Here is a 72089-nt window from a genome sequence, read left to right as displayed (position 1 = left end):
CAATGTGTTATAGGCGTAGTGCGATGCCGCCATGACCTTGCCCAGTGTCGGGCGGCCGAGGATCCCGTTGTAGGGCAAGGGGATCTCGGCCACGTTGAAGACGATCCTCTCTGTCTTGTAGTTCAACTCTCCTCCAAACGTCATGGGCAATGTGACCTTCCCCTTCGGCTGGCTCCTTCCCAGATTGACCCCTTAAAACGTACCCGTTTCCTCGAGGTCTCCATCAGGAATTTGCAGCCTCTTGACCACGACGGATGAGATCAAGTTCAGGTCGGCCCCGCTGTCAACCAGCATCTTGTTCACCTTGAGGTTACGTATCATTTGCCAGACCAACAACGGCAAACACCCGACCGTAGTTGTGCGATCAGGGTGGTCCTCAGCGTCAAAGATGAGGGGCGTGTTGGACCACTTCAGCGTCTTCTGAGCGTCGAACGAGGGCTCCACTGCAGTGATCTCACGCGCCCATTGTTTGAGCTGGCGGTTAGAAGTGTGCCGCGAGGCGCCACCATCGACGCACATGGCCTCTATAGCCTTCTGAAACTCTTGCTCGCCAGACTCGTCGTTCTTGTCATGATCATCGTCTTCCTGCTTCTTGTCGCCGTCCAGACCGGGCCTCTCTTGCTAGTTGTCCTTGCCACGGCGGCCTCCTTCGCCACCACGCTTCTTGCCGGATCCTTCGGCACCATCTTGGCCCTTCTCCTTGTCCCACCTCTCATACTCGGCCTTTTGCTTCTCAGCAAGCAGCTCGACTTGTCGGCAGTTCTGGAGGTCGTGGCCCTTGGTGCGATGGATCTTGCAATATTGCTTGTCGGAGCCCCCCGGCTTGTCGGCAGCCGCCACGGCTCAGCAAGTGGCGCACCCGGCAATTTCCATGCTAGCGTCGTCTGCCTTAGTCTTCTTGGCGGCGCTGGTGCTATCGGATCCCTCGACGGTAAGCACGGTCTTGCCCTTGCGTTTCCTGTTGCGAAGCCGGCCCTTCTTCGTCGGGGCACCGATGTCTTCATCAGTAGAGTCAGTTTCCGCGCCGGCGTACTCGCCGGGGTACTTCCTTCCCTCTTCGGCTTGGGCGCATCTATCGGCCAGAACCTAAAGTTCGGCCACATCCTTGACCTTGTTCATCGCCAGCTCCTCGCACATCTTGCGATTGCGCACGTTCTGATGGAACGCCCTAATCACGGTGGTGGGATGAACATCGGGGATGTTGTATTGCACCTGGCTGAACTTCTGGATGTACTTGCGCAGGGTTTCCCCTTCCTTCTGGGGGATGATATGCAAATCACTGGCCTGGCCATGAGCTTGGTGGCCTCCGGTGAAGGCACCAACGAGGTCATGGCATAGATCTGACCAAGAAGAAATGGAATCCATCGGCAAGTGCATTAACCAAGACATGACGTTGGGCTTCAGTGCCAACAGTAAGTAATTGGCAAGCACCTTGTCGTCGCGAGCTCCGGCAGCTTGCATCGCGATGGTGTAGATGCTGAGGAACTCTGACGAATGGGTCTTGCCGTTATACTTCTCGCCGACGTCAGGCTTGAACGTGTGGTGGGATGGCCACTGGAACTGCCGCAGCTCATGGGTAAAGGCTAGGCAACCCACCTCGTAAGGTAGGCCGCCGGAGCTCCCCGGTGCTGGGTCGTCCATAGCAGGTCCCACCCGCTTATCAGACTGGTGGCGCATATCACGCCGGCACTCAATAGTGGTTCGAGTGTCTTCATGGGCTCGCTCCCGAAGAACTTGGCGTTGATCGCGGTGGGTCCGTGGGTCGGACGACGCTATGGAAATGTTATCACAAGCGTCATCGCGACGGACCGACACTCGCGGCGGCTGGCATGGAGGAGGAGAGTGCACCGTGGCCGCAGCACCCCCCCCTCCACCACTGGCATACGGCGGTTCGACGAGGCTCCGGATGGTGGCTCTCCACTCGTCGAGCTTCTCCGCAGCAGGAGGGAAGTCGTGGAGCAGCTGCGCGCACGCCAAAGCTTTTGCTGGCGTGGGTGGTGGCGACAGCTGCGTGGACCGTGGCATGCTTCGACTTCTAACCACGTTAGAAGGAGCTCTATCACGGCCCAGCGGTTGCGTGCCATTTTTGCCAGCACTTCGGCGGGCATGCTGGACTCCTTCGTCCCGCAGATGATGCACGGGACTCTTTCCACGGCGGCGTCCGGCGTCTCCAGCATGGTGGCGCTGCTCGTCGCGTGCACCCTGGGAAGAGCGAGTTGTGGGCGCCGGCGTAGGCGTCTTGGAGGTTGCTGCGCTGCCCGTGGGTGGTACAACGACACACCTAGAGGGCCCCGCGCTGCCTGCGGGGGGCCAGCCTCGTTTTTAGATTTGGCGATGCGCGGCCCATCGTCTGGCGCACGAACGATGCCGCTCGCCAAGCTTTGACTGCCAGAGCGATGCTGGCGCTCGCGGGCCGTGGCTTGGGTTCTGTCCGTGACCGGCCCGCTGCTCGTCCGCACTGGCACGGGCCGTTCAGCTCCCGACGAGCTGATCGCCGTGATCGTTTTCTTCTTGGGAGCCATGGCGATGAAGACCCGCTAGGCTAACTGCTAGACCAGATTCTGACAACTGCGTCCCCCTACCTGGCGCGCCAAAGATGTCGGTGGGAACGACACCTATGGGATCACAAGAATCCCTACTACGGTCGGCGAGGCGCGGGGTTGTGAGAAGAGCAGGTTCAGGAGGCAGCACAAGGATCGTTTACCCATGTTTGGGCCGCGAGGATGCGTAAAACCCTAGTCCTACTTTGGTGGATGTATTGAGTGTTCTTGAGCTTCTGAACTAGCTATGGTGGCTGTGTAGTTCCAAAAAGCTGAATCCCTCTCCAGTATGCCATGGGCCTCCTTTTATAGCGAAAGGGGCTGCCACAGTGGCACACATGAGGTGGAAAGGTCTACAGTGCGGCGAGCTTATCACCCGTGTTAGAGGACAAGACGCATTTCACTACTAGGAAAAGGGCTATAGATAGGATTGACACTAATGGCGCACTAGGGAAGTAGTGCGCCACTACTATATACTAATGGCGCACCAGTTGGTGATGCGCCATTAGTGTGGAAGACACTAATGGCGCACTAGAAAATAGGTGCGCCACTAGTGATAATTATTTTTTCATTTTTACATACATACTAATGGCGCATCCTTCCGAAGTGCGCCATTACTAGTTCTAACTAGTAATGGCGCACCAGACAGGGAGTGCGCCAGTACTGAAATTTTTTTATTCTTTTTTTTGCAAAACTACTAATGGCGCACCGCCTCACAGTGCGCCATTACTAGTTTAAACTACTAATGGCGCACCCTGTAAAAGTGCGTCATTAGTATATATATATATATATATATATATATATATATATATATTTTACTTTTCTGCAAAATTACTAATGGCACACCACCTGCAGGTGCGCCATTAGTAACCTGGGACCCCAACAAGATATTTTGGACAGCCACACCTACCCACTCACTTTCCCCACTTCATTCCCTCCACCTCCTTCTCCAAGCTTTTGGCTGCCTCCTCCTCCTCACCTCATTTCCACCATAGATTCATCAAAATTAAGTGGTGAAATTACCTTTTTTTATAGGTAAGTTAGGGGAAAGCTATCTTCATGATGTAGATCTACTTTTTTTCTCCCTAGCTCGCTCCAACAACATGCACATGCACTTTTTGTGGCCTAGCTAGATCTATGTATGTTTGTGGTGTTGCATGTGTTTGTGGTGTTGCATATATGTTTGTGTTTGCAGGTACCGGTATTTGAAATGCGATAGTTGCCAATATTTTGCCGGAATGTTGATTCATTTCCGTTTCGGCGAGAATTTTGGCACTATGCATTCTTTTTGGTCCTATTTTTAGGGAAGGTCATGCCATATTTTTTCTTGGTTCTAAAATATCGTTTTGCTCTACACCGCAGGCGACCATGGTCCGCACGATGACCGAAGGCATCATGAATAGGTTTTTGAGCTCCGCGAAGGACGAGATGCTTCAAAAGAACGAGACGGAGATAAGATGTCCGTGTCGAAGATGCAAGCTGAAGAACCTTATTGTGGACCCGGATTCCGGGTAGGTGCGGGACCACCTGCTCTTGCGTGGTTTCATGGATGGCTATTGGTGGCAAGGTGATGAAGATGACTATGAAGTCGTCCATGGGGGCCGGGGAAGAAATGAGGAAGGGCAACAAGACAAGTACCACCGCGGCGAGGGCGGGCGAGAAGACAAAGAATCTCCAGGACATGATCACGACGGTGATGCTGTACATGATGATGAGGAAGATCAAGACGAAGGGCATGATCATGAAGATGAAGATGCCGGAGCAGACGACGATGGAGGCTGGGTGCAGGACCCTCATATTCAAGATCTGCTTCTCAAGCAGACGGATAACGCAAGAGCTGCCGCCCGAGAGAAAGCCAAGCTGGATCAACTGGAGATAGACGCGGTTACTCCATTGTATGAAGGATGCAGGCCTGAGGATAACCTCCTGAAAGTAAAGCTCATGGCTTTGGAGATGAAGGTAAAACACAAAATGACTGACGCAAGCTTCGACGAGAACATGTCATTCTGGCACGAACGTCTTCCCAAGGGGAACAAGTGCCCGACCAGTTTCGAGGAGGCGAAGAAAATCGTGTGTCCTCTGGATTTACCGCACGTCAAATACCATGTGTGCATCAACAATTGCATCATTTATCGGGATGAGCACGCGGAGTCTACCATATGTCCGGTGTGCGGCATCACTCGATACAAGAAGAGGAAGAAAGCTCCTCGAAAATCGGTGTGGTACTTTCCGATCACTCGTCTGCAGCAGTATTTCACGGACCCTAAGGTAGCAAAGCTCCTGCGTTGGCACGTGGATAGGGAGGAGAAGAAGCGGGAAGATGACGGAAATGATCCGGAGATAAATAAAAAAGACAAGATGCTGAGTCACCCTAAGGATGCGAGCCAGTGGCAAGCGTTGAACTTCAAATACCCAGAATTTGGGAAGGATCCAAGGAACATCGTGCTGGTCTTGAGCACCGATGGAGTCAATCCGTTTGGCAGCCAGAGAAGCACTAGCACCTAGCCTGTGTTTGTGTGGATGTACAACCTTCCCCCTGGTTGTGCATGAAGAGGAAGTACATTCACATGAGTATGCTAATTGAAGGGCCGAAACAACCAGGGAACGACATCAATCTGTATCTGGGGCTGCTGAAAGAGGAGCTAGACACGCTGTGGAAAACGCCAGCCAATACGTGGGACGCCGCAGACAAAGAATATTTCCCTATGAGAGCCGCACTGCTCATGACGGTGCACGACTATCTCGGTTACGGATATTTCGCGGGGCCGGTAGTCCATGGATTTTCTAGATGCGTAAGGTGCATGGATGACACAACGTATCGCCAGCTAGATAGAGATCCCAGGTCTTCGAAAAGCATGTTCATGGGACATCGAAGGTGGCTTCGCGACGATGACCCGTGGAGGAAACGCAAGGATATGTTCGATGGTGAAACGGAACCCCGAAAACGCCCGCGTATGAGGAGCGGCGAGGAAATAGATGAGCTGTTGAAAAATTGGAAAGATTGCCCACTATCGAGAAAGAAGCAAAAGGCGCCAGAGCCGGGAAAGAAGCGAAAGGCGCTAGAGCCGCTGCTGAAGGTATGGAAAACGAGGTATGTTTTCTGGGACTTGCCATACTGGAAGATCCACCATGTGCCTCACAGCCTTGATGCCATGCATATCACGAAGAACGTGTGCGAGAGTCAGCTTGGTACCCTGCTCAACATGCCAGAGAGGAGCAAAGATGGGCCGAAAGCAAGGGCAAACTTGAAATCAATGGGCATCAGGCAGGAGCTTCACGCTAATGATGATGATGATGATGATGATGATGATGATGATGATGATGATGATGATGATGAGGCGAAGCAGGACACAGAAACTCGTCGCAAAGGCAAAAAGGCCAAGAAGACCGGAAGTGACTACCCTCCCGCGTGCTTCACTCTAAGTCAGGAGGAGATCGAGCAGTTTTTCACCTGCCTCGTAGGAGTAAAACTTCCTTACGGTTATGCGGGGAAGATAAGCAGATACCTAGACCCAGGGAAGCAGAAGTTCAGCGGGATGAAGTCTCACGACTGTCACGTGCTAATGACGCAGATACTTCCAGTTGCAATCCGTGGGATCATGGACGTGCACGTCCGTGAAACGCTATTTGGCCTATGCAACTTTTTCGACGTCATCTCTCGGAAGTCGATTGGCGTGAGGCAACTCAGAAGGCTACAGGAAGAGATCGTGGTGATACTATGCGAGCTTGAGATGTACTTCCCGCCCGCATTCTTCGATGTTATGGTGCATCTGCTGGTCCATATCGTGGAGGATATCATCCATCTCGGGCCGACGTTCCTGCACAGCATGATGCCTTTCGAAAGGATGAATGGTGTCATCAAAGGATACGTTCGCAACATGTCACATCCAGAGGGAAGTATAGACAGGAGCTTTCTGACAGAAGAGTGCATCTCCTACTGCACGAATTATCTAGGCATCGAGAACCCCGTTGGTCTGCCCGTCAACAGGCACCTTGGCAGGCTCGCTGGATGGGGTCACCGTGAGGGTCGCCACGAAATGCAGGTTGACTTCGAGGGTCGACTCGCCGACTTTGAAAGAGCAAAACTAGTCGCGCTACAACACATAGACGTGGTCGATCCTTGGGTGGTAGAGCACAAAACCTTTATTGAGAAGATGTACAATGACCGAGGCCAACAGAGGACGGATGGAGATAAAATCAAAGAGCACAACTCATGTTTCACGCATTGGTTCAAGCAGAAGCTTCTGTTGTACCCTTTACATGAGGATTCTTCCGCGGAAGAACAACTCATATTCGCCTTGTCACGGGGCGCCGAGCACAACCTGATGACCTATGAGGCGTACGATATCAACGGCTACAAATTCTACACCGAGAACAAGGACATGAAGAGCGATGGTTATCAGAACTCCAGGGTAACGATGGAATCCTACACCGGTAACGACAAGGACAGATACTACGGAAGGATCGAGAGATCTCGGAGCTGAGCTACGCTGGAGAGAAGGTCCCAATGTTCCGTGTCAGATGGGCCAAGAGCGTCCTAAAAGAAGACCGGTATTTCGCCCACCATGGTTATACCCGAAGCCAAATCCAAGACCGCGGGCGCAAACGTCACCGCAAAAAATGAGCCATGGGTACTGGCTTCCAAAGTGGACCAATGCTTCTTCATTACCGACCCGTCAAAGCCCAGTCGTGTTGTCGTGAGGAGAGGCAAAAGGAAGATCATCGGAATGGATGGAGTAGCCAATGAGCAAGACTTCGACAAGTACGGCGACCCGAAGATCGAACATGACGACGACGATGAAGTAGCAGCACACACCACAAGAAGAAGTAGGACCACCCTACCTAAAGGACGTCCGTTCCACAGAAGAACTCCATTTGCGAAAAAGAAGGGCAAGAAGATTGTGAACAGATAGCTAGCTAAGATCGATTGTATTTAAATCGTAGACTTCATTTCTCGATTGTATTTCATGGGCACTTTTTGATATCATGAATATTTTTAAATTTCACGGGCACTTTTTGAATTCATGAGGACACTCGATCTCGATCCCCCTCCACCGCCGCCGACGAGCACCCGGCCCCCCGCACCCTCCCCCGCTCCACCGCCGCCGCCGATGATATTTTCAAGTAACAAATTTGAGCATATTTTTAAAAAAATTATTACTGTTTTTATAAAGAAAATATTACTGTTATGATTTAAACAAGTTTGAACATATTGAAACACAAATAAATATCAAACATCATTTAAAATGCAAAAAAAATATTGCGGAGCCTGGGAATCGAACCCAAGACCTCCTGGCGTGTGTGCTGCGTGCTGACCAGTCGGGCTAGTGGGCAGGTTCTAATGTGGATTGGGTTAGGTGCAATATAACCTATGCTCGAACTGTAATAAAAAAACATTCTAATGGCGCACCGCTGCGGGGTGCGCCATTGCTATCTAAAAAAAAGATTTCTAATGGTGCACCGAGGTGTGGTGCGCCATTAGTAAGCTTCCCCCTAGCTATCCTCCCTCTCCCTCGCCAGATCCCCTTCGACCCTCTCTCCCTCGCCACCAGATCCACCCGCGCGCTGCCCCGACCCACGACGCCGCCGCCCCGACCCTCACCGGACTCCACCCCCGCCGCCCCCGCGCCCCCACCCCCGCCGCCCTGACCCTCGCAGGACTCCTCCTCGCCGTCGGCGCCGAGCAGCGACGCAGCACCGTACGCCCCCTGACCCTCCTCCTCCCCTTGCCCCTCCTCCTCCTCCCCTTGCCCCCGCCTGCGCAATAGTAGTCCAAAGGTTTGACTCCATGTCCTTCAAAATTAGCATACGTCTGCGAGAGGAGCTTGCGGACGGCCAGAGCAATGACGCCAGGTTTGACTCCATGTTCACCATGTTGAAATACTGGACGGTGGCGTCCGTGTGGTTCGGGCACATCTTGTGCGCGTACGCGAACAAGGAGGCGACGCACTCCCTGCACGCGGTGAGGTTTGTGGTGTCATGGCGGCAGAGCGCGAGCCCGCGCACCACGCCGGCAGTCCCGTTATTTGTGTTTGCGTTGGCGGTGGCGGTGAGGAAGAGCTGCGGGGAGGAGGAGCCGTTGCCGAGGAGGGTGGCGTTGAGCACGGCGAGGTTGCACTGGTAGGTGCTGTTGGCCATGTAGTTGCCGCCGCTGCCGCAGACGTGGCCGATCGCCGTGGCCGACGTTGGCATGAGAACGAGCGGCACGAGCAGCAGCACGCCCGCCATGCTAACCGTATGTGCTTGTCCTAATTTCCCCTCTGTTTCTCGTTGCTTTAACATGGCAAAATGCAGAGAAAGTCAAGGTCGGGTCTTCTCGGCGTTCACTGAGGTTGGTTGCAAAGAAGGTCTATGTAGTGTTTGAAAGATAAAACACTCAGTTAATTTCTTGACTTAGAATTGTTCACCTCACTCACACGCTCAGTCTGCCAGCTTCGCTCCGGCAGGAACAGAATAGAAATCTCTTTTCATCATTCTAGGTTAAAAACTACGTATGTGTTTGACTGCAAACCACATGAAGGTTGTGGGTAGGAAGAAGTGCATCAAGAAATTAGAAATCTCTTTTCATCATTTTGGACTCCTCCCCTTGCCCCCCGGCTGCGCAGCTGACAGCTAAACAGAGATAGGAGTAGTAGTGGTGGCCATCTAGTTGTTCTACTACTGCTAGGACTTGCTCCAGATTTTAGGATTTCTTTTCTTTTAGGATTTATTTTCTTCTAGGACTAGGTTTTTATTATTTTTCTGTTCTGATTGTTTTTTGAGCTCTTTCTTTTTCATTTCCTACTATCCTTATCCTAATTATCTTAAATTGTTACGATGTGTGTAACAAGATTAGATCTTGGATTTGCTAGTGGACTTTGGGAGTTTCTTAGCCAGCTTGGTGACTCCATATTTTTCACTATTTCAGCAAGTCTTTTGTAAGCATTAAACTTTCAGCACTACATTTCTATCTTATGTGTACATCTGTTTGCTTCCAATTGCTATATATGTATTGTTGTTACTAAAAATGATGAAGCTCCTGTCAATTGCTATACATATATATGTGTATGATGATCCTCCTTTCATGCAGTAGTATAACTAGGATATAAAGCACATTAAACTAACAATCTTGTATGGTGCCTAAACTACAATGATTCAGGAACATCAGATGACATAGCATGTGGATATTGACATAGGATGAGTAGATTAATAAGTGAGCCAAAAGTGATTGACAAACCTCATGCTAGGAATTCTCGAGGGTTGCAGTACATGGAATGCATTTGCAAATGCAGCCAAAACCTGATATATACCAAAAAATTGTATAGAAATATGCTGAATTTTCTGCTTTGATTGTTGCTCAAAGAAATTTAGCAAAAAATGGGGTCCTGGGAGACACCGCTGCTGCTTGAGGCCCTTGAGAGGCCCTTCGTGTTGTGATGATTTTGCAGGTACCCCGAGAGGCCCTTGAGTTTGCCGGAATGTCGATTAACTTCCGTTCCGGCAAATTTGGGTACTCCATATGTCCTATTTTCAGCAAAGGTCATGCTGAAATTTTCCGTGAATTTTAGCATGAATTTGCTAAAAATCGGACATATGAGGTACTTGCTACTAATGCATGGGTCGGGGTATCTTAGTACTTAATTAAGTAGGATCAACTGCCCCTTTATTCTTGCTGCATTAAACCATAGGTGGCAATAGAGCCAAGTGATTAGGCCCAACTTAGAAATTCTCCTCAGCATCGATAAACCCTAGATGATAAACCCAACATAGGTGGCAATAGAGCCAACTGATTAGTGCCAAGTGATTAGGCCCAACCTAGGTTGCCTCGGCATCGATAAACCCTAAATAATGAAAACTTAGCATTTAGGGTGCCTCAGCGTCGACAAACCCTAAATGATGAAACCTTGGATTTTAGGGTGCCTCGGTGTTGATGAGAACCTAAATGATGTACGCTTAGGCTTTTAGGGTGCCTCGGCGTCGACAAACCCTAAATGATAAAAGCTTAGCTTTTAGGATGCCTCGGTGTCGACAAACCCTAAATGATGAGACCATGATCTTGTTCCTTGACAATAACCAACTTTTTGACCAAACTTTTTTCCTATTTAGAGCGAAACATGGCCCACAACGATGAGGCCGGCGGTTCGGGCGGCAAGCAATTCTGGGAGCTGTCCCAAGAGTTGGAGGAAGAACCTCACCGCTATGAGGACGCGGCGGAAGACACCGATCCTGACTACACAACCCCTAGTGGCGTCGGGGATGACACCACTGATGATGGCACCGCGGATGCCACCACTGATGATGGCGGCGCACGCACAGATGGTAGCCAACCGAAGAGGCAACGGAAGGACCGGCGCCAAAACGTGCTTGGCACCGTCAGGGAGGAATTTACTGAAGTGAACTCCGACGAGCATCCGACGGCGCCCAAACACGTAGTCAAGGGGTACTCGATTCAGCTCGGGTGCATTCTCCGGAGCACCGCCTCGATCAACACCTAGAACCTAAAGCATAAGGACCGAGGGAATTTGCGCAGCCTCCTCTTCACGAAGCTGCACGAACGATACAAGTTCCCCGCTGAGTTCGCAAACACACGCCTCTCGGGTAATAAAGTGAACGGTGCCGCCCTCACGACGATGAGCACGGCCCTGTCTACTTGGAAAAGCACAGTGAAGGCAATGATTGACAAAGGTGATAGTTATGAGAAGATCAAGGCAAAATGTCCTTTGATGAGCGAAGATGACTACAAGGAGTTCAAGATCAAGTGCGAGAGCCCCGCAACCTCCGAATCAAGTCAGTGGGTAAAAAATGGGGCAGTTGAACATAGGGGTCCACCAACTCGGTCCCGGCGGTTACAGAGTGGCGGAGCCTGTATGGGTTAAGGAGGACGCGGAGCGTGCCGAGCAAGGCCTACCGCCCCGCTTCAAGAAATACAGTGACAAGCAGACCAGGAACTTTCTCAGGGCCCGGTACAAGGAGGACCCGGTAACAAAGGAGCTTACCACGGATCCAAAGACCAAGGAGCTTGAGCTTGTTCTGGTAAGGAATACACCCCCGCATAATTAGCTCCATATGGTTGCATTCTAATTAATCCCCAATATTTCTAAATGGTTCATGTTCCTTCCGCAGGACAAAGAAAGCAGTAGCGCAGGGTCGTCTTAGAGATCCCCTTTCGACACCCCTTTGAATAGGGCATTGAACGTAATGAAAAACAGGGATAAGCTCAATAAGCCGACGTCAGCTGGTCGTGTGGCCAGCAAAGGCTTGTCCACAAAATGGTCGTCATACTATGGCGCTGGTGGGCGAAAGGAGAAAAATACCAGCTCGGAAAGCCAGTCGCGCGAGGTTGAAGCACTTAAGGCGCAAGTGGCGCGGATTCCGGAGATGTTCCAAGAGCAAGTGCAACAACAACTGGGATCGACGCTTACCGACATTATGCCTTCCTTGATTCATGGGATAACGACGTGGATTGCGGGTGGCCAACAGGGGCCGCCCCTGATTCCCAGCTTCACGGCCAGCAACTCACACAACGTGCAGGCGGAGCCATTGGTGTATCCGGCTGCGGCGGCGGCGCCATTGGTGTCTCCGGCGGCGGCGGTATTGGTGTCTCTGACGCCGGCATTGGAGCTTAATGCACCCAAGTGTACGCCGGCCGGCACCTCGCCAGCAAGTGGCCCCTCTGTCAGTTGCACGCCCGCCATTGGCGGTGCCTCGACATTAGCTGAGCTAGACGGCATCACGGTAACTAAGCCTCTCGACCGAGGACTTCATCTCCTTGCCTTTGACTGGGCAACCCTGCCGCCCTACATGCTTTCGCAGGGCGCCGCCAACGTTCCTTGCACTCTCCTGCACTTCGTGGGCGGCGAGTTGGTCGATGTCGCCAAGGGCAGAATCGTTCAACCGGGCAACCCCTTGTTCCACGGTAATCCGATGCCACCCACAATGTATAGGTTTGAAGTGGTTCGGGTGCTACCAGGCTGCGACGAGCTGTTACCTCCGATTCGACCTGCTGGGGCCGACGAAGAAGATGAGATGACACTTAGCGCCTGCGTAAGCTGGCCCCTGCTTTGGCCAAAGCGCCAGATTCGTTTGGGGGCGGGGGACACCACCCCACAGACAAGACCGCCAGTCGTGCCGGCACCAAGCCATGGCAAGAATGCCGCAATGCTATCGGACATGCCGGACATCCCTATGGCATAGGATCCGGACATGCATATGGCACAGGATCCGGACGATGACAACAACGATGATGGTACATTTACCAACGTCAATAAGTACTTTGCCGAACATGGGTACGGTGACGAGTTCTGTGGGCCTCCTTCTCAAGAACCCAAACAAGACGACTGCGATCTAGCTGGTACGGCGGAGAAACCCAATTGCAACAGGCGTCGTCTGGCATTCAGTTCTCAGGAGACGCCTCCAGCTGCCACCTTCACCGAGCCTCAGATAGCGGAGGTGCCAAATATTATCAGCCCCAACACGCTCAAGAAGGCGGTCTAAGAGCAGAACTCGGTCGCATTACAGCAGATCAAGAAGAAGGGCCGGAAACGGCCGACTAAAAAGGCCGCCGGTGTGAGCCAGCCGGCACCGAGTACGATCTGTGCTCAGGACGGGCCACCTTCACCTAAGGATATCTCGAGGAGGGTGCATGTGGCGGGTAGGGCGATGCTACCGACAAATATGCTCAATGCTGCAACCGGTGCTATGCAGAGTCTGCACGACAGTGTTCTTTCTTTGGAGAAGAGGCGTCTCAGAGAGAATGATGTGGCATACCCGGTTTTCGTGGCCAAGGTGCCAGAGGGCAAGGGCTTTGTGGATGGCGCCATCGGGGGTACGATCGTCCTGCGGTTTGATGACATCTTTGCTATGTTCAACCTTCATCCGCTGCACTACACCTTCGTTCGGCTGTTTTCACTGAGTATGGATATGCGGATCATTAGAGACCAGACCCCGGACATCGTGATCGTCGACCCCTTCTACATGCCTGCCAAGCTCTTGAGCAGCGCTGGGGACCGCCAAGTCGCGAGTTCACACCTCGAAGACGTCATTCTAGCAAACCCAGATAAGGATAACTTCCTTGTGCCTTACTTTCCCGAGTAAGTCATCCCTTAACCGCCTCGTAACATATGATTTCTTAGATTTCGATCGTTCTTTTTTTTCTAACATTCCGTGTTCTGTGCAGTGGCACACATTGCACACTCATCCTCTTAAGCCCGAAATATTACATGGCCACATATTTCGACCCGAACCGTAACTCCAAGATAGACTACACAAATATCAAGAAAGTTCTTGATGATGTTCCCCCTGGCTACGCCAAATCTGGAGGCACCTTCATCAGGGCAGTTCGTAAGTACGGCAAGCACGTGTTCACCCACAATACGACGTTCTGCTGCGTCAAGCAGCCGCCTGGCGGTCAGAAGGATGCTTACTACGCCCTCCATCACATGCGGGCGATCGTAAGGGACCATCATCACCTTCTGCTACCAAATAATCTCAAAGATTGGGCCGTGAGCTTGTCGGCAATCCAGGACGCGGACATCAGACAAGAATTCTTTCGCATCCAGTCGGAGTTTGCGGACATCATCCATCAAGATGTCCTTCATACCTCGGTGCAGTTCTTCCTCAGATATCAACCGTCCAACATTGAGATAGACGGAATGCTACAAATGCAGGCTGACAACGCCCGCTATTTCATGACCATCACGACAGACGGCGGCTTCATCCACGCTCGTGTCCATGAGTCGAGTCGAAAGTAGTGATGTGTAGTTCTGAAACATTGATTGGCTCATGTTGTAATTAAACTTTAATGAATTGTATGTCTCTTTGGTTTGGACAGTCATTCAACTTAGATGTAATCGATGCTATTTATAAGTAGGACCATGAATCGTGCTATTAATGTCTTGCTTTTCTCTTCCGATCCTTTTATTGCATACTTATATATTGCTTATGTATGTATTGTCTGTTGTTTGGCTTGTGCATAGAGATGTCGTCGTATGTCGTGTACAAGGGTAAGGTTCCCGGAGTCTACGACGACTAGGAGGAGTGTCGGAGACAGGTTCACCGTTTCAGCGGCAACAGTTACAAAGGGTACACCACTAGGGCGGAGGCCGAATCTAGATACGCTCGCTATCTAGCGGGAGAGAGGAGGGAGCGTTGGAGGAAATGGATGAAGACCAGTTTGATCGCGATGATGCTCATTGTGATGACCGCAGCTCTCTTCTATGTGATGGTAGTTTAGATGATTGATATCGACTTGTAATGTGAAGACAAACTCGACACTCGGGGTCTCGAGACTTGTAATGTTTTATCTTTGTTCGGTCTTTTGAATTTGGAGACTAATATGATGAATTGTATTCGGAGACTAATCTTCTATTGTATTCGATGAATCTGCTGTTGCTGTGTGCTAGTGTCTATATTCTGTCAAATAATATATTTTGTAACCTGTGCAAAAATTAGAAAAGTAAAAAAACCAAATATTCATACTAATGGCGCATCACCACAAGGTGCGCCATTAGTATGCCAAAGGATACTAATGGCGCGTCAAGACAGAGTGTGCCATTAGTATGACAAAGCAGATGGTTACATATGCCCCCCCGGGAGGCATACTAATGGCGCATGGTGTTACATACTAATGGCGCACTTCCTGGTGCGCCATTAGCATACCAGATACTAATGGCGCACCAGTGGTGCGCCATTAGTAAAAAATTCTAGTGGCGTGATACTAATGGCGCACCGATAGTGCGCCATTAGTAGGCAAAACCGGTGCACCATTAGTAGGCCTTTGCCTAGTAGTGTTTAATGCATTGCTTAGGTGTCCCCTCGCTTTATCGGGGACAAGAGCGGAGCCTGTCCCGTCCGTTGCCGCCTCGCCTTGTTTTGATATGCGCCAGTCCAGCGATGCATGCAGTACCATGTAGGCAGGCAGGCAGCTGAGGTGGCGTGGCAGTAGGGTCTTCACGAAGATCTGCATGCCACCACGCAGGCGCTTGCTGAATTGGCTCGGAAGCCGCCTGTCGCCACGCAGGTGCCTACCCAGCTGGTTGAGCTAGCAGCTGCTTGGGGACGGCGGTGAAGTCTTGGTCGACGCGGGCCTGGCTGTGGCCCCGTTGACGCCCTTGGCAAGGGCCTTGCCGAGGGCCCGGAAAGGTTCTTGGCGTGGCGCTGCAGTCGTCCCCGGCAAGGCGCTTGCCGGGGGTCTTGTGGATCTCCTCGGCAAGGATCCTGCCGAGGGTCGATGTCTTCTGGTCCCCATCTGATCTCATATGTTTATGATCTTGACAAAGATCTGCATGCCACCACGGAGGTGCCTCCCGAGCCCTAGTTCCAATGTAGTTGGTTGAGTTGGAACCCATGGGCTCAAGGGTGGCTCACTCTGTTGGCATCGGGCAAGTTGCCTCGCCAAGGCTCTTGCCGGGGGAGTCCACCTCGCCCTCTTGCTCTTTGGTGTTCTTGGTCTTGGCGTTGCCTTGGCCATCACATGCTTTCGTTTCCCTCCGGTTTCCCTCTTCCGCCCCGCCTAGTGTGGCCGTGGCGTGCGGCTCCGACTACCCGTGGACAAGTAAAGTGGTACAAAGGAGTGCCCCTACTTTTGTACACCGGCACACTAGCTATTTAATGATCATAGTCATTGTGTAGCACATTATCATCTTCAAACTCATTCTAGCTGGCTAATCACCACCAACACTAGCTACGGTAGCTATCTAATCACCACCAACACTAGCTAATAATAATCATCATAGTCATTACCACCAACACTAGCTATTTAATATCATAGTCATAGTGTAGCACATCATCATCTTCAAACTCATTATAGCTAGCTAATCACTCCTGCTGCTCTCTCTCAGGTAAAAATAGCATAGAACATGTGTAGCTCTCCTGATTCATCATACTGGAGCATGCAGATGAACATGTCTCCTAATTGTGGCCTGCGCTTCTGATTGTTGTCCCCTAGTACTTCTCTATGATCCTTCACAATTTTGCTCCAGTCTTTCACTATTAAGCATTCCTCGGTTTTAGAAATCATGAATGCACTCATATGCGTTGTAGGATGTCTTGGCCGTAAGCTAATCATTGCCATGCAACCTTTAGTCTTGATCCAATGAGGCACAACTATCATCGGGATTCCTGTTGAATAGTATCGTAGTAACATACTTAGCAATGAAATTTAGCTAAAAATAATGTATGCAAAAGATGCACTGAGGACAAATAGTAAAAATCTTACCATCTGTCCTAAATAGATGTGACTGTAGTTCAATACGAACACTATTGGTCGCACGTTTTGAGTACTAAGATTTTCAAGTTCAGGAAAATAATTTCTCTTGACAACATCAAGATCCTCAAGCCATGAAACATAATGATTTATCTCCTCGTAGTTTAGTTCAGCCCCGAGACAATGGACGGTCCTGTCTACCAAGCGTCGGACATGTTTGCTTGAATGGAAACAAGCTATCAATAGAAATTAGTTGTCAACTACTTTTGAATAAACAATATCGAAGACATAAATATGCTTGAGAAACTCACATAATGGTAGAACTAGAGGCATCTGTACATCAACCCAGATGTCGATATTAGCTTCAATATCATCTTCCGAGCAAATATCAAAGGTGATAACCATATCAGGCTCAAATGCATAAGCCGTGCATAGTGCTTGCCAAGTTTTGCATTCAAAATAGGTGTAGGTGTCTGCATTGTATAATTTTGCGTCGAAAGTATAACCATGCTCGGTCTTCAAGTTAACTCTCTTTACCTCCATAGTTCTCATAGGACTGAAACCAATCTTATCCATGAAAAAAATTCTTGCATGGCACGGGATACACTAGTAGAATAGCAAAAACTTAAAATTATAAGTTGAAGCAAAAGAAGAAGAAGTCATGCTTAATTATGAAAAAAGACTTTTCATTGTGACTTACTGTATCCACTTCAAATGTCTCATCAAGCTTGATGTTGAAGCGCCTACCATCAACTAGGAAATTTCTGTCGCACAGGCCGCACTCGTCTTCGCAGTATTCGCACATACCGAAATCCTTTTCATCGTCAGACATTTCCTATGTTCATAGTTGAAACACATGCTACTTAAAGTCAACTCGAAATGCCGTTTGACTCTCTTACTAGCAAATCTGGGGCACTTGATATTGCCTACATATTCTAGCACAAGTCATGCTTAAATTCACAGAAAAATCCGACATGACCTTTGCTAATATAGGACATATCGAACGCCTGAAATTTGCCGGAACGCAAATGAATCAACACTTAGGCAAAATATAGGCCACTCGGAAATGAATCAACACTACGCACATGAGCATAAACTAGTGCTCATTTCATTTCAATGGTTCAATATTGACAATTTTTTTCAATATATCTTATAACCCGAACACTTCATTTGGTTAAGAGGCATAACTAAATACCCTAGTTTTACTTTATTCAACACCCAAGAGTGGAGAAGGAGGAGGTGGAATTTTAGCTCACCGACTCGGGTGTAGGGGAAGTAGAGGTAGCTCGGATGACGATCACTCCAAGGAGACACGACTCTAGAAAACCTGCATATTCCACCGAGTAAAACTTTAATTAGATCATCAAATCTCATATAGCATTCTTTGATGACAAAGTGATAATGACATAAATTCAAGTAGTTCTATTAATTCAACTAGTTAAACTAAGCACTTACTAAAAATAAACTAGTTCTATAGTAAAATTTCAATTACATCATCAAATCTCATATACCTAAATTTTATTACTAAAAATAAACTAGTTCTATTAATTCAACTTGTTCAACTAAGCACTTACTATAAATAAAAATAATTATTGTTATTACTAAAAAATAGTAAAAAACTACATTATACAAGAATAGTACAAAAAAAGTTTAGGGTTTAGGAGAGATATGGTGGGATGAGGTAGGAGGAGGAGGGTGGAGGGGGCGACTGGAGGATGAGTGGAGGGGGGAGGAGGGGGTGGCCGGAGGAGGAGGAGGGAGGAGGGAGGAGGGAGGGGGTGGAGGGGGCGGCCGAAGGTGGAGGGAGGGGCGCGGTAGGGAGGAGGGAGGTGGAGGAGGAAGGAGAGAGGAGGAGGGATTACCTCAGTGGAGGAGGACGAGCAGCGGCGGCCGACGATGGTGGTCGGTGAACGGCGGCGGCGTGCGGCGGACGACGGGGGGTTCGTGAAGGAAACATGCCCTAGAGGCAATAATAAAGTTATTATTTATTTCCTTATTTCATGATAAATGTTTATTATTCATGCTAGAATTGTATTAACCATAAACTTGATACATGTGTGAATGCATAGACAAAACAATGTGTCCCTAGTATGCCTCTACTTGACTAGCTTATTCATCAAAGATGGTTATGTTTCCTAGCCATAGACATGTGTTGTCATTTGATGGACGGGATCACATTATTAGGAGAATGATGTGATGGACGAGACCCATTTCATTAGCTTAGCACTTGATCGTTTATTTTACTGATGTTGCTTTCTCCATGACTTACACATGTTCCTATGACTATGAGATTATGCAACTCCCGATTACCAGAGGAACACTTTGTGTGATACCAAACGTCACAACATAACTGGGTGATTATAAAGGTTCTCTATAGGTGTCTCCGATGGTACTTGTTGAGTTGGCATATATCGATATTAGAATTTGTCACTCCGATTGTAGGAGAGATATCTCTGGGCCCTCTCGGTAAAGCACATCACTATAAGCCTTGCAAGCAATGTGACTAATGAGTTAGTTGCGGGATGATGCATTACGGAACGAGTAAAGAGACTTGCCCGTAACGAGATTGAGCTAGGTATTGAGACCCGACGATCGAATATCGGGCAAATAACATACCGATGACAAAGGGAACAACGTATGTTGTTATGCGGTTTGACCGATAAAGATCTTCGTAGAATACGTGGGAGCCAATATGAGCATCCAGGTTCCACTATTGGTTATTGACCGGAGACGTGTCTCGGTCATGTCTACATAGTTCTCGAACCCGTATTGGTTATTAATCGGGTACATGACGAGGAGTCTCGAAATGGTCGACGTAAAGATCGATATATTGGACGACTATATTCGGACATCGGAAAGGTTCCAAGTGATTCGGGTATTATTCGGGGTACTGGGGAGTTACAGGAATATGAGGAAGAAGTAATGGGCCTCATGGGCCAAGTGATGGAAGAGAGGAGGCAGGGCGAGCGGCCCCCCTAGCCCAAACCGAATTGGACTAGGGGGCCGACCCCCCTTTCCTCCTTTTCCTCCCTCTCCTTCCTTCTCCCTCTCCTCCTTCCTTTCCTCCTCCTAGTAGGAGTAGGAAAGGGGAGTCCTACTCCTACTAGGAGGAGGACTCCTCCTCCTGGCGCGCCCTACATGGGCCGGCCGGCCTCCCCCCTCGCTCCTTTATATACGGGGGCAGGGGGCACCCTAGAACACACAAGTTGATCATTGATATCTCTTAGCCGTGTGTGGTGCCCCTCTCCACCATAATCCACATCAGTCATATCGTAGCTGTGCTTAGGCAAAGCCCTGCGTCGATAACTTCATCAACACTGTCACCGCGTCGTTGTGCTGACGGAACTCTTCCCCGAGGCTCTACTGGATCGTGAGTTCACGGGACGTCACAGAGCTAAACGTGTGCTGAACGCGGAGGTGCTGTACGTTCGGTACTGAGGATCGGTCGATCGCGAAGACATATGACTACATCAACCGCGTTGTCATAACGCTTCCGCCTATGGTCTACGAGGGTACGTAGACGACACTCTTCCCTCTCGTTGCTATGCATCACCATGATCTTGCCTGTGCGTAGGAATTTTTTTGAAATTACTACGTTCCCCAACAGTGGTATCAGAGCCAGGTTATTGCGTAGATGTTATATGCACGAGTAGAACACAAGTAAGTTGTGGGCGATACAAGTCATACTGCTTACCAGCATGTCATACTTTGGTTCGGCGGTATTGTTGGATGAAGCGGCCTGGACCGACATTACGCGTATGCTAACTCGAGACTGGTTCTACCAATGTGCTTTGCACACAGGTGGCTGGCGGGCGTCAGTTTCTCCAACTTTAGTTGAACCGAGTGTGACTATGCCCAGTCCTTGAGAAGGTTAAAACAACACTAACTTGACGAACTATCGTTGTGGTTTTGATGCGTATGTAAGAAAGGTTCTTGCTCAGCCCGTAGCAGCCATGTAAAACTTGCAACAACAAAGTAGAGGACGACTAACTTGTTTTTGCAGGGCATGTTGTGATGTGATATGGTCAAGACATGATGCTATATTTTATTGTATGAGATGATCATGTTTTGTAACGGAGTTATCGGCAACTGGCAGGAGCCATATGGTTGTCGCTTTATTGTATGCAATGCAATCGCCCTGTAATTGCTTTACTTTATCACTAAGCGGTAGCGGTAGTCGTAGAAGCAATAGTTGGCGAGACGACAACGTTGCTATGATGGAGATCAAGGTGTCGCGCCGGTGACGATGGTGATCATGACGGTGGTTTGGAGATGGAGATCAAAGGCACAAGATGATGATGGCCATATCATATCACTTATTTTGATTGCATGTGATGTTTATCCTTTATGCATCTTATTTTGCTTAGTTCGGCAGTAGCATTATAAGATGATCTCTCACTAAATTTAAAGGTACAAGTGTTCTTCGTGCAAGCCAGTTTTGCACGCAGAATACTCGGGTTAAACTTGACGAGCCTAACATATGCAGATATGGCCTCGGAACACTGGAAACCGAAAGGTCGAGCGTGAATCATATAGAAGATATGATTAATATAGTGATGTTCACCATTGAAAACTACTCCATCTCACGTGATGATCGGACATGGTTTAGTTGATATGGATCACGTGATCACTTAGATGATTAGAGGGATGTCTATCTAAGTGGGAGTTCTTAAGTAATATGATTAATCGAACTTAATTTATCATGAACTTAGTCCTGATAGTAGCTCCCCATTTATTTTTGATATGTTCCTAGAGAAAAACTATGTTGAAAGATGTTAGTAGCAATGGTGCGGATTGGATCCGTGATCTGAGGATTATCCTCATTACTGCACAGAAGAATTATGTACTTGATGCACCGCTAGGTGACAGACCGATTGCAGGAGCAGATGCATATGTTATGAACGTTTGGCAAGCTCGATATGATGACTACTTGATAGTCTAGTGCACCATGATTTACAGCTTAGAATCGGGGCTACAAAGACGTTTTGAACGCCACAGAGCATATGAGATGTTTCAAGAGTTGACATTAGTATTTTGACTCATGCCCATGTCGAAAGGTATGAGACCTTTGACAAGCACTTTGCCTACAAGATGGAGGAGAATAGCTTAGCTAGTGAGCATGTGCTCAGAATGTCTGAGTACTACAATCACTTGAATCAAGTCAGAGTTAATCTTCCAGATAAGATAGTGATTGACAGAGTTCTCTAGTCACTATCACCAAGTTACTAGAACTTCATGATGAACTACAATATGCAAGGGATAACGAAAACGATTCCCAAGCTCTTCGTGATGCTGAAATCGACGAAGGTAGAAATCAAGAAAAGCATCAAGTGTTGATGGTTGACAAGACCACTAGTTTCAAGAAAAGGGCAAAGGGAAGAAGTGGAACTTCAAAACGGAGGGCAAACAAGTTTCTTCTCAAGTGAAGAAGCCCAAGTCTGGACCTAAGCCTGAGACAAAGTGCTTCTACTTCAAAGGGACTAGTCACTGGAAGCGGAACTACCCTAAGTATTTGGAGGATACGAAGGATGGCAAAGTGAACAAAGGTATATTTGATATACTTATTATTGATGTGTAATTTACTAATGTTTATAGCAACCCCTCAGTATTTGATACTAGTTCAGTTTCTAAGATTAGTAACTCGAAACAGGAGTTGTAGAATGAACAGAAACTAGTTAAGGGTAAAGTGACGATGTGTGTTGGATGTAGTTCCAAGATTGATATGATCATCATCGCACACTCCCTATAATTTCGGCATTAGTGTTGAACCTAAATAAATGTTATTTGATGTTTGCGTTGAGCATGAATATGATTTGATCATGTTTATTGCAATACGGTTATTCATTTAAAGTCAGAGAATAATTGGTGTTCTGTTTACATGAATGAAACCTTCTATGGTCATACACCCAATGAAAATGGTTTGTTGGATATCGATCGTAGTGATACACATATTCATAATATTGAAGCCAAAAGATGCAAAGTTAATAATGATATTGCAACTTATTTGGGGCACTGCCGTTTAGGTCATATTGGTGTAAAGCGCATGAAGAAACTTCATGCTGATGGGATTTTTGGAATCACTTGATTATGAATCACTTGATGCTTGCGAACCATGCCTTATGGTCAAGATTACTAAGACTCCATTCTCCGGAACAATGGAGCGAGCAACTGACTTATTGGAAATAATACATACTGATGTATGTGATTCGATGAGTGTTGAGGCTCGCGACAGGTATTGTTATTTTCTGACCTTCACAGATGATTTGAGCAGATATGGGTATATCTACTTGATGAAATAAAAGTCTGAAACATTTGAAAAGTTCATATAATTTCAGAGTGAAGTGGAAAATCATCGTAACAAGAAAATAAAGTTTCTATGATCTCATCGTGGAGGAGAATATTTGAGTTACGAGTTTGGTCTTTATTTGAAACAATGCAGAATGGTTTCACAACTCACGCCACCTGGAACACCATAGCGTAATGTTGTGTCCGAACATCGTAATCATACTTTATTAGATATGGTGCAATCTATGATGTCTCTTACCGATTTACCACTATCGTTTTAACGTTATGCAATAGAGACAGCTGCATTCACGTTAAATCGGGCACCATCTAAATTCGTTGAGACGACACCATATGAACTGTGGTTTGGCAAGAAACCAAAGTTGTCGTTTCTTAAAGTTTGGGGTTGCGATGCTTATGTGAATAAGTTTCATCCTGATATGCTCAAACCCAAATCGAAGAAATGTGTCTTCTTAGGATACCCAAAGGAGATAGTTGGGTACACCTTCTATCACAGATCCGAAGGCAAGACATTCATTGCTAAGAATGGATCCTTTCTAGAGAAGGAGTTTCTCTTGAAAGAAGTGAGTGGGAGGAAAGTAGAGCTTGATGAGGTAATTGTACCTGCTCCCTTATTGGAAAGTAGTTCATCACAGAAATCTGTTCCTATGACTCCTACACCAATTAGTGAGGAAGCTAATGATAATGATCATGTAACTTCAGATCAAGTTACTACCGAACCTCGTAGGTCAACCAGAGTGAGATCTACACCAGGGTGGTACGGTAATATTGTTCTGGAGGTCATGTTACTTGACCATGACGAACCTACGAACTATGAGGAAGAAATGATGAGCCCAGATTCCGTGAATGGCTCGAGGCCATGAAATCTGAGATGAGATCCATGTATGAGAACAAAGTGTGGACTTTGGTTGACTTGCCCGATGATCGGCAAGCCATAGAAAATAAATGGATTTTCAAGAGGAAGACTGATGCTGATAGTAGTGTTACTATCTACAAAGCTCGACTTGTTGCGAAAGGTTTTCGACAAGTTCAAGGAGTTGACTACGATGAGACTTTCTCACCCGTAGCGATGCTCAAGTCCGTCCGAATCATGTTAGCAATTACCGCATTTTATGATTATGAAATTTGGCAAATAGATGTAAAGACTGCATTCGTGAATGGGTTTCTGGAAGAAGAGTTGTATATGATGCAACCTGAAGGTTCTATCGATCCAAAGGATGCTAAAAAAGTGTGCAAGCTCCAGCGATCCATCTATGGACTGGTGCAAGCATCTCGGAGTTGGAATAAACGTTTTGATAGTGTGATCAAAGCATATGGTTTTATATAGACTTTTGGAGAAGCCTGTATTTACGAGAAAGTGAGTGGGAGCACTACAGCACTCCTGATAAATATATGTGAATGACATATAGTTGATTGAAAATAATGTAGGATTTTCTGGAAGGCATAAAGGAGTATTTGAAAGGAGTTTTTCAAAGAAAGACCTCGGTGAAGCTGCTTACATATTGAGCATCAAGATCTATAGAGATAGATCAAGACGCTTGATAAGTTTTTTCAATGAGTACATACCTTGACATGTTTTTTGAAATAGTTCAAAATAGAACAGTCAGAGAAAGAGTTCTTGCCTATGTTACAATGTTTGAAATTGAGTAAGACTCAAAACCCGACCACGACAAAAAATAGAAAGAGAATGAAAAGTCATTCCCTATGCCTCAGTCATAGGTTCTATGAAGTATGCTATGCTATATACCAGATCTATTGTATACCCTTCCCTAAGTTTGGCAAGGGAGTACAATAGTGATCTAGGAGCAGATCACTGGACATTGGTCAAAATTATACTTAGAGGACTAAGGAAATATTTCTCGGTTATGGAGGTGATAAAGAGTTCGTCATAAAAAGTTACGTCGATACAAGCTTTGACACCGATCTGGATGACTCTAACTCTCGATCTAGATACATATTGAAAGTGGGAGCTATTAGCTAGAGTAGCTCTATGCAGAGCATTGTAGACATAGAAATTTCGAAAATACTTACGGATCTGAATGTAACAGACCCGTTGACTACAATTATCTCAAAAGAAAAACATGATCACACCTTAGTACTCTTTGGGTTTTAATCACATAGCGATGTGAACTAGATTACTGACTCTAGTAAGCCCTTTGGGTGTTGGTCCCATGTCGATGTGAACTATGGGTGTTAACCACATAAAGATGTGAACTGTTGATATTAAATCACATGGCGATGTAAACTAGATTATTGGCTCTAGTGCAAGTGGGAGACTGAAGGAAATATGCCCTAGGGAAATAATAAAGTTATTATTTATTTCCTTATTTCATGATAAATCTTTATTATTCATGCTAGAATTGTATTAACCGGAAACTTGATACATGTGTGAATGCATAGACAAAATAACGTGTCCCTAGTATGCCTCTACTTGACTAGCTTATTCATCAAAGATGGGTATGTTTCCTAGCCATAGACATGTGTTGTCATTTGATGAATGGGATCACATTATTAGGAGAATGATGTGATGGACGAGACCCATTTTGTTAGCTTAGCACTTGATCGTTTAGTTTACTGCTATTGCTTTCTCCATGACTTATACATGTTCCTATGACTATGAGATTATGCAACTCTCGATTACTGTAGGAACACTTTGTGTGCTACCAAATGTCACAAAGTAACTAGGTGATTATAAAGGTGCTCTACAGGTGTATCCGATGGTACTTGTTGAGTTGGCATATATCGAGATTAGAATTTGTCACTCCGATTGTCGGAGAGATATCTCTGGGCCCTCTCGGTAGTGCACATCACTATAAGCCTTGCAAGTAATGTGACTAATGAGTTAGTTGCGGGATGATGCTTTACAGAACGATTAAAGAGACTTGCCCGTAATGAGATTGAGCTAGGTATTGAGATACCGACGATCGAATATCGGGCAAAGAACATACTGATGACAAAGGGAACAACATATGTTGTTATGCGGTTTGACCGATAAAGATCTTCGTAGAATACGTGGGATACAATACGAGCATCCAGGTTCCGCTATTGGTTATTGATCGGAGACTTGTCTCGGTCATGTCTACATAGTTCTCGAACCCGTAGGGTCCACACGCTTAAAGTTCCGTGACGATCGGTATTATGAGTTTATGTGATTTGATGTACCGAAGGTAGTTCGGAGTCCTGGATGAGATTGGGGACATGACGAGGAGTCTCGAAATGGTCGAGACGTAAAGATCGATATATTGGATGACTATATTCGGACATCGGAAAGGTTCCGAGTGATTCGGGTATTTTTCGGGGTACCGGGGAGTTACGGGAATACGAGGAAGAAGTAATGGGCCTCATGGGCCAAGTGGTGGAAGAGAGGAGGCAGGGCGCGCGGCCCCCTAGCCGAAACCGAATTGGACTAGGGGGCCGCCCCCCTTTCCTCCTTTTCCTCCCTCTCCTCCCTTCTCCCTCTCCTCCTTCCTTCCCTCCTCCTAGTAGGAGTAGGAAAGGGGGGGGTCCTACTCCTACTAGGAGGAGGACTCCTCCTCCTGGCGCGCCCTACAAGGGCTGGCCGGCCTCCCCCCTTGCTCCTTTATATACGGGGCAGGGGGCACCCTAGAACACACAAGTTGATCATTGATCTCTCTTAGCCGTGTGCGGTGCCCCCCTCCACCATAATCCACCTCGGTCATATCGTAGCGGTGCTTAGGCGAAGCCCTACGTCAGTAACTTCATCAACACCGTCACTACGCCGTCGTGCTAATGGAACTCTTCCCCGAAGCTCTACTGGATCGTGAGTTGGCAGGACGTCACCGAGCTGAATGTGTGCTGAACGCGGAGGTGTCGTACGTTCGGTACTGAGGATCATTCGATCGCGAAGACGTACGAATACATCAAACGTGTTGTCATAACGCTTCCGCTTACGGTCTACGAGGGTACGTAGACGACACTCTTCCCTCTCGTTGCTATGCATCACCATGATCTTGCGTGTGCGTAGGATTTTTTTTGAAATTACTATGTTCCCCAACAGTGCGGAGGAGTGAGAGTGGAGAAGGAGAGTGGGAGCGGCCGGTTGGGGAAGGTAAAGTTGAACTTAGCAGTAGTGAGAGATATGCTAAACCACTACTGCTAAGTTCTAGAGCAGTAGTGCACCTGCAATATAGGCGCTACTACTATACCTAATACGGTGGCAACGTCGTGGCATTTTTAATGGTAGCACATTTTGTAACAAGCGCACTGCTGCTACTTCTATAGTAGTAGCGCTGTTTACCAACACGCGCTACTGCTAAGTAGCAGCAGCACCTCATTTTATACCGCGCTGCTGGTAATATTATGTGTATAAGGTTTTCCCTAGTAGTGTATCTTCAACTCCAACCACTCCAAAGACAATGGGGTACATATTGTTGTTTGCATCCCTTCTGTGCACCACTTGTCAATTTGATGAAGCAGCCATCTAGACCTATGAATGGCCTACACCCATTCAAAAAGCCCTCACAACATGCATTCAAACTGAAAAATAGACCACGGAATCTTTGTCCAACAGTAGGATTTTCTCTGGTTTTGCCACTAATAGTACTGACAATGCACCTAGATCCAGGATTTGTAAGCTTCCACTAGTAGAAAAGAGGGCTTTGGTTCAGGCCGGGTCAGCCCATTAGTCCCGATTCAGTCCAGAACTAGGACGCATGGGGGCATTGGTCCCGGTTCGTGAGGCCAGGGGCCTGCCGGGCCTCTTGGGGGCATTGGTCCCGGATCGTCTGGCCCCTTTTGTGCCGGTTGGTGGCTTGAACCGGGACCACAGGCTTCCCATTGGTCCCGGTTCATGCCACAAACCGGGACCAATGAGGTGCCTATATATACCCCTCGCCCGCGAGCAGAGCACCCTAGTGCTCTGTTTTTCTCTGGCCGGCGAGGGGAGGGCTTTGTGGTGCTCTAGCTCACCTCCTATGCACATGAGGTGTTCGATGAAATGCCCGATCCACACTAGTTAAGCTTTCTCCTCTCGAAGCTTGACCTCAAAGCTCCATTTCCTCGAGATTTGTCTAGGTTTAGCGGCCCGTCATGTCCCATTCATGTCTTCACCGCCGTCGATTGCGCGGACTGATCTCGTCGCCAGCACCACCGTGGTGAGCCCCTTGTTCTTACTTCTTTCTGAAAGAAAAAATTCTTACTTTAGATAGAAACTTGTCTAATTTTCTTACTTTTATTATTGCTTGTTATTATATAGTGCGATGGTTTTGGAATCCACCCCCGTCGACCCTCGTCCTGGCTATGATTCGGATGTGGTATATATTATCTTTTTATAACTATTGGTTCATTTATTGTTTATGACAATTATGCCGAACAACATGACATAGATTTTATTTATCTAGGAGGTAGTTGAACCGGAAATTCCAACCGACCCTATTGTCGAGAGGTTAAATTTAGTTGAAGAAGAAAACAATTACTTGAAGGAAAAAATAAAAAAAAATTGAGGAGGAGAAGATGATATTGGAGTTGCATGTTGCGGATGTCGTCGATGATCAGAAGATCAAGATGGATGCAATGCGGTTGAAGATGAGAAAGATTAGAAAATGTGCCATTCATACCAAGGCTTGGTATCATTATGCCATTGGATCAATTCTTACCTTGGTTGCGATTATGATCGCATTTGTTTTCGCATTGAAATGTTTTACATAGTTTCAATGTATGGTTTAATTAATTAGATGCTCTGGAGAGGAGCTATAATGTTGTTAGAGAGAACTATGTATGTACTTTGGTTTTAATGTGATGATGAACTTCTATTAATTTGGTCACTTAATTATCTATTCATGATGTTTTGTAATGGTTTTTGACACACTTAATTATATATAATGCACACAGATGAACCGGCAATGGATGTACGGTGACAGACACACCTCCGAGTACATTAAGGGCGTGCATGATTTTCTCAAAGTGGCTGAGGCAAACAAGCACAATGGTTTTATGTGTTGTCCATGCGCAAAATGTGGGAATACTAAGTCTTACTCTGACCCGAAAATCCTTCACACCCACCTACTTTACATTGGTTTCATGCCACACTATAATGTTTGGACGAGGCACGGAGAAATAGGGGTTAAGATGGAAGACGGTGAACAAGAAGAGGACGATGACAACTATGTGCCCCCTGAATACGGTAATGCTGCAACAGGGGAAGCTGCTAAAGATCAAGAGGAACCAGGCGATGTGCCCTGATAACCCACAAGTATAGGGGATCGCAACAGCTTTCGAGGGTAGAGTATTCAACCCAAATTTATTGATTCGACACAAGGGGAGCCAAAGAATATTCTCGAGTATTAGCAGCTGAGTTGCCAATTCAACCACACCTGGAAACTTAGTACCTGCAGCAAAGTGTTTAGTAGCAAAGTAATATGATAGTAGTGCTAATGGCAACAAAAGTAAAGACAACAAAAGTAATGTTTTTGGTATTTTATAGTGATTGTAACAGTAGCAGCGGGAAAGTAAATAAGCGTAAACCAGTATATGGAAAACTCGTAGGCACCGGATCAGTGATGGATAATTATGCCGGATGCGGTTCATCATGTAACAGTCATAACATAGGGTGACACAGAACTAGCTCCAATTCGTCAATGTAATGTAGGCATGTATTCCGTATATAGTCATACGTGCTTATGGAAAAAAACTTGCATGACATCTTTTGTCCTACCCTCCCGTGGCAGCGGGGTCCTATTGGAAACTTAGGGATATTAAGGCCTCCTTTTAATAGAGAACCGGAACAAAGCATTAGCACATAGTGAATACATGAACTCCTCAAACTACGGTCATCACCGGGAGTGGTCCCGATTATTGTCACTTCGGGGATGCCGGATCATAACACATAGTAGGTGACTATAGACTTGCAAGATAGGATCTAGAACTCTAATATATTGATGAAAACATAATAGGTTCAGATCTGAAATCATGGCACTCGGGCCCTAGTGACAAGCATTAAGCATAGAAAAGTCATAGCAGCATCAATCTCAAAAGATAGTGGATACTAGGGATCAAACCCTAACAAAACTAACTCGATTACATGATAAATCTCATCCAACCCATCACCATCCAGCAAGCCTATGATGGAATTACTCATGCACGGCGGTGAGCATCATGAAATTGGTGATGGAGGATGGTTGATGATGACGACAGCGATGAATCCCCCTCTCCGGAGCCCCGAACGGACTCCACATCAGCCCTCCCGAGAGGTTTTAGGGCTTGGCGGCAGCTCCATGTCGTAAAACGCGATGATTTCTTCTCTCTAATTTTTTTCTCATCGAAACTCAATATATGGAGGTGGAGGTGGAGTTGGAGTCGGAGACGCAACAGGGGGCCCACGAGGTAGGGGGGCGTGCCCTAGGGGGGAGCGCCCCCCACCCTCATGAGAAGGGTGTGGGCCCCCTGGTCTTCATATTTGGCGAAGATTTTTTATTATTTTTTCTAAGACCTCCCGTGGAGTTTCAGGTCATTCCGAGAATATTTGTTTTCTGCACATAAAACAACACCATGGTAATTCTGCTGAAAACAGCGTCAGTCCAGGTTGGTTCCATTCAAATCATACAAGTTACAGTCCAAAACAAGGGCAAAAGTGTTTGGAAAAGTAGATACGACGGAGACGTATCAACTCCCCCACGCTTAAACCCTTGCTTGTCCTCAAGCAATTCAGTTGACAAACTGAAAGAAAGAAAGAAAAACTTTTACAAACTCTGTTTGCTCTTGTTGTTGTAACTATGTCAAGCCAGCATTCAAGTTTTCAGCATAGATCATAACTAACCACATTTTCAATAATTCTCAGGTCTCATAATTACTCATATCAATAGCATAATCAACTAGCAAGTCATAATAATAAATCTCGGATGACATTCTCAAAACAATCATAATATGATATAACAAGATGGTATCTCGCTAGCCCTTTCTGAGACCGCAAAACATAAATGCAGAGCACCTTTAAAGATCAAGCACTGACTAGACATTGTAATTCATGGTAAAAGAGATCCAATCATAGTCATACCCAACATAAATTAATAGTGATGAATGCAAATGACGGTTGTGCTCTCCAGCTAGTGCTTTTTAATAAGAGGGTGATGACTCAACATAAAAGTAAATGGATAGGCCCTTCACAGAGGGAATCAGGGATTTGTAGAGGTGCCAGAGCTCGGTTTTGCCATAGAGATAAATTGTATTTTGAGCGGTATACTTTCATTGTCAACGTAACAACTAAGAGATGGCTATATCTTCCATGCTAAACACATTATAGGTGGTTCCCAAACAGAATGGTAAAGTTTATACTCCCCTCCACCAACAAACATCAATCCATGGCTTGCTCGAAACAACGAGTGCCTCCAACATACATCAGGTCCCAGAGGGAGTTTTGTTTGCAATTAATTTTGATTTAGTTTGCATAAAGCATGGGGCTGGGCATTCCGGTGACCAGCCATTTTCTCGTGAGTGAGGAGCGGAGTCCACTCCTCTTGAGAATAACCCGCCTAACACGGAAGATAAGGACAACCTTTGTTGATACATGAGATATTCGAGCATACAAAACAGAATGTTTATTTGAAGGTTTAGAGTTTGGCATATACAAATTTACTTGGAACGGCAGGTAGATATCGCATATAGGAAGGTATAGTGGACTCATCTGGAATAACTTTGGGGTTTAAAGGATTGGATGCACAAGCAGTATTCCCGCTTAGTACAAGTGAAGGCTAGCAAAAGACTAGGAAGCGACCAACTAGAGAGCAACAACAGCCATGTACATGCATTAAAATTAATAAACATTGGATGCAAGCATGAGTAGGATATAATCCACCATGAACATAAATATCGTGAAGGCTATGTTGATTTGTTTCAACTACATGCATGAACATGTGCCAAGTCAAGTCACTTAAATCATTCAAAGGAGGATACCACCCCATCATACCACATCATAACCATCTTAATAGCATGTTGGCACACAAGGTAAATCATTATAACTCATAGCTAATCAAGCATGGCACAAGCAACTATGATCTCTAATTGTCATTGCAAACATGTTTATTCATAATAAGCTGAATCAAGAACGCGGGACTCATCATATTTACAAAACAAAAGAGGTTGAGTTCATACCAGCTTTTCTCATCTCAGTCAGTCCATCATATATCATCATAATTGCCTTTCACTTGCACGACCGAACGGTGTGAATAATAATAAGAGTGCACGTGCATTGGACTAAGCTGGAATCTGCGAGCATTCAATAAACAGGAGAAGACAAGGCAATATGGGCTCTTTGGTTAATTCAACAATAATGCATATAAGAGCCACTTCAACAATTTAATTATGGTCTTCTCCTACTGACCCCCAAAGAAAAGAAAAGAAATAAAACTATTTACACGGGAGAGCTCCCAACAAGCTAAAGAAGAACGGGAAATATTTTTGGGTTTTCTTTTTAATTATTGCTACTACAGCAGAATAATAAACTACTACTAATTTTTTTAGTTTTTCTTAAGGTTTAGCAAACACACAAGAAGAAAGCACGAAAAAGAAAATAAACTAGCATGGATAATACAATGAAAAAGTATGAGCACCCACATCTAGCAATGAGTGTGTGTGAACATAAATGTAATGTCGGTGAGGAATACGCACTCCCCCAAGCTTAGGCTTTTGGCCTAAGTTGGTCTATGGCCACGGCTGGCCTCGCGGATATCCATAATAATAGTTGTTGGGGTCGTATTGTGATGAAGAAGGATAGTTGGGATCATACTGATGTGCAGTGGTTATCGCCTGCTGAGCTGCAGCGTGGAGTCGAGCTGCCTCCGCTCTCCTCTCCACTACTAAGAAAACGGCTATAGATGAAATGGACACTAATGGTGCACCAGGTGTGTGGTGCGCCATTAGAATATAGCAATGGCGCACCACATACAGGTACGCCATTAGTAATATATTACTAATGGCGCATTTGGTGTGCGGTGCGCCATTAGAAGTTTTGAAAAAAAATTGATACTAATGGCGCACCGTGGGTGTGGTGCGCCATTACTAGTTGACATAGTAATGGCGCACCACACCCACGGTGCGCCATTAGAAGTTTTGAAAAAAGTAAAAAAAATAAAATAAAATTTGTTAGTAATGGCGCACCAGTGGACAGTGCGCCATTACTAGTTTTTAACTAGTAATGGTGCACTGTCCACTGGTGCGCCATTACTAAGTTTTTTTCAAAAAAAATTCAAAAAAATATTCAAGTTTTTTTTTCAAAGCTAGTAATGGCGCACCATGGGTGTGGTGCGCCATTACTAGTTTAACTACTAATTGTGCACCACCCCACGGTGCGCCATTACTAGTTTGCCCAGCTTCCACCGAATGCACCCCCCACCCCCATTCTGGACCGCCTTTTCAGTTTTAAAAAATAAAAAAAGATAAAAATGTCAAAAAAATAAAAGAAAATAAGTTTTCCATGTGATATGTGGTCTAGTTGTTGGGAAAATTTACAAATATAAATTTCGACTTTATTTGCAAAATCTCTCTGGAAATTTGTAAAATGGGCATAACTTTTGCATACGAACTCGGATTAAAAAGTTTTATATATGAAAAATCATCTACTCGAAAAGTTACATCCGTTAAACATATTCAAAATCCCCAAAAACCTTACACAAAAAAAGTTACGGGGCTTTCAAGATCTAGAGGCAAAAAAATTCAAAAAAAAGGTTTTGAATTTTTTTTTAATTTTTTTTTAGAAAATGATACGTAATATGACCGGGAAGTTTGAAATATTTTTCAAAATTTCATCATAGTCATGAACATGAACAAAGTCCTAGACATCAACAAGGTATAATCGGATTGATATGCTAGGTATATCATCAAGTGCCTGTGAAGTGAGCTATTGCTGGGGTTGGATAGAACTCTGAAGTTAAGCTTGCTTGGGCTGGAGTAGTGTGAGGATGGGTGACCTTTTGGGAAGTTTGACCACGGAGTGCGATTTGACCTGAGATTAAGCATATTGACCCGAGATTAAGACATAATGACCTGAGATTAAGAAAAAAAACGAAAAAAAAATTGAAATTTTTTGAAAAAAATTAAAAAAAAAATTGAAAAAAATTGTTACTAATGGTGCACTTCTATGTGGTGCACCATTAGTATACCAGATACTAATGGCGCACCGTGGGCCATACTAATGGCGCACCAGCGGTGCGCCATTAGAATCTGGTATTGTAATGGCGCACCACAGGTGCGCCATTAGAAAAAAATTCTAATGGCGTGATGCTAGTGGCGCACCAGTAGTGCGCCATTAGTAGCGAAAATAGGTGCGCCACTAGCAGCCCTTTTTCTAGTAGTGCTCTCTTCTGCCTCCTCTCTGGTAATAACATATCTTCCTTTTGCTTGTGAATCAAAGAAGGCAGGAGCAGGGAGAGTAATACGGAAAACACGTCGTTTATCAAAAATTAAACGATATAAGAGAGGTGATTCAGGCCTCTCGACAAACTGGTGCGAAGCCATAGAGTTATAATCTAAATATGCAGGAGGCAACTCTGTATCACCCTCACGAATGTCTATATCAAGAAAATGAACTAAGCGGGTTGCATAAATTCCTCCAAAGAAATCTCCATTATGTCTATTATGATGCAACCTACGAGCTACAATGGCTCTCATATGATAAGATTGGTCTCCTAATACAGCACTCCTAAGAATGATAAGATCAGGGACACACATGTGACATGCTTCATCCTTAGCATTTAGGCATCTACCGATGAAGAGAGCAAAATAATGTATAGCAGGAAAGTGAATGCTCCCTATGGTAGCCTGCGTTATATCTCTAGATCCCCCACAGTTATACAATGAAGAAAGTTTCTAAATTCAGATGTAGGGGGATCCCTAACACTACCCCATGATGGAAGTTTGCAAGCAGAAGTGAAATCCTCTCAGTCCATGGTATAAGATTTGTCATAGAGATCAAACATGACTGAAGGAGAATTACGCGAAGATGAATACTCAAACCTCCTCACAAATGAACTTGTGAGATCATGATACTGGGGGCATTTGTTAGCCTCAAAATCCTCAAGACCGGCATTCCGCAAATATGCGTTGAATTCTTCTTTAATTCCCGCACGGTCCATAAAATTTTCCGATGGCCATTCGCAAGGCCGTACTGGAGCGTCTCTTGGTGGATCCTCGTCAGCATCGCACATAGCAATCCCGGGTCCTTGCTTCTTAGAGGAACCACCTTGGAACATCTTCCTAAGCATAATGTTTATCTCTGAAAAATTCTGAAATTTTTAGTAACTTCAAAATAAAAGTAACCAAACTCAATAAAACTGATAGCAACTACTCCTACAAGTGCCTAGAACCTATATCAAGCATTAGAACTACTTGGAACCATATAAATTTGACATGCAAGCTCAAGAACATGGTCACCCATGCAGCACAAATTTGCAATTAATAAAGCACTAGAACAAAAACTAATTAGACCAATGGAGGAGTCACATACCAAGGAACAATCTCCCCAAGCAGTTTTGTGAGAGGTGCTTTGAGCAAGGAGATCAAAAATCATAGCAAAAGTGGCTGGAACTCGTGCTTGAGTTGGTTTTTCAGGTTTGTGTGAGACAGAGGAAGAAGATGGGTGCTGGGATAAGTGGAGGAGGGCCACCATGGGCCCATGAGGCAGGGGGCGCGCCCTATGGGGGGGCGCGCCCACCACCCTCGTGGCCAGGTGGCAGCTCCTCCCTCGGTAATTTTTGCACAGTAAATCCTCAAATATTCCTGAAAAAATCATATTAAATTGGCATGTCATTCTGAGGACTTTTATTTTCGGGATATTTTTATATTGCACGGATAAGTCAGGAAACAGACAGAAAAATACTATTTTTACTTTATTTAATAGAAATAACAGAAAATATAGAGTGGGTACAGAAGTTTGTGTTTCTAGTTTCATCCATCTCATGCTCATCAAAAAGAATCCACTAACAAGGTTGATCAAGTCTTGTTAACAAACTCATTCCAATAATCATGAAACCAGAGAAATTTTGAAAAACACTAAGTTACCGCAATGGGGATATGCACATCCCCAATAATAAGTATATCATATTTCTTCTTGACAATAGGGAGAGGAAATTCAAAACCTCCAATTATAATCGATGGAATTTTTCCAATGGAGTTGATACTATGAACTTGAGGTTGTTTCCTTGGAAAGTGTACCGTATGCTCATTACCATTAACAAGAAAAGTGACATTGCCTTTGTTGCAATCAATAACAGCCCCTGCAGTGTTAAGAAAAGGTCTTCCAATAATAATAGACATACTATCATCCTCGGGAATATGAAGTATAAAAAAGTTCGTTAAAATAGTGACGTTTGCAACCACAACAGGCACATCCTCACAAATACCGACAGGTATAGCAGATGATTTATCAGCCATTTGCAAAGATATTTCAGTAGGTGTCAACTTGTTCAATTCAAGTCTATGATATAAGGAGAGAGGCATAACACTAACACCAGCTCCAAGATCACATAAAGCAGTTTTAATATAATTTCTTTTAATGGAGCAAGGTATAGTAGGTACTCCGGGATCTCCAAGTTTCTTTGGTATTCCACCCTTAAAAGTATAATTAGCAAGCATGGTGGAAATCTCAGCTTCCGGTATCTTTCTTTTATTAGTAATGATATCCTTCATATATTTAGCATAAGGATTTGTTTTGAGCACATCAGTTAATCGCTTACGCAAAAAGATAGGCCTAATCATTTCAGCAAAGCGCTCAAAATCCTCATCATCCTTTTTCTTGGATGGTTTTGGAGGAAAAGGCATGGGTTTCTGAACCCAAGGTTCCCTTTCTTTACCATGTTTCCTAGCAACAAAGTCTCTTTTATCATAACGTTGATTCTTTGATTGTTGGTTATCAAGAACAACAGCAGGTTCAATTTCTAAATCATTGTCATTACTAGGTTGAGAATCATCATGAACATTAATATTTTCATTAGGTTCATGTTCATTACCAGATTGTGTTTCAGCATCAGACATAGATATATCATTTGGATTATCAGGTGGTTCAGCAATAGGTTCACTAGAAGTTTGCACAGTTCTATCATTTTTCTTTTTCTTCTTTTTAGAAGAACTAGGAACATCGATCTTATTTCTCTGAGAATCTTGCTCGATTCTCTTAGGGTGGCCTTTAGGATACAAAGGTTCCTGAGTCATTCTACCAGTTCTAGTAGCCACTCTAACATCATAATCATTTTTCTTACTATTAATTTCATCAAGCACTTCTTTTTGAGCTTTAAGTACTTGTTCTACTTGCGTGGTAACCATAGAAGCATGTTTGCTAACAAGTTTAAGTTCACCTTTAATATCAGCCATGTAATCACCCAAGCGTCTAATCATATAAGCATTTTCTTTTAATTTTCTACCAAAATAAGCATTGAAGTCTTCTTGCTTATACATAAAGTTATCAAACCCATCCAAGCACTGACTAGCAATTTTAGTAGGAGGAACTTCAGCTTTATCATATCTATAGAGAGAATTTACCTTTACTACCTGTGTCGGGATATCGGGGTCAGGAGGTTCTTCAATAAATAAAGAATTGAGATCATAAGTTTCTTCAACAAGCGGTATATTAAGACCATGTATTTCTTCAATAGGAGGTAAATTCTTAACGTCTTCAGCTTTAATACCTTTCTCTTTCATAGATTTCTTTGCCTCTTGCATATCTTCGGGACTGAGAAATAGAACACCTCTCTTCTTCGGAATTGGTTTAGGAATAGACTCAGTAATTGGAGCAGGAGCTGGTTCAGGAGCTGGCTCAGGAGGTGCCCAATTATTTTCATTTGTGAACATATTATTCAATAGAATTTCAGCTTCATCCGGTGTTCTTTCCCTGAAAAGAGAACCAGCACAACTATCCAGGTAATCTCTGGAAGCATCGGTTAGTCCATTATAAAAGATATCAAGTATTTCGGGTTTTTTAAGAGGATGATCAGGCAAAGCATTAAGTAACTTGAGAAGCCTCCCCCAAGCTTGTGGGAGACTCTCTTCTTTAATTTGCACGAAGTTGTATATTTCCCTCAAAGCAGCCTGTTTCTTATGAGCGGGGAAATATTTAGCAGAGAAGTAATAAATCATATCCTGGGGACTACGCACACAACCAGGATCCAGAGAATTAAACCATATCTTAGCATCACCCTTTAATGAGAACGGAAATATTTTGAGTATATAAAAGTAACGCGATCTCTCATCATTAGTAAACAGGTCAGCTATATCTAACTTAGTAAGATGTGCCAAAATAGTTTCAGATTCATAGCCATAAAACGGATCAGATTCAACCAAGGTAATTATATCAGGATCAACAAAGAATTAATAATCCTTATCAGGAACATATATAGGTGAAGTAGCAAAATCAGGGTCGGGTTTCATTCTGTCTCTAAGTGATTCTTTGTTCCATTTAATTAATAACCTCTTAAGCTCATATCTATCCTTGCAAGCGAAAATAGCGGCAGAAGATTCCTTATCAAATAGATAACCTTCAGGGATAACAGGCATATTTTCATCATCACTATCATCATCGTATTCAGATTCAATAATTTCTTTTTCTCTAGCCCTAGCAATTTGTTCATCAAAAAATTCACCAAGGGGCACAGTAGTATCAGACATAGAAGCAGTTTCATCATAAGTATCATGCATAGCAGAAGTGGCATCATCAATAACATGCGACATATCAGAACGAATAGCAGAAGCAGGTGCAGGTGTCGCTAGCTTACTCATAACAGAAGGCGAATCAAGTGCAGAGCTAGATGGCAGTTCCTTACCTCCCCTCGTAATTGAGGGATAGATCTTGGTTTTTGGATCTCTCAAGTTCTTCATAATGGTAAGCAGATATAAATCCCAACTGACTCAAAGAATAGAGCTATGCTCCCCGGCAACGGCGCCAGAAATTAGTCTTGATAACCCACAAGTATAGGGGATCGCAACAGCTTTCGAGGGTAGAGTATTCAACCCAAAATTATTGATTCGACACAAGGGGAGCCAAGGAATATTCTCGAGTATTAGCAGCTGAGTTGTCAATTCAACCACACCCGGAAACTTAGTATCTGCAGCAAAGTGTTTAGTAGCGAAGTAATATAATAGTAGTGGTAACGGCAACAAAAGTAAAGACAGCAAAAGTAATGTTTTTGGTATTTTATAGTGATTGTAACAGTAGCAGCGGGAAAGTAAATAAGCGTAAACCAGTATATGGAAAACTCGTAGGCACCGGATCAGTGATGGATAATTATGCCGGATGCGGTTCATCATGTAACAGTCATGACATAGGGTGACACAGAACTAGCTCCAATTCGTCAATGTAATGTAGGCATGTATTCCGTATATAGTCATATGTGCTTATGGAAAAGAACTTGCATGACATCTTTTGTCCTACCCTCCCGTGGCAGCGGGGTCCTATTGGAAACTTAGGGATATTAAGGCCTCCTTTAATAGAGATCCTGAACAAATCATTAGCACATAGTGAATACATGAACTCCTCAAACTACGGTCATCACCGGGAGTGGTCCCGATTATTGTCACTTCGGGGTTGCCAGATCATAACACATAGTAGGTGACTATAGACTTGCAAGATAGGATCTAGAACTCTAATATATTGATGAAAACATAATAGGTTCAGATCTGAAATCATGGCACTCGGGCCCTAGTGACAAGCATTAAGCATAGAAAAGTCATAGCAGCATCAATCTCAAAAGATAGTGGATACTAGGGATCAAACCCTAACAAAACTAACTCGATTACATGATAAATCTCATCCAACCCATCACCGTCCAGCAAGCCTACGATGGAATTACTCACGCACGGCGGTGAGCATCATGAAATTGGTGATGGAGGATGGTTGATGATGACGACGGCGACGAATCCCCCTCTCCGGAGCCCTGAACGGACTCCAGATCAGCCCTCCCGAGAGGTTTTAGGGCTTGGCGGTGGCTCCGTATCGTAAAATGCGATGATTTCTTCTCTCTAATTTTTTTCTCATCGAAACTTAATATATGGAGGTGGAGTTGGACTCGGAGACACAACAGGGGGGCCATGAGGTAGGGGGCGCGCCCTAGGGGGGCGCCCCCCACCCTCGTGAGAAGGGTGTGGGCCCCCTGGTCTTCATATTTGGCGAGGATTTTTTTTATTTTTTCTAAGACCTCCCATGGAGTTTCAGGTCATTCCGAGAATATTTGTTTTCTGCACATAAAACAACACCATGGTAATTCTGCTGAAAACAGCGTCAGTCCGGGTTAGTTCCATTCAAATCATACAAGTTAGTGTCCAAAACAAGGGCAAAAGTGTTTGGAAAAGTAGATACGACGGAGACGTATCATGCCCAATGATGCTGCAAAGGGGGAAGCTGCTGAAGATCATGAGGAACCGGACGATGTGCCCGATGATGATGATCTCCGCCGGGTCATTGTCGATGCAAGGACGCAATGCGGAAGTCAAAAGGAGAAGCTGAAGTTCGATCGCATGTTGGAGGATCACGAAAAAGGGTTGTACCCCAATTGCGAAGATGGCAACACAAAGCTCGGTACCGTACTGGAATTGCTGCAGCGGAAGGCAGAGAATGATGTGCCTGACAAAGGATTTGAGAAGCTACTGAAAATATTGAAGAAGAAGCTTCCAAAGGATAACGAATTTACCAACAGTACATACGCAAAAAAGAAGGTTGTATGCCCTCTAGGATTGGAGGTGCAGAAGATACATGCATGCCCTAATGACTGCATCCTCTACCGCGGTGCGTACAAGGATCTGAACACATGCCCAGTATGCGGTGCATTGCGGTACAAGATCAGACGAGATGACCCTGGTGATGTTGACGGCGAGCCCCCCAGGAAGAGGGTTCCTACGAAGGTGATGTGGTATGCTCCTATAATACCACGGTTTAAACGTCTGTTCAGAAATGAAGACCATGCCAAGTTGATGCGTTGGCACAGTGAGGACCGTAAGAAACACGGGAAGTTGAGAGCACCCGCTGACGGGTCGCAGTGGAGAAAAATTGAGAGAAAGTACTGGCCTGAGTTTTCAAGTGACCCAAGGAACGTATGGTTTGGTTTAAGCATGGATGGAATTAATCCTTTCGGGGAGCAGAGAAGCAATCACATCACCTGGCTTGTGACTCTATGTATGTATAACCTTCCTCCTTGGATGTTCATGAAGCGGAAGTTCATTATGATGCTAATTCTTATCCAAGGCCCTAAGCAACCCGACGACGACATTGATGTGTTCCTAAGGCCATTAGTTGAAGAACTTTTATAGCTATGGAATGGAAACGGTGTACATACGTGGGATGAGCACAAACAGGAGGAATTTTGACCTACACGCATTGCTGTTTGTAACCATCAACGATTGGCCCGCTCTCAGTAACCTTTCAGGACAGACAAACAAGGGATACCATGCATGCACGCACGGTTTAGAAGAAACTAAAAGTATATACCTGGACAAATGCAGGAAGAATGTGTACCTGGGCCATCATCGATTTCTTTCGACCAACCATCAATGTCGAAAGAAAGGCAAGCATTTCAAAGGCGAGGCAGATCACCGGAAGAAGCCCGCCATGCGTACCGGTGATCACGTACTTGCTATGGTCAATGATTTACACGTAATCTTTGGAAAGGGCCCCGGCGGACTAGCTGGTCCGAATGACGCTGAGGGACACGCACCCATGTGGAAGAAGAAATCTATATTTTGGGACCTACCCTATGGAAAGACCTAGAGGTCCGCTCTTCAATCGACGTGATGCACGTGATGAAGAACCTTTGCGTGAACCTGCTAGGCATCTTGGGCGTGTATGGGAAGACAAAAGATACACCTAAGGCATGGGAGGACCTGCAACGTTTGCACGAAAAAGACGGCATGCCTCCGAAGCAGTATAAAGGTCCTGCCAGCTATGCTCTTACGAAAGAAGAGAAAGAAATCTTCTTTGAATGCCTGGTCAGTATGAAGGTCATGAATGGCTTCTCGTCGAATATAAAGGGAATAATAAATATGCCAAAGAAAAAGTTCCAGAACCTAAAGTCTCATGACTGCCACGTGATTATGACGCAATTGCTTCCGGTTGCATTGAGGGGGCTTCTACCGGAAAACGTCCGATTAGCCACTGTGAAGCTATGTGGATTCCTCAATGCAATCTCTTAGTAGGTGATTGTGGGAGTTATGGATTAGGGGGTCTCCGGACAGCCGGACTATATCCATTGGCCGGACTGTTAGACTATGAAGATACAAGATTGAAGACTTCGTCTCGTGTCCGGATGGGACTCTACTTGGCATGGAAGGCAAGCTAGGCAATACGTATATGGATATCTCCTGCTTTGTAACCGACCCTAACCCTCTCTGGTGTTTATATAAACTGAAGGGTTTTAGTCCGTAGGACAACAATCACAACATACAATCATACCATAGGCTAGCTTCTAGGGTGTAGCCTCTCTGATCTCGTGGTAGATCTACTCTTGTAACACCGATATCATCAATATCAATCAAGCGGGACGTAGGGTTTTACCTCCATTAAGAGGGCCCGAACCTGGGTAAAACTTCGTGTCCCTTGTCTCCTGTTACCATCCGGCCTAGACGCACAGTTCGGGACCCCCTACCCGAGATCCGCCGGTTTTGACACCGACATTGGTGCTTTCATTGAGAGTTCCTCTGTGTCGTCACCGTTAGGCTTGATGGCTCCTACTATCATCGATAGCGATGCCGTCCAGCGTGAGACTTTTCTCCCCGGACAAATCTTCATATTCGGCGGCTTTGCACTGTGGGCTAATTCGCTAGGCCATCTGGAGAAGATTGAAAGCTACGCCCCTGGCCATCAGGTCAGATTTGGAAGTTTGATCTACACGGCCGACATCCGCGGAGACTTGATCTTCGACGGATTCGAGCCACAGCCGGGCGCGCCGCACTGTCTCAATGGGCATGACCTAGCTCTGCCACCGGACGATACTCCAGAGGTCGCGCCCACACCAGCTCCGACCCTTAGCTCGGAGCCAACTGTGCCAATGGAGGACGGGTGGCTAGACACCGCCTCAGGGGCTGCAGTCTCGACGGTGATCGAGCCAAACACCAGCATAATCCTCTGCGCAGCCCGTCACTCGAAGGTGCCGGACTCTCTTCCGGACCCCGAACCATCCGCGCCCCTGCCAATCGAATCCGAGTGGGCACTGATCATGGAATTCACCGCCGCGGATATCTTTCAGCACTCGCCCTTCGGCGACATTCTGAATTCACTAAGGTCTCTCTCTTTGTCAGGAGAGCCCTGGCCGGATTATGGCCAACAAGACTGGGATGCGGATGATGAAGAAATTCGACGCCCACCCACCACCCACTTTGTAGCCACTGTTGATGATTTAACCAACATGCTCAACTTCGACTTCGAAGACATCGACGGTATGGACGACGATGTAGGAAACGAACATGAACCAGCACCTATAGGGCACTGGAAAGCCACCTCGTCGTATGACATATACATGATACACCCAATGAAGGCATCGGCGACGAGATAGCGGAGGATGACCCCTCCAAGAAGCAACCCAAGTGCCAACGACAGCGCTGCCGCTCCAAGTCCTACCAAAGCAAAAGCGGTGATACCGACGCAGGAGATAATAACACTCTGGATAGCGCCGAAGACAACAATAATCCCCTCCAGCAAGATTTACAGCAGGAGGATGAAGGAGCCAGCTCTCCTGGGAGAGTGGTTGGCAGAGAGGAGGAGGATGACGATTACATGCCCCCCTCCGAAGATGAGGCTAGCCTCGGCGATGATGAATTCGCCGTACCAGAGGATCCCGTCGTACAAGAGCGCTTCAAGCGCAGGCTTATGGCCACGGCCAATAGCCTGAAGAAAAAGCAGCAACAGCTTCAAGCTGATCAAGATCTGCTAGCTGACAAATGGACTGAAGTCCTTGCGGCCGAGCAATATAAACTCGAGCGTCCCTCCAAGAGCTATCCAAGGCGCAGGTTACTTCCCCGACTGGAGGAAGAAGCGTATGAAACGGCTGATCGGCCACCTCGTGGCCGCGATAGAGAGGCATTCCGGCCAAAAGCTCAGCCTCCACCCCAACGCCATTCAAATAAAAAGGCATGGGAAGATACGCCGGACCTGCGAGACATATTGGAGGACAAAGCAAAGCATTCAAGATCGATCTACGGATCACGAGGGCGCACCACTCTACGAGACGATAAATGTCACGCCGGATACAGTAAAAGTAAATCCAGTCGGGCCGAACACAGCGGGGAGGACCCATCCAAGCTACGTCGCGATATAACCCAATACAGAGGTGCCACACACCCCTTATGCTTCACAGATGAAGTAATGGAACATCAATTCCCAGAAGGTTTCAAACCTGTAAACATTGAATCATACGACAGCACTACAGACCCCGCGGTATGGATTGAGGACTTCCTCCTCCATATCCACATCGCCCGCGGTGATGACTTACATGCCATCAAGTACCTCCCACTAAAACTCAAAGGACCAGTGCGGCATTGGCTTAATAGCTTGCCAGTGCACTCCCTTAGCTGTTGGGAAGATCTGGAAGGCGCATTCCTCGACAACTTTCAGGGCACTTATGTGCGACCACAAGACGCCGATGACTTGAGCCACATAATTCAGCAGCCAGAAGAGTCGGCTAGGCAATTCTGGACTCGGTTCCTTACAAAGAACAATCTATGGCAGCTTAGCGGCTTTGTTAGCACCTTTAGGATCGACTATCCGGATCTATAAAGAACAATTCTGGACTCGGTTCCTTACAAAGAACAATCATCGACTGTCCGGATGCGGAGGCCTTAGCAGCTTTCAAGCACAACATCCAAGACGAGTGGCTAGCCCGGCACCTTGGTCAGGAAAAGCCGAAATCTATGGCAGCCCTCACGACGCTCATGACCCGCTTTTGTGCAGGAGAAGACAGCTTGTTGGCTCGTAGTAATAACATATCAAAGAACCATGGTACCCCAGATACCAAGGACAGCAATAGCAGGTCATGTCGCAACAAGCATAAGCGCTGCACTAGTGGCGAAAGTACTGAGGATACGACAGTCAATGCCGGATTCAAAGGCTCTAAACCCAGTCAGCGGAAAAAGCCATTCAAACAAAGTACGCCGGGTCCGTCCAGCTTGGACCGTATACTCGATCGCTCATGTCAAATACACGGCACCCCAGACAAGCCAGCAAATCACAACAACAGGGATTGTTGGCTGTTCAAGTAGGCCGGCAAGTTAATTGCCGAAAACAAGGACAAGGGGCCGCATAGCGATGACGAGGAAGAACCCCGGCAGCCGCACACTGGAGGACAGAAGAGGTTTCCCCCGCAAGTGCGGACGGTGAACATGATATATGCAACCCACATCCCCAAGAGCGAGCGGAAGCATGCGCTCAGGGGCGTATATGCGTTGGAGCCAGTCGCCCCAAAGTTCAACCCTTGGTCCTCCTGTCCGATCTCCTTCGATCGTAGGGACCACCCCACTAGTATCCGTCATGGCGGATTCGCCGCACTGGTCCTAGATCCAATCATTGACGGATTTCACCTCATTCGAGTCCTTATGGACGGCGGCAGCAGCCTGAACCTGCTTTATCAGGACATAGTGCGCAAAATGGGTATAGACCCCTCAAGAATAAAACCCACAAAAACGACCTTTAAAGGCGTCATTCCAGGCGTAGAGGCCCACTGCACAGGCCCAATTACACTAGAAGTGATCTTTGGATCCCCAGATAACTTCTGAAGCGAAGAGTTAATCTTCGATATAGTCCCGTTCCGCAGTGGTTATCACGCGCTGCTCGGACGAACCGCATTTGCTAGATTCAATGCGGTACCACATTATGCATACCTCAAGCTCAAGATGCCAGGACCTCGCGGAGTTATTACAGTCAATGGAAACACAGAGCGCTCTCTTCGAACAGAGGAGCACACCGCGGCCCTCGCAGCAGAAGCGCAAAGCAGCCTCTCAAGGCAATCTACCAGTTCGGCATTTCAAAGCCCGGACACCTTCAAGCGCGCTCGGGGCAATCGACAAACAGACCGCCTGGCACGATCTGAGCTCGCGTAGCAATATGGCAGCCACCCCAATCCCAGCCCAACGGCGTTGTTCGTGTCACGCGTACGTAATTACGCATTAAAAATACCATGGGCACAGATGGGGAGGGGGAGGCACAACTACGGCACGCCCCAAAACGCGGCCTAAACCGCACCAGGGGCTTTGCATTTGGTTATTTTTCTTTTTCTTTCAGGACTTCAATCTCTGGAAACACTGTCCGTCAGCTCTATTGCCGAACCCATGATACAGCAACCAAGGAGGCCGACAACTATGGAATTCCCAGGTGGATTATAGATTTCATATAATTCCTCAGCTCGCCCTTGGAAGGGACATAGTCCTACTCTTTCGCTTATTACACTATCTGTATCACTCTGTTTTAATGCAATTTTTCAATATACAATACATGACATTACGATTATTATCGCATTTTTTGTTATATATATACATATCTATGTGTTCATTAATAACGCCTAGCAACCGTACACTTTGGTACGGGCAATGCACCAGGGGCTTACATACCTACAATATGGTGTGAAAAGTCCGAACACTTTCACAAGTGCGGCACCCCAAACTTATAGCATTATATGCATCAGCTCCGAATCATGTCTTCGGTCAAATGTTGGGTTTTCCCGGCTCCTATGTTTTGGTACCTTACGTTCCGCTCTATCGGCTAAGGTATCGCTAGGAGAACTACTACGATTGTTCCCCCGTTCTGCCGGGCCGAGCACCTCAGTAGAGAAAGCTAAAACTGACTGTCATGATAAGGCGAGAGACTGGTCGCTGTTCGGCGAGGTTTTTCGAGTCCCTAAAGACTTATGCCGCTTAGGGCGAGGGGCCGGCTCCGTCCGGCTTATAGGCGTGTATCGCGCCCCGTATTCGGTCTTCCGAATACTAGGGGCTTCGCCGAAATTTAAAATTATAGAATTCTATGGCTAAGTGAGAGTGATAAAGCATTATTAGTCCTGTTACCTTGTTTGTTGTGCTGAGCACCTCCCTCGAAGGACCCGATCATGGGAACAAGAGCGCTCAGGTTTATCCCGAACACCCCGGCACTCATGGAATGGGGGCAGAAGTCAAGGACTAGCCATCTCTCAGATTGGATAAACAGCCAAACATAAGGTAATATTTTAAATTCACACAAGCGTTGCATAGCCAATACGATACAAGTTTTCATACACATAGGACAAAACGAGCAAGTCTTATTCAAATATTACATTTTGCGAACACTCATCCGTGATAAGAAGGGCGCCCGGTAGAACACCCTCGTAGTACATCTCGGGGTGGCGGTGATCCTTGCCCTCCGGCGGCCCCTCCTTGATCAGCTTCACGGCGTCTAGCTTGACCCACTGCGTTTTTACACGGGCAAAGGCCCGGCGTGCACCTTCAATGCAGACGGATCGCTTGACGACCTCCAGCCATGGGTAGGCATCCACAAGCCGCCTCACCAGGCCAAAGAAGCTGTTCAGAAGGGCGTCGCCAAGACACAAACGGACTATGAAGCCCTTCATGGCCTGATCGGCCGCCTTATGTAGCTCATCCATCTGCTTCAGTTGGTCGCTCATTGGCACCGGATGTTCGGCCTCAGCATACTGAGACCAGAACAGCTTCTCCGTCGAGCTTCCGTCCTCGGCCTGGTAGAATAGTGCGGCATCGGACACACCGCGGGGCAAATCTGTGAATGCTCCTGAAGAGCTCCGGATTCGAGTAAGTAATCGGCAATTCACCGTCGCATGATTGCTTTGCATATAGAAAGCCTTACCCGCCGCTATCTTCTTCATCGCATCGATTTCCTGAAGGGCCTTCTGGGCCTCGGCCTTGGCACTCTTCGCGCTCTCACGGGCCGCGGCAAGCTCAGACTCTCTCGTCTTCAAGTCAAGCTCCAACGCCTCGTGCTTTGTCACGAGAGCTTGGAGCTCTTGCTGGACCTCGCCCACCCGAGCCTCGTGCCTCTCTCGCTCGGTGCGCTCCTGGGCCGCCTTTTCTTCGGCCTGGGACAGCGCTTGCTTCAGGGTCGCCACCTCGGTTGTGGCCCCTGGCAAACATACAATGATCCTGTCATTCAGCAATCGCGTCCTTTTTCTCATGTACAGACGGGGTATTACTTACCCTTGTTTTCCTCGAGCTGTCTCTTAGCAAGGCCGAGCTCCTTCTGGGACCCCTCGAGGGCCTCCTTCAGTACGGCGACCTCCGCAGTTAGTGCGGCGGATGCCAGCAGCGAAGCCTGCACATGCATATTGACATACTTATATTAGACTCCTGCGATATTATTTGATCCTCTGTTCGGCTTTTCTTTGTGAACACCGAACAAAGCATCAGGGGCTACTGTCTATGCGGTAACACTTCTACTACATTTTAAAACACTTACCTCGAAGCCTGTTAGAAGGCTAGTACAGGCTTCAGTCAATCCGCTCTTGGCGGACTAAACCTTCTGGATCATCGCACTCATGATAGTGCGGTGCTCCTCCTCGATGGAAGCGCTTCGAAGCGCTTCCAACATAGTGTCCGGTGCCTCTGGGTGCGCAGAGGTCACCGGCACAGGCGTCTCACCCTCTTTAGAAGGGGACCGCCTGCCCGAGCTCAGATCCGTTGGAGGGTCCGGCGCGGTGTTCGGCTGAGGGCCGAACTCGGAGCTCTCGAGGACCCCATCCCCTCGGCTCCCGGAGTCCGGAAGGTCGCCTTGAGGCGCCTCCAGGACTGTCCCCCCTTGATCCGGTGCCTCTTGAGACAGCACCTCAGTGTCGTCAGCCAGATGAGGGGAGGTGGTGGTCGGGACTGGATCGCTATCCATATCTGACGAGCCCAGGGAGCCGTCCGAGGATACCTCGATATTGGCTCGGGTCGGCCTGTACAATGGAGTTTGGCGTTAGGGAAAGCAATGTGACAAAGGAATCCTATGGGTTACTTTGGTATCCGAACACTTACGATCTCCCCTGGGGCTTGCCCCGGGGCAACCACTCGTCTTCACTTTCGTCGGCGGCGGTGGAGCTGTCCGGAAGGAGCGTCCTACCCTTCTTGGACCCTTCGGCCTCCCCAGTTGGGGCGACCTTCCTTTTGTTGTCTCCCCTAGTTTGTGGGGGAGCCTCTTCTTCCTCTTCCTCGTCTTTGGGGGAAGAGTGCGCCGCAAAGTCATCGGACGGTGAGTCCGAGGACGCCTGGCGTCGGGAACTCTTTCGAGCTCCCTTGGCCTTCTTGGTCTTTTCCGGCACCTTATAAGGGGCTGGAGTCAGCATCTTCGTCAGAAGAGTGTCTGTGGGGCCTTCGGGCAAGGGAGCCAGACAGTCGATCTATCCGGCCATCTTCTTCCAGTCCTGTCAAAATTACGAGAGTTTAGATCCCGCATAGAGCCAATCTATATATATATATATAACAAATATCCTGTAAGAGGTAAAACAACTTACCGCACTGGCGTGGCGCTTCGCGCTGAATCCGCGATCCTCAGTAATGGGGGGAGGGGCCGCGGCGCCCTTGAACAGCACCCTCCAGGCATCTTCATGAGTCGTGTCAAAGAGCCTGTTCAGAGTTCGGTGTTGCGCCGGATTGAACTCCCACAAGGTAAACTCCCGTTGTTGGCACGGGAGAATCCGGCGAACGAGCATAACCTGGACTATGTTGACAAGCTTGAGCTTCTTATCCACCATGTTCTGAATACATGACTGGAGTCCGGTCAGCTCTTTTGAATTACCCCAGGATAGGCCCTTCTCTTTCTAGGAGGTGAGCCACATGGGGATGCCAGATCGGAACTCGAGGGCCGCTACCCATGCGGGGTCGCGCGGCTCGGTGATATAGAACCACCCCGATTGCCACCCCTTTATGGTGTCCATGAAGGTTCCCTCGAGCCATGTGATGCTGGGCATCTTGCCCACCATGGCGCCTCCGCACTCCGCCTGGCGGCCGCTTACTACCTTCGGCTTGACATTGAAGGTCGTCAGCCATAAGCCGAAGTGGGGCTTGATGCGGAGGAAGGTCTCACACACGACGATAAACACCGAGATGTTGAGGATGAAGTTTGGGGCCAAATCATGGAAATCTAGGCCATAATAAAACATGAGCCCCTGGACGAAGGGATGGAGAGGGAATCCTAGTCCGCGGAGGAAATGGGTGAGGAATACCACCCTCTCATGAGGCTCGGGGGTGGGGATGAGTTGTCCCTCATCTGGGAGCCAGTGTGCGATGTCGTCGTGCAGGTATCCGGCTCTCCTCAGTTTCTTGACGTCTCCCTCCGTGACGGAGGAGACCATCCACTTGCCTCCCGCTCCGTACATGGTTGGAGAAGGTTGAGATGGAAGTGAGAGCTTGGGCGCTAGAGCTCGAGTGTGCGGGAGCAGATGAGCAGAGGAGGAAGAAGGCGTGGATAGATAGGTGAATCCTTATCCCTTTATATGGGCGGACAGAATTGAGCGTCCCCACTTGCCTGGTAAAACTTGCTTATGCCCCAAGCGCCGCAATTGATGGCGCGGTTGGGTTACCCACGCCCGTATTGATGAGAATCCCGTAATAAGGGGACACGATCTCTGCTTTGACAAGACGTGTCGAAAATCTGCCTCGCGTTATGTGTGGGGCTGGTTAAAAGAAACGGCTCGAATGATCACCGGGCCATGACGTAACGTCATGTTGCCAAAGCAAGCTAGCAGATTAGATCTGCGAAGACATTATTCTCTCTACGGTGAAATGTGGAACTTATTTTACAGGGTCGGACACTATCCTCGTGTTCACATTCTTCTGTGATGTATTCGGAGAAGGAACCCGCCTTGCAATGCCGAAGACAACCGCGCGCCGGACTCATCGTCATTGAAGCCTGGTTCAGGGGCTACTGTGGGAGTCCTGGATTATCGGGTCTCCGGACAGCCGTAATCTATCCTTTGGCCGGACTGTTGGACTATGAAGATACAAGATTGAAGACTTTGTCTCGTGTCCGGATGGGACTCTACTTGGCGTGGAAGGCAAGCTAGGCAGTACGTATATGGATATCTCCTCCTTTGTAACCGACCTTGTGTAACCCTAACCCTCTCCGGTGTCTATATAAACCGAAGGGTTTTAGTCCGTAGGACAACAATCACAACATACAATCATACCATAGGCTAGCTTCTAGGGTTTAGCCTCTCTGATCTCGTGGTAGATCTACTCTTGTAACACCCATATCATCAATATCAATCAAGCAGGACGTAGGGTTTTACCTCCATTAAGAGGGCCCGAACCTAGGTAAAACTTCATGTCCCTTGTTTCCTGTTACCATCCGGCCTAGACGCACAGTTCGGGACCCCCTACCTGAGATCCGTCGGTTTTGACACTGACAGTGATCGATCCAGAAATCGTACCAAGGCTAAGGAGTGATGTGGCGCAATGTCTTGTCAGTTTCGAGCTGGTGTTCCCACCATCCTTCTTCAATATCATGACGCGTGTCCTAGTTCATCTAGTCGACGAGATTGTAATTCTGGGGCCCATATTTCTACACAATATGTTCCCCTTTGAGAGGTTCACGGGAGTCCTAAAGAAATATGTCCGTAACCGCGCTAGGCCAGAAGGAAACATCTCCATGGGCCATCAAACAGAGGATGTCATTGGGTTTTGTGTTGACTTCATTCCTGGCCTTAAGAAGATAGGTCTCCTTAAATCGTGGTATGAGGGGAGACTGACTGGAAAAGGCATTCTGGGAGGGGCCTCAATAATATGCAGGGACGGATATTCTTGGTCTCAAGCACACTGCACAGTTCTACAGAACTCTACCTTGGTGACCCCGTATGTTGATGAACACAAGAACAGTCTGCGCTCCAAACACCCGGAGCAGTGCGACGACTGGATTACATGTGAACACATCAGGACTTTCAGCAGTTGGTTGGAAACACGTCTCAGAGGTGACAACACTATTTGTGATGAGCTGTACTTGTCATCCAGGGGACCATCTTTGACTGTATTGACTCACAAAGGATACGAGATAAATGGGAATACATTTTACACGATCGCCCAAGATCAAAAGAGCACCAACCAAAACAACGGTGTCCGCTTTGATGCAGCAACCGAGAGGGGAAAGGACACATATTATGGTTACATAGTGTACATATGGGAACTTAACTACGGACATGATTTTAAGGTCCCTTTGTTTAAGTGCAAATGGGTCAATCTGCTAGGAGGCGGGGTACAAGTAGACCCACAGTACGAATGACAACAGTGGATCTGAAAAATCTTGGGTACACTGACGAACCGTTCGTCCTAGCCAATGATGTGACACAGGTTATCTATGTGAACGACATGTCTACCAAACCTAGAAAAAGAGAAGATAAGGAAGCGAATACATCATACGATGAGCCAAAGCGCCACATAGTTCTTTCAGGAAAAAGGGACATCGTGGGAGTGGAGGGCAAGACAGACATGTCTGAAGATTATGAAAAGTTTCATGAAATTCCTCCCTTCAAAGTCAAGGCTGACACAAGCATCCTGATAAACGATGAAGATTATTCATGGTTACGGCGCAATAAGCAAATGACACAAGCGAAGAAAAAGTTTAAAAGAATTCAATTTTTAACTACTTAAATTTGAAAACTAATGGCACTGACAGAAAGTTTATAATTTTTTTGACCTAAAAGCAAAAAGTATTAAACAATAAAAGAAAATAAATAATGCAAAAAACATAACAAAAAAACTGGGAAAAATCTATTTTTATAGTAAAGTTAATCACAAACTTGTGATTCACACAAATATCAAAGAATTCAAATTTTAACTATTCAAATTTGAAAACTAATGGCACTAACAGAAAGTTTATAATTTTTGTGACCTAAAAGACAAATAATTAAAAATAAACTTTAATAAAATAAATAAATAATAAGTATTTTGTTGTAAGTAGAAACAAAATAAAATAAATAAAGCAACAAAGAAAACAAAAAAAGTGCCACCTACTAGGCCCCCAGGGACTGAATACGACTAGAAACCCTACCATGGGCCAGGATTCAGGCCCGCAGGTGGCCCAGTAGGCCCACAGGCACACATCGTATGGTTAGGCCAGAAAGCCTACAATTAAGAGGAGCTCGAGAGGGTGGGCGCAGCAGCACTTATAAACCACTCTCGAGCTCTCTCAGCTAGCGAGGTGGTACTAAACTTTTGACGCGGGGCAGCACAAGGCATTTCGTCCCGGTTCGTGGCACCAACTGGGACCAATGCTCCTCGCCCCTGGCCCATGACCATTAGTCCCGGTTTGTGCCACAAACCGGGACTAAAGGGTTTGTCCTCGTTGCGGGCCGAGTTTAGTCCCACCTCGCCAACTGAAGGGGGCTCACACCGGTTTATAAGCCCTTCCCTCTCTGCCTTGTTGAGCTCCTCTCAAAGTGAAAATAGATGCCCTTATAGAGAAAAGTTTAACCTAAATTCAGAGTTAATTTCTCTGAAATTCATAGAAAGTTACGATGAATTTAGGTTGAATTTTCTCTATAAGCGCATCTATGCTCATTTTTTAGTAAGTTAATCACAAACTTGTGATTCACACAAATTTCAATCAATTCAGATTTTAACTATTCAAATTTGAAAACTAATGGCACTAACAGAAAGTTTATAATTTTTGCTAAAACTAATGGCACTAAGAGAAAGTTTATAATTTTGCTAATCTAAAAGCAAAAGGAATTAAAAATTAAAGAAAAAAACAGAAGAAAATAAATAATGCAAAAAACAAAACAAAAAAACTGGAAAAAAAACTATTTTTATAGTAAAGTTAATCACAAACTTGTGATTCACACAAATTTCAAACAATTCAAATTTTAACTATTCAAATTTGAAAACTAATGGCACTAACAGAAAGTTTATAATTTTTCTAAAACTAATGGCACTAACAGAAAGTTTATAATTTTGCTAACCTAAAAGCAAAAAAGAATTAAAAATTAAAGCAAAAAACAAAAGAAAATAAATAATGCAAAAAAAACAAACAAAAAACTGGAAAAAAAACTATTTTTATAGTAAAGTTAATCATAAACTTGTGATTCACACAAATTTCAAACAATTCAAATTTTAACTATTCAAATTTGAAAATTAATGGCACTAACAGAAAGTTTATAATTTTTCTAAAACTAATGGCACTAACAGAAAGTTTATAATTTTGCTGACCTAAAAGCAAAAAGAATTAAAAAAGCAAAAAACAAAACAAAATAAATAATGCAAAAAACAAAAAATGGAAAAAAACTATTTTTATAGTAAAGTTAATCACAAACTTGTGATTCACACAAATTTCAAAGAATTCAAATTTTAACTATTCAAATTTGAAAACTAATGGCACTAACAGAAAGTTTATAATTTTTCTCACCTAAAAGCAAAAGGAATTAAAAAATAAAGCAAGAAACAAAAGAAAATAAATAATGCAAAAAACTAAACCAAAAAACTAGAAAAAAAATAAAAATAGCAACATTAAGTATTTTGTTGTAAGTAGAAACAAAATAAAATAAATAAAGCAACAAAGAAAACAAAAAAACCAAAAAAAGTGCCACCTACTGGGCCCCCACGGCCTGAATATGACTAGAAACCCTGTAGGCCCGCAGGAGGCCCAGTAGGCCCACAGGCAGATAAAGTGACTTTAGGCCCGTAAGCCTGCATTTGAGAGGAGCTCGAAGTGGTCAGCGCAGCAGCGCTTATAAACCACTGCCGAAGCCTCTCGGCTAGCGAGGTGGGACTAAACATCCCACCGCACCGCGCCAGTTCCAGCACAAGGCCTTTGGTCCCGGTTGGTGCCACCAACCGGGACTAATGGGGTGCATTGGTACCTGTTCGTGGCATCAACCGAGACCAATGCCACCCTTTAGTCCCGGTTGGTGCTACCAACCGGGACCAAAGGCCGCCACTTCCCGCCCTTTGGGCTGCTAAAAAGAGGCCTTTAGTCCCGGTTGCTGGCACCAACCGGGACTAAAGGGAGGCATTAGTCCCGATTGGTGCCACCAACCGGGACTAAAGGCTTTTCTATATAACCAAACACTTAGGAAATTTTCACTCACCCGCCATTCTTCTCTCCAACGCTGCCAGGCTGCTGCGCTGCTCCTCGACGGCGGCCCCTGCCCCAACGTCGCCGTCGCCTCACCTAGCCGCCCGAGGTCGCCGTCGCCGCCCGCTAGCCGTCGCCCGTGCCCTCGCCCGACGCCGTCGCCGCTCGCCGCCCTGCCCCGACGCGCGTCGCGCGCCCCGGCCCTCGCGCCCCCGTCGTCGCCATCGACCTGCCCCGCCCCCTTCCTCGCCGGCTGTCGCCCCTGCCCCGTCGTCGTCCTCGCCACCGAACGCACGTCCCCTGCCCCATCGCCGTCCTCGCCGCCGAACCCGTGCCCCTGCCCCTCCCTTGGTCCGGCCGGCGCCGCCCCTCCCCTGTTACTTTTTTCATATATTATATGCTTGTTTTTTTCAGATTATATATACATGTATATATGTGAGTATATGTACTGTGTATGTTGCTTCTTTTCAGTTTTTTTCATATATATGATGATTTGTATTTTGCTTTTTTATAAAAAGGTATATATGTTTGTATGTTCTCTCTGTATATATGTTCATATATGCAAAAGTTAGATTTATATATTTAGAAAAGGATTATCTATATATGTTCTCTGATTTAGTACATTTTAGGTTAGTTTCATTTTTAGAAAAGTTTTATATATTTTGGAGAGGAAAAAGGAAAATAAGAAGAGGAAAAAGGAGAAGAAGAGGAGAGGAAGAAAAGGAAGAGGACAAGAAGAGGAGAGGAATTTTTTCTATTTTTTCTTCTTCTCCTCTATTCCTTTCTTCTCCTCTTTTTTCTTCTTTTTTTCTTCGATCTTCTCCTCTATTCCTTTCTTCTTCTCCTCTTTTTATTTCATCTTCGTCTTCTTATTTTTTATCGGGTCTGTCGTCGTCGATATACCCCGTGTCTCGATAACTTCAACACGAGGGGGGGTCGACGTACCCCCTCCCCGATAATATTTTTTTCCCATGTATGTATGCAAAAGTTACATTTTTAGAAAAGTTTTATATATCTAGCTAGGAAAGGAAGAAGAAGAAAAAGAATGAGAGGAAAAAGGAAAATAAGAAGAAGAAGAAAGGAGAAGAAGAGGAGAGGAAGAAGAGGAGAAATAAATAAGAAGAAGAAAAAGAAGAGGAGAAGAAGAGAAAATAGAATATTCTATTTTCTCTTCTTCTGCTCTATTTCTTTCTTCTTCTCCTGTTTTTTTTCTTCTTTTTTTCTTCGATCTTCTCCTCTATTAATATCTTCTTCTCCTCTTTTTATTTCTTCTTCGTCTTCTTATTTTTTTATCGGATATCTCGTTGTTGATATACCCCGTTTCCCCATAACTTCAACACGAGGGGGGTTCGACCTACCCCCTCCCCGATAATATTATTTTCCCATGTATGTATGCAAAAGTTACATTTTTAGAAAAGTTTTATATATCTAGTTAGGAAAGGAAGAAGAAGAAAAAGAATGAGAATAAAAAGGAAAATAAGAAGAGGAAGAAAGGAGAAGAAGAGGAGAGGAAGAAGAGGAGAAATAAATAAGAAGAAGAAAAAAGAAGAAAAAGAAGAGGAGGAGAAGAAAGGAATAGAGGAGAAGAAGAGAAAATAGAATATTCTATTTTCTCTTCTTCTCCTCTTTTTTTCTTATTTTTTTTCTTCAATCTTCTCCTCTATTAATATCTTCTTCTCCTCTTTTTATTTCTTCTTCGTCTTCTTATTTTTTATCGGATATGTCGTTGTCAATATACCCCGTGTCCCGATAACTTCAACATGAGGGGGGTTTGACCTACCCCCTCCCTGATAACATTATTTTCCCATGTATGTATATCGTCGTTGTCGATATAACCCCCTCCCAGATAACTTCGACCATGATAACTTATACCACGGGAGAACCCCCTGGCCCTCTCACTCGACCAAAACTCTCGAGGACACCCAAACCCTAGAAAAAAATGATGTCGGTCTCCTACCCCCTCCCACCGCGCCCCTACCCTTGAAGCGTTGCCGAGGCCACCCCAAACCCGGAATAAGCTAGGTCTACGTTTGCCACTAATATATCCACATGCTGTCATGTTTGTGTAATGATTGCCATGTTGTAATATTTGCAGAAACAATGGAGTTCGAATGAGACAAGGAACTAGAACAGGTGTTGGGGGACATAATCTTAGCCGGACGTGATGTCATGTCGTATCTTAACGACAATGATGGTCTGGAAGCAGAACAGGGTGAAGAAGAAGCAGGCTACGGTGATCGAAGAATGGAGGAGGAAAGACATGATTATGATGGCTCCGGTGACCCAATTCTGGTGCAAGAAGGAGCCCGTCGTGACGGCTCCGGTGACCGAACAGAGTCCGGCTAGGTAAATATATTAGTTAATCCTGTGATGACTAGCTAATTGATGCATTCATTGTTTTGGTATGTACACATATTAATTAACTCTTGGCTAATTCTTCTTTTTTCTAGCCCTCCGGATCGAGCACAACTTCGGTAAAGAGACGAGGCCCTAAGAAAATGTTGCGCTCGGATGAAAGATTTGAGATCACAGCAATCGCGCGTGATGGCATGCCGATTGAACCCATCCGGACAAAGGAAGCATTTGCTGCTCAGTGCGGGGTTCTTGTTAGGGACAAGATCCTGATCAACATCCGGCAATGGTGTAAGCCTAAGAACGAAGACCCTGAGGTGTCTTATGTCAATGATATGCAGAAAGATGATCTTTGTACTGAGCTGAAGGCAAATTTCACCCTACCGCGAGAGGAGGATCCGGAGAAGCCAGTTAAAGAGCAATTAATCAAGTCTCATGCTCTTAAGAAGATGGCATACCTATTCAGGAGGTGGAAGAATGAGCTGAAAACGTTTGTCGATAAAGAAGAGACACCAGAATTCATCGGCAGATATGAGAAGATCAGAGATCACTGGCTCGCATTTGTGGCCTACAAGACATCGAAAAAGAGTAAGAAATTTCGGCGACAAACAAGAAAAATGCTGCAAAGAAGAAGCTTCACCATCGCACGGGGTCAGGTGGCTACCTCAAAGCCCAGCCTAAGTGGGCCAAGGCTGAGAATGATCTGCTTGATAAAGGGATCGAACCAGAGGCAATGAACTGGCCAAACCATTGCCGGACTTGGTTCTTCGGGGCTGGCGGAACCTTGAACCCTGTATCAGGGAAATGCGTTTGGACGGACGAGCAAATGAACATACCAGTCAAGAAGCTAAAGCACTATATCGATGCAGCGCAACAAGGGACGTTCATTCCAGACAGAGAGAACGGCGAGCTCACAATGGCCTCGGGAATCCTGAGCACCCTTGACGGACACGAGGCACGCCAGGCTCCGTTCCGTGGAAGGCTGGTTTTCCGGACCCAGACGGTTACAAATGCCAGGAGATGAGGAAAAAAGTGGAGCATGCCCAAATTCAGACGCTGCACGGAAGGGTTCAAGCGCTAGTGGAACGAGAAGTAGCTCGCAGCAAGTGACCTACCAAAACTATCCCGAAGCTACCCCGCCATCTCAGCGGAGAAGCAGCGTGGCTTCCACCGAGCTGCTTCAGTCATAGCATGTCTTGACGGCTCCTGCTAGCTACCCCGTGGATGCTATCATGGAGTCTCAACATTGCCACCTTATGACGCAATGGCAGAACTTCAAAGTCAAGGCGGCTGCCGGCTCTGTTCAACCTACTGAACCCGGCACAACTTTTCACTGTAGTCCGATTCCAGAAGGATATGCCAGGGTGACGGTGGACGAAATAATGGAGGGATTTGAGGACCTCCAGCTTGACTACCCTACCGGTGAAGGGGAGACTCGGCTAGGTTCTTGTCTATTGACTCCATGCCTATGGTGGAAGGAGCTCATCAAGCTTCTGAACTGGACGCCTCCGCCTCCTCCTCCTCCTCCGGCGAGTCAGGGCACTCCGCCTCCTCCTCCGCCTCCTCCTCCGCCGAGTGATCAGGGCACTCAGCCTCCTTCTCCGTCGCGTGGCGGCACTCCGCCTGCGCCGGCGCGCCCGAGCAGCTAGCCTCCTCCTTCACCGCCTCGTCAGCAAGGGCGGAAGAGACCTGCCGCCGCTCCGGCTGCTCCGGTGCGTCGTAGTCCTTCTCCTCCGCCTCATAAGCAAGGAAAGAAGACAGCCGCAGCCGGTCCGTCTGCTCTGCTGGCGTCTAGCAGTACAGCCAGAGGCGGGAGGCAATACAGGTTCGGTCCTTCTCTGAAGACTCCAGAGAAGTTACCATATAAGACGACCCTGGAGGAGAATGCTAAGATCATGCGAGTAGAAGTGAGGAACTTCTTTCAAGGGGTGAAAGCAAAGAAACATCCACCTCCGGAGGAGAAGGTAGATCCGGTGAAAGCGAAGCGCACTCTAGCTGCCCTGAAAAAACTAGCAAAGTCTCCGCCAAAAGGCAACTATGACCGCAGTATTGCAAAGTCATTTGTCGAAGCGGAGCGGTCGGGAAGTACTGTCAGTGAACAAAGGTTAAAAGAACGACAAGCTGGTAAAAAAATTCCCCAGCTCGGTGAACAATCGAACCAATCGTGCCCCCCGCTCAAGGTGCCTACTAATGATCCGAGGATGGTGCCCAGTTATAGCAATATTGGAGATTACCTTCTCGACAATGTAGATTATGAGTTCTTGGAGGTGGAGGAACACAAATACGAGTACGGGAAGCCTCTCGTCAAAGATGAAAGATCTCTAACAATGATGATGCGAGGATTCCATGATTGGTACATGAAAAACTGCAGAGAGTCTGGGGGAGGAATACTTTGACGCTGAGAGTTAGAGCGGAGCATGACCTCGTTGGAATTGAACTGTTGAATGTTCCATTTGAGGAGTTCTTCCAGTTTTTCAATCAAAAGGCCCTCGATAAAGCAACGGTCACTTGCTACTGTTTGTAAGTAGTACTACTTCTGTCATTGAGTCTCTCTATATAGGTCAGCTCTTTCATTGCATGTATTTATAATTATCCTCACTATATTATGCAGATTGAAGATCGCCGAATTGAAGAAAAGACAAATCAGTGATATTGGGTTCATTAACACAAATCTCATAGATGCAACTGAGGTTAAATATCGTGCCAAAGATACCGAGACCAACTTGCTACGATCGTTGGTAATAAATGAAAACAAAGATATAATACTCTTTCCTTACAACTTCAAGTGAGTGTTACTGTCTTGTGCATATTCGGTTTCCCTTATTAGTCTAGGTTATAGTAATGTAATTGATGAGTTATGCATGCGTGCGCAGCTTCCACTATATTCTCCTAGAGATTAAGCTTGAGCAGGGACTAGTAACCGTCTTATACTCGAGACGAAAAGATCCCCAGGACTATGCGGACATGACTCAAATGCTCGAGAAGTAAGTTAAATCAATCATTATCCACCATATCAGCAACTTTGTTCATTTCCTGATATATCAAGTAATTGTTTTCTTTGTCTGGCAGGGTTTGGAGAAAATTCACCAAAAAAGCTACGGGACTGCAGAAGAAGCTGCAATTTAGACACCTAAAAGTAAGTACTATAGTAACATGTTCCATGCATCTCCTAGTGATTCAAGCGCTAGTTTCATCAATACCATTTACATCATGCTTGCTTATCAGTTTGATTGACCTCTATTTCTTGTAAAGTGGTTGTGGCAGGAACCCGGGAATAATTACTGTGGATACTACGTTTGCGTGTCCATCCACCACACGACCTGTGAACGAGGGTACTCTACCAAACAATATGAAGTGTGTAAGCAATAATATTCACAGTTTTATTTTATTACCATCATTTGTGTTGAGTTTTACCATCATCACAATTTACCCCCTTGTTCAAATTAGATGTTTCGGATGCGGGATGAACTCCTAGCACCAGTTCGTATGCGAGCAATTCAAGAGGAATTGGTGGCATACTTCCTTGACCACGTGATCGCTGAAGACGGAGAATACTATGTGGACCCTGTGTTCATATATAATTAGGAGATTATATTGTAAGAGATAATTATTGTATATATGTAGCCGGTAGTGTCGGATAGATATACGAGAACTTGTTGTTCGACCAATCTCTCGGAGAAGGAGAGGTGGTCGATATCACTTCTCTCTGTATGCATATGTTCATGACGATCTTCTGTTTCCTTTATTTGCTTACTAGCTAGCGTGTCTAGTCCTCTATATCCACGTATATATAGCGTCGTCCAAGCACGGACATAAGAGAGGACACTTCTCTCTATTAATTAGCTAGCTAACACAATATATGGAACACCTAAATTAAACCCTCAACCACCCCCCCTTCAAACAAAACAAAAACCCCAGCCCCTGAAATGCTGACGCATGGATGCCTATTGGTCCCAGTTGGTGCCACCAACCGGGACGAAAGGCCCTCCTGCCTGGGCTCGGTGCACCGGCCACGTGGAGGCCCATCTGTCCCAGTTCGTGTAAGAAAACCAGGACTAAAGGGTTAGGGCATTAGTAACGACCCTTTAGTCCCGGTTCACAAATCGGGACAAAAGGCCCTTATCAACCGGGACGAACGGGGGTTTTTCTACTAGTGTTCGCAGTCTCCAAATAATCTCTCAGCCTCCTATATTGCTTCTTGTGATCTCCAAGAACAATATCCTTTGCTTTCTTCTTAGTTCTCCCTGCCATCATCCTAGGAACCTCAAGCCCAAACTGCCTCTTTGCCTTGTCAACAATAACAGGTACGGTAGTTGTCGGTGTCAAAATCGGTGGATCTCGGGTTGGGGGTCCCGAACTGTGCTTCTAAGGCGGATGGTAACAGGAGGCAGGGGACACGATATTTTACCCAGGTTCGGACCCTCTTGATAGAGGTAAAACCCTACGTCCTGCTTGATTTATTCTTGATGATATGAGTATTACAAGATTTGATCTACCACGACATCGGAGTGGCTAAACCCTAGAAGCTAGCCTATGGTATGATTGTATGTTGTCCTACAGACTAAAACCCTCCGGTTTATATAGACACCGGAGGGGGCTAGGGTTACACAAGGTCGGTTACAAAGGAGGAGATATCCATATCCGTACTGCCTAGCTTGCCTTCCACGCCAAGTAGAGTCCCATCCGGACACGAGACAAAGTCTTCAATCTTGTATCTTCATAGTCCAACAGTCCGGCCAAAGGATAGATTACGGCTGTCCGGAGACCCCCTAATCCCGGACTCCCTCAGTAGCCCCTGAACCAGGCTTCAATGACGATGAGTCCGGCGCGCGGTGTTGTCTTCGGCATTGCAAGGCGGGTTCCTCCTCCGGATATACCACAGAAGAGTTCAAATAAAAGATAGTGTCCGACCCTGCAAAATAAGATCCACATACCACCGTAGAGAGAATATTATTTTCACAAATCTAATCTGCTGACACGTTTTGGCAACATGACATCATGCCATGGCTCGGTGATTATTCGAACCGTTTTTCTTTAACCAGCCCCGCACATAACGCAAGGCAGTTTCTTGACACGTCTTGTCAAAGCAGAGATCGTGTTCCCCAACCATGCCATCGATTACGACACTTGGGGGATAAGCGAGTTTTACCAAGCTACTGGGGGCGCATAGTTTCGGCCGCCCTTATAAAGGGATAAGGTTTAACCTTTTTCTACCCACGCCTTCTTCCTCCTTGCTCATCCATTCTCGCGCACTCGAGCCCCAACGCCCAAGTCCACATCTTTCTCCTCAACCTTCTCCAAACATGTCCGGAGTGGGAGGCAAGTGGATGGCTTCCTCCGTTACGGAGGAACACATCAAAAAGCTGCGCGGAGCCGGATACTTAGCCGCGAATATCGCGCATCGGCTGCCCGCTGCGGGGCAGATCGTCCCTACCCCGGAACCTCACGAGAGGGTAGTTTTCCTCCACCACTTCCTCCGCGGACTGGGGTTTCCCCTTCATGCATTCGTCCGCAGTCTCATGTTCTACTACAGGCTAGACATTCATGATCTGGCCCCGAACTTCATCCTCAGCATTTCGGCGTTCATCGCCGTCTGTGAGGCTTTCCTCCGCATCCACCCCCACTTGGGTCTGTGGCTGAAGACCTTCAATATCAAGCCGAAGGTGGTGGGCGGCCAACAAGCAGAATGCGGTAGAGCCATGGTGGGAAAGATGCCCAATGTTATATGGCTTGAAGGCTCCTTCATGGAGACCATAAAGTGGTGGCAATCGGCCTGGTTCTACATCACCGAGCCATGTGATACCAACTGGGCGGCGGCCCTCGATTTTCGATCCGGATTCCCTACAGGGCTCACTTCCTGGAAAGAGAAGGGCCTATCGTGGGGTTCATCAGTGGAGCTGGACGGACTCCAGAAATGTATTCGGAACATGGCAAGCAAGAAACTCAAGCTTGTCAAGATAGTCCAGGTCATGCTCATCCGCCGGATCCTCCCGTGTCAACAACGGGATTTTAACTTGTGGGAGTTCGACCCGGCCCAGCACCAAACTCTGAGCGAGCTCTTCGACACGACGCACAAGGACATCTGGAGGGTGCTGCTCAAGGGCGCCGAGGTCCCTCCCTCTCTCACCGAGGACCGCGGGCTAACTGCGAAGCGCCGAGCGCATTCGGTGAGATCTATACATCCGGTAGGATATTTATTTCCCCTAGCTTAACCATGTGAGGGGTCTGAGCTCCATGCCTTTGACAGGACTGGGTGGAGACGTTGGGGCAAATTAACTGTACGGCCCCTCTGCCCGAAGACACTGCGGACGCTGTCCTGACGGAGATGCTGACTTCGGCTCCTTACAAGGTGCGGAGAAGACCAAGAAGGCCAAGGGAACCCGAAAGAGTTCCCGGCGTCAGGTGTTATCAGACTCATCGTCCGACAACTCCGCGACGCACTCCTCCCCCGAAGACGAGGAGGAAGATGAAGATGCTCCCCCTTCAGTCGGGGGAGACAAAAAAAGGAAGGCCGCCCCCACTGGGGGGCGGAGGGTCCAAGAAGGGAAGGACTCTCCTTCCGGACTACTCCACCACCGCCGCCGAAGGCGAGGACGAGTGGCTGCTCAGGACCAAGCCCCTAGCGAAGTCGTGAGTATTCGGATACCAGAGTAACTCATAGCATACCTTTGTCGCACTGCTTCTCCTAAAGCCGAATTATGATTATGCAGACCGCCCTGAGCCCGTATCGACGCATCCTCGTCGGACGGCTCCCTGGACTCATCGTCTTTGGATAGCGATCCACTTCCGACCGCCACCTCCCCTTTCCCTACAGACAACGCCGAGGTGTTGTCTCAAGAAGCACCAGGTCGAGGGGAGACAGTCCCGGAGGCGCCTCAAGGCAACCTTCCGGACTCCGGGAGCAGAGGGAGCAAGGCTCCCGAGGGCTCCGAGTTCGGCCCTCAGCCGAACACCGCGCCGGATCCTCCAGTGGTTACGGACTTGGGCAGACAACCTCCTTCCAAGAGGGGCAAGACGCCTGTGACGGTGACCTCTGTCCATCCAGAGGCACCGGACAATCTGCTGGGAGCGCTTCGCAGTGCTTCCATCGACGAAGCGCACCGCACTATTATGAGTGTGGTGGTCCAGAAGGTTCAGTCCGCCAAGAGCGGACTGACTAAAGCCTGTGCCAGCCTTCTAACAGGCTTTGAGGTAAGTTTTTGAAATATAGGAAAAATATTACCGCATAGACAATAGCCCCTGATGCTCTGTTCGGTGTTCACGAAGAAAAGCCGAACAGAGGATCAAACAATATCGCATGAGTCTAATATAAGTATGTCTATATGCGTATGCAGGCTTCGCTGCTGGCCTCTGGCGGACTGACTGCGGAGGTCGCCGCACTGAAGCAGGACCTCAAAGGGTCCAAGGAAGAGCTCGGCCTTGCCAAGAGGCAGCTCGAGGAGAACAAAGGTAAGTAATACCTAGTCTATGGATACATATAAAAAGAATGCGGTTGCAAAATGACAGGATTATCGTAAATTTGCCAAGGGCCACGACCGAGGTGGCGACCCTGAAGCAAGTGCTATCCGAGGCCGAAAACAAAGCGGCCAAGGAGCGCACCGAGCGGGAATGGCATGAGGCACGGGTGGGCGAGGTCTAGCAAGAGCTCCACGCTCTCGTGACGAAGCACGAGGCGTTGTAGCTTGACTTGAAGATGCGAGAGTCCGAGCTTGCCACGGCCCTTGAGAGTGCAAAGAGTGCCAAGGCGGAAGCCCAAAAGGCCCTCCAGGAGATTGATGCGATGAAGAAGATAGCGGCGGGTAAGGCATTCTATATGCAAAGCAAGCATGTGAAAGTAAATTACTTGTTACTTACCCGAATCCGGAGCTCTCTAGAAGCATTCGCAGATTTGCCCGGCAGCGTGTCGGATGCTGCGAAATTTTACTGGGCCGAGGAGGGAAGCTCAATAGAGAAGTTGTTCTGGTCTCAGTATACTGGGACCGAACACCCGGTGCCTATGAGCGACCAGCTAAAGCAGCTGGTCGAGCTACACAAGGCGGCCGAAGAGGCCATGAAGGGCTTTATAGTCCGGATGTCGCCTGGCGACGCCCTTCCCAACAGCTACTTCGGTCTGGTGAGGCGGCTTGTGGATGCCTGCCCATGGCTGGAAGTCATCAAGCGGTCCGTCTGCATCGAAGTTGCACGACGGGCTTTCGCCCGTGTGAAGGTGCAATGCGCCAAGCTGGACGTCGTGAAGCTGATTAAGGAAGGGCCCCCGGAGGGCAAGGAGCATGGCCACCCCGAGATGTACTATGAGGGTGTCCTGAAGGGTGCCCGTCTCGTAGCGGACAAGTGTACGAAAGATATAATATTTGAGTAAACTCGCTCGTGTAATCATGTATTCATGAAAACTTGTTCATATGCGCTATGCAACGCTTGTTTGAATTTAAAATATTACCTTCTGTTCGGCTGTTTATCAAATCTGAGAGATGGATAGTCGTCGGCTTCTGCCTCCATGCCACGAGTGCTGGGGTGTTCGGGATAAACCTGAGCACTCTTGTTCCCATTTTTGGGTCCTTCGAGGGAGGTGCTCAGCACAACGAACAAGGCAATCGGACTATAATGCGTTATCACTCTCACTTAGCCATAGAATTCAACAATTTTAAATTTCGGCGAAGCCCCTAGTGTTCGAAAGGCCGAATTCGGGGCGCGATACATGCCTTAAGCCGGACAGGGCCGACTCCTCGCTCTAAGCGGCATAAGTCTTTAGGGACTCGAAACCTCTCGAACAGCGACCAGTCTCTCGCCTTATCATGACAGTCCGTTTTAGCTTTCTCTACTGAGTTGCTTAGCCCAGCAGAACCGGGGCACAATCGCAGTAGTTCTCACAGTGCTACCTTAGCCGATATAGCGGAACGTAAGGTACCAAAACATGGGAGCCGGGCAAACCCAACTATTGACCCAAGACATGATTCGGAGCTGATGCATATAATGCTATAAGTTCGGGGTGCCGCACTATCGAAAGTGTTCGGACTTCTCACGCCGTATTATGGGGTATGCTTAAGCCCCTAGCGTATTGGCCGTACCAGAGTGTATGGGTGCTGGATGTCATGAATGAACATATATATTAAAAAAGAAGAATGCAATAATAGTCTTGATGCTATGCATTGTTTATTCAAAAAGGTGTGTTTAAAGCAGAATGATACAGGTAGTGCGATAAGCAAAAAGTAGGACTATGTCCCCTCCAAGGGCAAGCTGAGGAATAGTATTAAAGCAAGTATTTTACTCGTTATCGTAATCCACCTGGGAGTTCCGTGGTGTGACGTAGCTTTCTGCCTCCTTGGTGGCTGCATCATGTGTTCGGCAATCATGCTGCCGGACAGGGTTTCCAGAGATTAAAGTCCTGAAAAGAGAAAAATAACAAACCGGGAAGCCCCTAGTGTGGTTTAAGCCGCGTCTTGGGGCGTGCCGTACTCGTGCCCCCCTCCCCGCCTGTGGCCATGGTATTTTTAATGCGTAATTATGTACGCATGGCACGGGTTTCACCGTTTGGCTGGGACCGGGGTGGGGGCCGCATTGCTATGCGAGCTCGGAACGTGCCAGGCGGTCCAGTTGCCGATTACTCCGGGCGCGCTTGAAGTTGTCCGGGTCCTTAATCGCCGAACTAGTGGATTGCCTTAAGAGGCTGCTTTGTGCTTCTGCTGCGAGGGCCGCAGTGTGCTCCTCCGTGCGGAGAGAGCGCTTTATGTTTCCATTGACTGTGACGACCCCTCGAGGTCCTGGCATCTTGAGCTTGAGATATGCATAATGCGGTACCGCATTGAATCTTGCGAATGCAGTTCACCCGAGCAGTGCATGGAAGCCACTGCGGAACGGGACTATATCGAAGATTAACTCTTCGCTTCAGAAGTTATCCAGGGATCCGAAGACCACTTCCAGTGTGACTGAGCCTGTGCAATGGGCCTCTACACCTGGTATGACGCCTTTAAAGGTCGTTTTTGTGGGTTTGATCCTTGAGGGGTCTATACCCATTTTGCGCACTATGTCCTGATAAAGCAGGTTCAGGCTGCTGCCGCCATCCATGAGAACTCGAGTGAGGTGAAATCCGTCAATGATTGGTTCTAGGACCAGTGCGGCGAATCCGCCATGACGGATACTAGTGGGGTGGTCCCTGCGATCGAAGGTGATCGGATAGGAGGACCATGGGTTGAACTTTGGGGCGACTGGCTCCAACGCATATACGTCCCTGAGTGCACGCTTCCGCTCCCTCTTGGGGATGTGGGTTGCGTATATCATGTTCACTGTCCGCACTTGTGGGGGGAACCTCTTCTGTCCCCCGGTGTTCGGCTACCGGGGCTCCTCATCATCATCGCTATGTAGCCCCTTATCTTTGTTTTCGGCGTTTAACTTGCTGGCCTGCTTGAACACCCAACAATCCCTGTTGGTGTGGTTGGCTGGCTTGTCGGGGGTGCCGTGTATTTGACACGAGCGATCGAGTATGCGGTCCAAACTGGACGGGCCCGGAGTGCTTCTTTTGAATGGCTTTTTCCGCTGACCAGGTTTAGAGCCTTTGAATCCGGCATTGACTGCCGTATCCTCGGTAATGTCGCTGTTAATGCGGCATTTATGTTTGTTGCAACGTGACCTGCTATTGCCGTCCTTGGTATCCGAAGTACCATGGTTCTTTGATATGTTATTACTGTGAGCCAGCCAGCTGTCTTCTCCCGCACAAAAGCGGGTCATGAGTGTCATGAGGGCTGCCATAGATTTCGGCTTTTCCTGACCAAGGTGCCGGGCTAGCCACTCGTTGCGGATGTTGTCCTTGAAAGCTGCTAGGGCCTCTGCATCCGGATAGTCGACGATTTGATTTTTCTTTGTTAGGAACCGTGTCCAGAATTGCCTGGCCTATTCCTCTGGCTGCTGAATTATCTGGCTCAAGTCATCGGCATCTGGTGGTCGCACATAAGTGCCCTGAAAGTTGTCGAGGAATGCGGCTTCCAGATCTTCCCAACAACCAATGGACTCTGCTGACAAGCTATTGAGCCAATGCCGAGCTGGTCCTTTGAGTTTGAGTGGGAGGTATTTAATGGCGTGTAGATCACCACCGCGTGCCATGTGGATATGTAGGAGGAAATCCTCGATCCATACTGCATGATCTGTTGTGCCGTCGTATGATTCTATATTTACGGGTTTGAAACCGTCTGGGATTTGATGATCCATTACTTCGTCTGTGAAGCATAAGGGGTATGCGGCGCCTCTGTACTAGGCTATATCGCGACGCAGCTCAAATGAGTCTTGCCCGTTGTGTTCGGCCCAGCCGGACTTACTTTTACTGTATCCGGCGTGACGATTATCGTCTCGCATAGTGGCGAGCCCCGTGATCCGTAGATCGATCTTGCGTGTTTTGCTTTGTCCTCCAATACATCTCACAGGTCTGGCGTATTTCCACATGCCTTTTTATTTGAATGGCGTCGAGGTGCGGGCTGAGCTTTTGGCTGGAATGTTTCTCTGTCGCGCCCACGAGGTAACCGATCAGCCGTGTCATACACCGGGGATGTAGGTTTCGGTGCTTCCTCCTCTAGTCAGGGTAGCAACCTGCACTTTGGGTAACTCTTGGAGGGGCGTTCGATTTTATATTCCTCGGCCGCCAGGACTTCAGTCCATCTGCCAGCTAGCAAATCTTGGTCATCTTGAACCTGGGTAAACTGTCAGTAGTGTTGGGATCTGATCTGATAGTTTCAAGCATTTTGTTGCCAAGCCACCTTGAGATAATCCTAGTCTTCTCAGACTGGGTGGGACATGTGTTCTCCAACCTCATCTTCTTAATGCAGAAAGTGGGCTCATTGCTTATCTTTGCTGTTACCATGTAGAACTGACAACCATCTCCATCACAGCAAACTATTATCCTATCACTGCAGTTTCTGTGATATTTGTATCTTCTAAGTTGTTTCACATGCAAATTGACAAAGGCCTCTCTGAATTGGTAAACATATTTGAAACAAAGCTTTTGCTAGAATTGCTGTTCTGGATGCATCCTCTCCTCATCATACCAGACCCTAGGTGGTCTTTTCTTAGCTCTACTCCTTTTGCCAGAGGTGATAGCAAAGGACATTGGTTCATTGCCATCATCATCTGCTTCAAAGCATGTATCTTCCTCTCCTGAAGATGGAAACCAATCAGGATTAATGGTTGGACCAGCACTAGAGTGGGACCTACTTGTAGGACCTCGCCTCTTTGCCTTCTTCTGAACAGGCTCAGGAACTGGAATCTCTTGGGCCTCCTCATCTTCTTCTTCCTAGTCCATGTCATATATATCTTCAGGATCTGTGCCCCCTCACAATGTGTACTACACATGTATTCAGCTCTCTTCCTCTTTATTTCAGAAATAGTATCCTCTAGCCCAGGTTCCTCTTTCCTCCTGTTTGCACTCTGTTCTTCTACATACTCACTGAATCTGAGTCTTCTTCTTCTTCTTCTCCTGCATATAAGAGGTCCACATCAACTACAAAATCTTCATCACTGCTTCAACCTTCATCATCATCTGTGTCCATGCCTACAAGAGTTTCTTCCTCACTGACTGCATGGTCCTCCTTATCTATATCAAACTAAAAATCAACAAAATTGACACTTACTTCAGTGCTAAGATGTGTCCCAAGATGTAACTGACAGTTAGGAGGAACTGATTTGAGTGGAAAAATTTGACACTTTCCTGTGTACCAATTGTTTTGTGCAGAACACCTGATTCAGCAACAGCAAACACAACAGGTGGCTCTCCATCTATTTGTTGAGCCTCTTCATCTTCTCCAATTGGTGATTCTTTAATAACTAGCTTTCTCTTTCTAACTGCCAGAGACAATGTCTGGGTGCTCTCAAATTTTCTTAGCATGTGAACTACTTCAATGTTGCCTTTGATGACACAAACACCTTGCAGCCCTATATCTTCCTCTTTCAAGTAGCAAAGACTGCCATCCTTACAATATCCATTGTTGACCATTACATTGAGCAAACTACCATAAGTGATTTCTCTTTCACACATCTCAACACGAGTATACTTCTTCCCAGGAAACTGGAAATATATTGACCATAAATCTTCAGGCCTAAAATATACATACAAATGAATATTACCAAGTCAACTATACTAACATAACTGACCCTTATAGCTGACCATTACAATGCACTATAAAAAAATTCAGAACCCTAAAATTACTACTAACATTACTAACATAGACATACAAATGAATATCTTCAGGCCTAATATAGCTGACCATTACAATGCACTATAAAAAAATTAGCATGTCAATTCTACTAACATTACAATAACATAATTGAACCCTATAGTGTGATTTTCTCCAAAAATTCAGAACCCTACATTACTACTAACATAACTGAACCCTACAGTATGATTTTCTCCAAAAATTCAGGACTACAATTAATTCTAAATGACCAACAAATGAATATTCAGACCTACACTATGATTATAAGTCTAGATTCTTTCTTCAATGTCTAAAACAGACCCAGTAGTATGGAAAGAATGAAAGAACACATTTTCAAAGATTCAGATTTACCTAGCTGAAGATGGGGCGAACACATTTCCACGGGACCAATCTGTGAAGCTGCTTCCTCGGTACAAGGCTCCGGCGACAGGACCGCCGCCGCCGCCGACTCTGGATCTAGGTCGCAGCCGCCATCAGTGTGGGGGCCGATGACTCCGCATTGCGAGCGCTGCCGCTTCTGCCCTGAAGTATTACCATCACTGTCGCCGCCACTGTGTGCGTCGTCGCCGCTTCCGTCGACTCTGTGTGCGTCGTCGCCGCCGGAGCTGGTCGCCATTGGAGCGGGAGAAAACTGAATCGAGGGGGTGGACTGAATCGACGGGGTGGGGAACGGCTAGACCTAGTACACGGGCGCGCGAAAACGACCTTCTGTCGCCGTCTAACGGCGTCCGTCAACCCGCGCCACGTCAGCCGGACAGGCGGGACCCACCTGTCAGATTCACTGTTTTCTGGGCTAAAACGCAGCGTCAGTGCTCCGCGTTAATGATTAGCCCCATTGTTGGTGGTTTTTGTGCCCTGGCTCAAATGTGATACCGATCTGTTACCCTAGCCCATAGTGTGGTGATTTGGGGTAAATAACTCTGTTCAGACCAACCCATACCCACCCTACATGGCTGAATTTGGAGTGTGCTGGACAACTTTTTGGGTAAATAACTCTGTACTGAGAGTGAGAATATGATTGGATGGTCAATTTTCAGTCGGATGATGATCGAGCGGTTCGGATGTTTAGGGATAGTTAGAGGGGTCTCGTTGAGTCTCCAAGAGCATAGTGAACGGACTTGTTCGTGCTACGTACACTAGCCCTGAACGGACTCCAGCTTTTTCTTACCCCAAATTCTGCTCCTGTGAGTTTGCCGTGGCGACCCTTCTCTGAAATTCTTAATCCCCAAACCAGATCGACAGCGGAGATGGAAGGGAAGAGAGCGCCGGCGGCCGCCGCAGCGGCCATCTCGGCCGTGCTCGACGACGACGACCTCCTCGGTGAGATCCTCCTTCGCCTCGCCTTCCCCACCAGCCTCGTCCGCGCCGCCCTCGTCTGCAAGCGCTGGCTCCTCCACGCCGCCGCGCCGGCCTTCCTCCGCCGCTTCCGCGGCCTCCACCCGCCCAGCCTTCTCGGCTTCTACGTCGTCACCACAGCCATCCACCCCCCTCGGTTCGTGCCGCTGCCCCAGCCCCCTGAGCTCGCCGACGTCGTCCGCCGCGGCAGCTTCGATCTGGATTCCTTG

Source organism: Triticum urartu, chromosome 7 (assembly GCF_003073215.2).
Source record: "Triticum urartu cultivar G1812 chromosome 7, Tu2.1, whole genome shotgun sequence".
In the NCBI taxonomy this organism is placed as follows: Eukaryota; Viridiplantae; Streptophyta; class Magnoliopsida; order Poales; family Poaceae; genus Triticum; species Triticum urartu.
Note: the sequence above shows the minus strand (reverse complement) of the source record.